Source organism: Oncorhynchus gorbuscha, linkage group LG25, assembly GCF_021184085.1.
Source record: "Oncorhynchus gorbuscha isolate QuinsamMale2020 ecotype Even-year linkage group LG25, OgorEven_v1.0, whole genome shotgun sequence".
NCBI lineage: Eukaryota > Metazoa > Chordata > Actinopteri > Salmoniformes > Salmonidae > Oncorhynchus > Oncorhynchus gorbuscha.
This window is the reverse complement of record NC_060197.1, coordinates 25,028,784-25,100,386: the sequence shown is the minus strand read 5'-3', so window position 1 is coordinate 25,100,386 and position 71,603 is coordinate 25,028,784. Positions and strand designations below refer to the sequence as shown.

Below are 71,603 nucleotides of genomic sequence, written 5' to 3'. Positions count from 1 at the left end.
GAATCCACTCTCCAATAGCTAGTGGTTGCAAAGGGCATCAAAGTCTTAACAGCGCGATTTGCCAAGGCAGGCTACTCTTAGCGCGGCCCAGAACGCTCGGATCAACTCTACTCCTCGGCCAGAGCATCCAGTGTGCACTCTGAACACTCCAAGACCGAAACACTAAATTTATGAACGGACAATCTATCAATGCTCTCTGGAGCTCAAGATTGAATTTACGAATACACCCATAGTAAACAACTCTTGAGTCTTGAAATCTTTAGTTGTTTAGTGCATGGCCTCACATGTGAATCGTTAAAGAGGGGCTAAGGTTTAAGTGGGTGTGAACGATGCTGAATGGGTGTACACAAAGAAGAGCTCTCCAATAGGTTTACCAAAACATTCAAGGGACATTTTCTCAAAAGTGAGGTTACAAGTTTATCAAATTTCAAAGCAGAATTACTTTCCCATTGTTCCTCAACTGTAGTGTATGATATACCATTTTCTAGCTCTGAGTCTTTACTTTTATCCAATGTAAAAAAAAAACACCATTGCAAATTTAGCTACATAAGACCGAATCGAGCCGGTCGGTCACATTTGTTGGTCTGTGGTGTGTAATGAGGAGGAACCAGACTCTACACTTGACACATTTATGAAATTACTTATCCCAGTTACCAATAAGTATTCACCCATTAGGAAATTGACTGTAAAAACTGTTATATCCCTGTGGATTGATGAGGCAAAAGGAATGGCAAATAAGTTTGGCTGCACAACCGATTGGCAAACATACTGCAAATTGAAAAATCATGTTACTATACTGAATAAAAACAAGAATAAACTACACTAGGAAACAAAGATAAATTAAATAAAGAATGATAGTAAGAAGCTTAAATGAAATTTTGGGTAAAAAGGCTAACACAGTTCCATTATTCATTGAATCAGTTGGCTCATTCTTCACAAAACCCACTGATATTGCCAACTACTTAAATTATTTTGTTAATTGGCAAGATTAGCAAATTTAGGCATAACATGCCAGCAACAAACGCTGACACTATACATCCACGTATCGAAATGTAACATTGCATTGTAATTTTGAATTCCGTAAATTGAGTGTGGAAGAAGTGAAAAAAGGATTGTTGTCTATCAACAATGACAAGCCACCAGGGTTTGACAACTTGGATGGAAAATGACTGAGGATAATAGCGGAAGATATTGCCACATCTTCAATCTAAGCCTACTAGAAAGTGTGCGCTCTCAGGCCTGGAAGGGAGCAAAAGTAATTTTGGTACCCAAGAATAGTAAAGCCCCCTTTACTGGATCAAATAGCCAACCAATCAGCCTGTAAACCAACCCTTAGTAAAGTTTTGGAAAAAAATGTGTTTGACCAGATACAATGCTATTTTACTATAAACAAATTGACAACAGATTTTCAGCACGGTTGTAGGGAAAGACATTCAAAAACCACAGCATTTACACACATGACTGATGATTGGTTGCGAGAAATTGATGATAAAAAGATTGGGACCTGTTTTGTTAGATTTTAGTCAGGCTTTTGACATTATTGATCATAGTCTGCTGATGGAAAAACGTATGTGTTATGGCTTTACACCCCCTGCTATACTGTGGATAAAGAGTTACCTGTATAACAGAACACAGAGGGTGTTCTTAAATGGAAGCCTCTCCAACATAATCCAGTTAGAATCAGGAATTCCCCAGGGAAGCTGTCTAGGCCCCTTACTTTTTTCAATCTTTACTAATGACATGTCACTGGCCTTGAGTAAAGCCAGTGTGACTATGTATGCAGATGACTCAACACTAAACATGTCAACTACTACAGTTAGTGAAGTCACTGCAACACTTAACAAACCTGCAGTTAGTTTTAGAATGGGTGGCAAGGAATAAGTAAGTCCTAAATATTCCAAAACTAAAAGCATTGTATTTGGGACAAATCATTCACTAAAGTATGAACCATAGCTAAATCTTGTCATAAAACATGTGGAAATTGAGCAAGATGAGTAGTCTTAACTGCCTGGAGTAACCCTGGATTGTACACTGTTATGGTCAAAACATGTTGATACAACAATAGCTAAGATATGGGGGGGGGTCTGTCCATAATAAAGCACTTCTGCCTTTTTAACAACACTATCAACAAGGCAGGTCCTAGTCATGTCATCAGGTGCCACAAAGAGGAGGAGGCTCAGAACAGGGCAGCACGGCTGGCCCTTAAATGTACACATATAGCTAACATTGATAATATTATTTTTATTTATTTCACCTTTATTTAACCAGGTAGGCAAGTTGAGAACAAGTTCTGGCACGACCTGGCCAAGATAAAGCAAAGCAGTTCGACAGATACAACGACACAGAGTTACACGTGGAGTAAAACAAACATACAGTCAATAATACAGTATAAACAAGTCTATATACAATGTGAGCAAATGAGGTGAGAAGGGAGGTAAAGGCAAAAAAGGCCATGGTGGCAAAGTAAATACAATATAGCAAGTAAAACACTGGAATGGTAGTTTTGCAATGGAAGAATGTGCAAAGTAGAAATAAAAATAATATGCATGCAAATCACTCATGGCTCAAAGTGGAAGAGAGATTGACATCATCATTACTTGTTTTTGTAAGAAGTGTTGACATGCTGAATGCGCCGAGATGTCTGTTTTAAACTACTAGCACCCAGTGTTATGCAGGTGAATGAGGACCCAAAAGCGACTTGGCGAAAACAGAGTCTTTAATCCAGTAAAGTAAATATACAATCATAAAGCACAATTTCACTCGTAATCACGAGAACTGACTGGAGACTCGATAATAAACTGCAGGTTGCCTCGGGAAGGCACTTGACCGTAGCAGACTCAGACACCTGCTCACCACGCAGCATCTGAGGGAAACACGACACGACAGGGCGATACAAGGACACAGCACGGTGAACAATAGACAAGGATCCGACAGGGCAGAAACGGAAAACAAGGGGAGAAATAGGGACTCTAATCAGGGGAAAAGATAGGGAACAGGTGTGGGAAGACTAAATGATTGATTAGGGGAATAGGAACAGCTGGGAGCAGGAACGGAACGACAGAGAGAAGAGAGAGAGGGAGGGAGAGAGAAAAAGGAGAACGAACCTAAAAAGACCAGCAGGGGGAAAACGAACAGAAGGAAAAGCAAAATGACAAGACAATATAAGACAAAACATGACACCCAGATTGGACAGCCATGCATACCCCACAAGACATGCCACCAAAGGTCTCTTCACAATCCCCAAGTCCAGAACAGACATGGGAGGTGCACAGTACAACATAGAGCCATGGCTACATAGAACTATATTCTACATCAGGTAACTGATGCAAGCTGTAGAATTACATGTTTTTTTTAAAGATACAAAAACACTTTATGGAACAACGGCGACTGTGAAGAGACACACACACACAGGCACAGACACATACTGTAAACATGACAACACATGCCCTCTACACACAAGTGCACACGGATGTTGTATGGTAAATATGTGGTGGCCTGAGGGAACACACTGAATGTGTTGGGTAAGGTGTTATGAAATGTAATGTCATGTGGTATTTTAAACTGTCTGTAACTGTTTTATGTTGCTGGACCCCAGGAAGAGTAGCTGCTGCCTTGGCAGGAACTAATGGGGATCCATAATAGATAGAAATACAAATGGGATGTTGAATGGTTTGAAAGATGTAGGCTGTATATACTGTAGCTTCCCTTTTCCATGTGGTCTACGCTTCACGGTTGATCATGTTAAAGGCCTGCAAATTCTAATGCATGGACATGACTTATGGATATCAAATTGAACCCTTTCAACCAAATCATTGCTGCTTGAGGCTACAATTGCTAGGACCCATTTCTCAGTGCTTACGTAACTTTTTCAAAACTCTTCACACAGTGAGCACAACAGCAGTCTATGTGGGTTAAACTGTGGATCATTTTTCATTGCTTTGGCACAAAATGCATTCAATGACTACATCTTTCAAATTTCATGAATTATTTTCTCACTCAGACACAACCACCACCAAAACTCTATGTACCTACAGGCCAATTTACACATGTTTACATACTCTTTTCAAAACTGTTCAAACTTAAGTTCAAAACCTAAAATAACACAAAATTGAATAAAACAGCAATTTGCTACATTTCTACAGTAATACCGTATTGAAATATATTCCAAATCTAAAAAAGGAAATACTATCAAAACAATTAGACCAACCACAGCTGATTACCATTGTAGCTGAACACCTACCCAGGTGTTAGTCTTTCAATTTCATGACCATCTATACAAAAGGGGACCTCTTCGGAATAATGCTGTACTGTAATGTAAACATTGACCCAGCCAGAGATAGAGAAGTGGCTGACAGAGGAAGAAGATTGCCAGGGATGAACCAGGCATGCCAAAATATTATTTCCTAGGTGTATTGCCCAAGATAACATAAGACGTGATAAGAACCTGGAGAAGAACCTGTGGCCAAATGCAGAAGACAGGGTTGACTAGTAATGCTACGGTATCTGTATCGGTAGATGGTGTATATACAAGTTCTTGTATTTTGGAATCACTCAAAGCCAAAAAATGACATAAAACATATTGAAGCAAATTAATTCCTGATTAATTCCTGTCACATATACTGCAGTGAATTCTAAACAGTAGAGAGGTGTCATTCTTGTTTTTGTAAAGAAATTTTACAAAAGAAAACAACCCTGTTGTTAGGGTTTTTTAGGTCATTGTTGTATGAGTGACAAAGTGTGCTTGTTGGGTGACAACCTTTGATAATGTTATGGAAGAATGAGTTGATTTGAGAGATATATGAAGTGTTTTGATAGTTTTAGTGCATGTTGGATGTGAAATGAACTGCTGTGCCAAGCTAAAAGTTGGTTAGGAGAACTGTGTTTTGAAAAAGTGGCTTAAGTATTGAGAAATGGGTCCTAGCGACTGTAAAAAAAAAAAAATTTAAACTTAAAAAACTAAACGGTCCACATGGATTTACAACAGTAAGTGAACATTTACTGTGTTAGTTGTTTTTTATTGCATTCACTTTTTTGAGAACTGAAAGGATGTCTTGTCAGATGGTGCTGTTGGCTGGTGTTTGTGTTGCGCCCTGGAAACAGAACTGAGAGTATGTGGTGTGTGTGTGTGTGAGAAATGTCTTGGGTTTTGGTAACCCAACTGTAATCACACAAATAAATAATGTTTTCTCTCTCCAAGGAGAGAAATGTTGTGTAGCCTAACCATTAATACATTATCTCAAACCGTTCTGACACCACCACCACCTCTGTAGGCCTACTATCAGGCTGCGAATTATGGGGGATCCAAGGGGGGCTCCGCTCCCCTGAATGAGACATTAGCTCCCCTAAATGCAACACAAATCAAACTTTGGGTGTGGTCTCTAAATAATGCTAATTTAACCATTCTCCTATTTGTTTAAATGCAGTGGTAAATATGAAAATAAAAGCTTCCAAATTAAACAAACACCCCCCCGCCTCTCTGTCATGTTATAACGATTTATTTTTAAATGGCCGCTCAAACGTCTTCCCTGTCCACCATCCTATCCATTCAGTAGTGCTGAATTTCGGCCTCAGCGGAGCTCCTTTTAAACGCATAGATTTCCCTTCGTACTTGCTTATTTTTGCCACTTGTTTGCCACGCGCCCTTGATTAAAAATAGCCTTTTCCCAATGGATTACATTTATCCGTTGATTTATCATTGTTTGCTCGTCCGTCAACTGTTTAGCACGCTCATTGCTTTGTTTTTCACGTGCGCACGGGTATTGGTGTTCTCTGTTCCGTGGCCAGCACTACTAGACCATTTATTTATGTTTATTATTTTCTATCAACATTTGTTTTCTTTCCTGGATCAGCTGATGATGGTTGACAACATCACTAGACAACTAGCCTACAGCCAGACACCAATGCTCATCTAATCCATTCAACATTAATGACAGTAGGCCTATAGTTGACTCTCTCGGTTAGAAGGATTCGATTTTGCAATGGCATAGGCCGACATTAATTGGGATTTGTTTGCCCATGAGAACTGTTTTCACGGCAGAACATAATTACATTTTATGTAGGCATAGTTACACTTACAGTGCATTTTCAGAGTTTTTCAAGATCCAGGAATCGTACAGGGTTTAAGTTCAGTGTTCAGATTTAATTGTTAAATGCATAATAATTACAAATAACTCAGTCATAAATGTAATTTATGTAAGGAAAGAAAGGTAGTGTTTTTGTCACATGATCTGTGAAGATTCCAAGCATTGAACTCATGAATTATGGACAACTCATGAATTAGGGTGTAAACATGTTTTGATTCAACTCGTGCCTTGATTGTATTACTGCTGATGATATCTGGAAATGTGCATATACACCCTGGCCCATCTACTGTTGCTAGCCCCAATTCTGACTTGTGGTCTGATATCTGCTTCACTGATTTCTGCTCTCGTAAAAGCCTGGGTTTTCTGCACGTTGACACTAGAAGCTTATGACCTAAAATGGATCAATTGAAAGTGTGGGTTCACAGCTCCAATCCAGATGTGTTGGTCATTACTGAGACGTGGTTAAGAAAGAGTGTTTTGAATACTGATGTTAATCTTTCTGGTTATAACATTTTCGGCAAGACAGATCTTCCAAAGGTGGGGGAATGTCAATCTTTACCAAGGATCACCTTCAGTGCTCGGTTGTCTCCACCAAGTCCCTAAACAATGAGATTTTCTTGTTTTAAGCATTAAACTTAAAATAGCTATTTTCTGACTGTTGCTGGGTACTATCGTCCTCCATCAGCACCAGCCTGTAACCTACCTGCCCTAAGCTCTCTCCTGGCCCCTTACACTAAGTCTGAATTTGTACTGCTAGGTGACCTAAACTGGGACATGCTTAAACCACCTGACCAAGTCGTAAAGCGAGGGGACTCCCTAACTCTTTCTCAGATTATCACCAATCCCACACAAGGTATGACTCCAAACACACAGAAAAGGCTACTCTCCTCGATGTTATCCTCACAAATAATCCTGATAGGTATCAGTCGGGTGTTTTCTGTAATGACCTTAGTGATCACAGTTTTACAGGCTATATTCGTAAAGGCTGCTCAGTGAAACGACCTGTCCTGGTTTGTCATAGACACTTGCTAAAAAACTTGAATGAGCAAGCCTTCCTTCATGAACTGGCCTCTGTAAAATGGTATAGAATCAGCTTGATCCCCTCTGTCGAAGACGCTTGGATCTTCTTTTTTGATATTTTCAGTGGTATTGTTAACAAACATAAAGAAAATGAGAATTAAAAACAAGTTCAGCCCCTGGTTCGACCGTGATCTTGCAGAGTTACTCCACCTCAAGAATTGCATTCGGCGAAAGGCTCAGCACATGCTGACTGACTCTCGTTCAGGCAAATGAGAAATAAGTGCACTCAGGCTATCCGGAAGGCCAAAGGTAGTTACTTTAAGGAGCAGTTCTCTCTCTGTGGCTCTAACCCCAAGAAGTTCTGGAAAACGATTAAAACCTGGAGACTAAACCCTACTCCTCACAGCTGCCCATGTCCCTTAATGTTGATGATGTGGTTGTTTCTGACAAGAAGCACATGGCTGAGCTCTTTAATCGCCATTTCATTAAGTCAGGATTCCTATTTGACTCAGCCATGCCTCCTTGCCCGTCCAACATTTCCTAATCTCCCACCCCTTCTAATGCAACTACCCCGATGCTCCTCCCTCTTTTCCCCTACACCACTACAAAGTTTCTCCCTGCAGGCGGTCACTGAGTCCGAGGTGTTAAATGAGCTCCTTAAACTTGACCCCCAAAAAACATCTGGGTCAGATAATTTAGACCCTTTCTTCTTGAAGTTTGCTGCCCCTATCGTCGCCAAGCCTATCTCCAAACGTTTTAATCTCTCCTTTCTGGGGAGGTTCCCATTGCTTGGAAGTCGGCCACAGTTCTTCCTTTATTTAAAGGGGGAGATCAAGCTGATCCTAACTGTTATATGTCATGTTTTGTCATATATTGTCTTGTCATTATGCTTTCCCTTCTGTTCGTTTCCCCCTGCTGGTCTTATTAGGTTCGTTCCCTTTTTCTATCCCTCTCTCTCCCCCTCCCTCTCTCTCCTCTCTCTATCGTTCCGTTCCTGCTCCCAGCTGTTCCTCATTCTCCTAACTCACTCATTTAGTCTTTTTACACCTGTTCCCTATTTTGTCTTCTGATTAGAGTCCCTATTTCTCCCCTTGTTTTCCACTTCTGTCCTGGTCGGATCCTTGTCTATTGTTCACCGTGCTGTGTTTGTGTATCGCCCTGTCGTGTCGTGTTTCCCTCAGATGCTGCGTGGTGAGCAGGTGTCTGAGTCTGCTAGTTCAAGTGCCTTCCCGAGGCAACCTGCAGTTCAAGATCAAGTCTCCAGTCGGTTCTCGTCATTACGAGTGGAAATTGTTTTATTTGATTGTATTTTTACTTTACTGGATTAAAGACTCTGTTTTCGCCAAGTCGCTTTTGGGTCCTCATTCACCTGCATAACAGAAGGATCCGACCAAGTATGGACCCAGCGACTATGGATTCTCTCTACTCTACTCTCGAGTTCCAGGGAGCGATGCTCGGCAGACACGAGCAGGAATTGTCTGCTGCTCGTCATGCCATTGAGACCCTGGCCGCTCAGGTCTCCGACCTCTCAGGACAGTATCAGAGTCTTCGTCTCGTGCCACCAGCTACTTCCGGGTCTTCCGAGCCTCCGGAACCTAGGGTTAATAACCCACCATGTTATTCTGGGCAGCCCACTGAGTGCCGCTCCTTTCTCACCCAGTGTGATATAGTGTTCTCTCTCCAACCCAACACATACTCTAGAGAGAGAGCTCGGATTGCCTATGTCATATCACTCCTTACTGGTCGGGCTCGGCAGTGGGGCACAGCTATCTGGGAGGCAAGCGCTGAGTGTACTAACAATTATCTGAACTTTAAAGAGGAGATGATAAGAGTTTTTGATCGTTCAGTTTTTGGGAAAGAAGCTTCTTGGTCCCTGTCTTCCCTATGTCAAGGTAATCGATCCATAACGGATTACTCTATAGAGTTTCGCACTCTTGCTGCCTCCAGTAACTGGAACGAGCAGGCGTTGCTCGCTCGTTTTCTGGAGGGACTCCACGCTAAGGTTAAGGATGAGATTCTCTCTCGGGAGGTTCCATCCAGCGTGGATTCTTTGATTGAACTCGCTATTCGCATTGAACGACGGGTAGATCTTCGTCACCGAGCTCATAGAAGAGAGCTCGCGTTAACTGTGTCTCCCTCTCTCCGACACTACCGTCTTTCCCCACTGACTCAGGTGTTGAGCCCATGCAGCTGGGGGTATTCGCATCTCGACTAAGGAGAGGGAACGGAGAATCACCAACCGCCTCTGTCTCTATTGCGGTTCCGCTGGTCATTTTGTCATTTCATGTCCAGTTAAAGGCCAGAGCTCATCAGTAAGCGGAGGGGCGACTGATAAGCGCTACTAGACGGTCCTCTCCGTCAAGTACATGTACTACTTTACCGGTCCATCTACGCTGGACCGGATCGGCAGCTTCCTGCAGTGCATTAATAGACTCTGGGGCAGAGGGCTGTTTTATGGACGAAGCCTGGGCGCGGAACATGACATTCCTCTCAGACAGTTAGGGAGCCCACGGTCATGTTTGCCTTGGATGGTAGTCCTCTCCCCAGTATATTATGTGAAACACTACCTTTAACCCTCACTGTATCTGGTAACCATAGTGAGACCATTTCTTTTTGATTTTTTGTTCACCTTTTACACCTGTTGTTTTGGGTCATCCCTGGCTAGTGTGTCATAATCCTTCTTTTGATTGGTCTAGTAATTCTATCCTTTCCTGGAACGTTTCTTGTCATGTGAAGTGTTTAATGTCTGCTATTTCTCCTGTTTGTTCTGTCCCCTCTTCTCAGGAGGAACCTGGTGATTTGACAGGAGTGCCGGAGGAATATCATGGTCGGCGCACGGTCTTCAGTCGGTCCAGAACCAACTCCCTTCCTCCTCACCGGTCGTATGATTGTTGTTCTGATCTCTTTAAGAAGCGTTTTGCATCCGCTCCTATCCTTGTTGCACCTGACGTCACTAAACAGTTTATTGTTGAGGTTGACGCGTCGGGGTGGGCGTGGGAGCCATTCTGTCCCAGCGCTCCGATACTGACGATGGGGTCCACCCTTGTGCGTATTTTTCTCATCGCCTGTCACCGTCGGAACGTAACTATGATGTGGCTAACCGCGAACTGCTCGCCATCCGTTTAGCCCTAGGCAAATGGCGACAGTGGTTGGAGGGGGCGACCGTTCCTTTTGTCGTTTGGACTGACCAAAGGAACCTTGAGTACATCCGTTCTGCCAAACGACTGAATGCGCGTGGTTGGAGGGGGCAACCGTTCCTTTTGTCGTTTGGACTGACCAAAGGAACCTTGAGTACATCCGTTCTGCCAAACGACTGAATGCGTTTTGTTTTTCGAGTTTCGTTTATTTCTTATTGCCCGGGTACTAAGAACACCAAGCCTCATGCTTTATCCCGTCTCTTTAGTTCTTCTGTGGCTTCTACCGATCCCGAGGGATCCTTCCTGTTGGGCGTGTTGTCGGGTTGACTGTCTGGGGAATTGAGAGACAGGTTAAGCAAGCACTCACGCACACTGCGTCGCCGCGCGCTTGTCCTAGTAACCTTCTTTTCGTTCCTGTTTCTACTCGTCTGGCTGTTCTTCAGTGGGCTCACTCTGCCAAGTTAGCTGGCCATCCCGGCGTTCGGGGTACGCTTGCTTCTATTCGCCAGCGGTTTTGGTGGCCTACTCAGGAGCGTGACACGCGCCGTTTCGTGGCTGCGTGTTCAGACTGCGCGCAGAAGAAGTCTGGTAATTTTTTTTCTGCTTCTGCTCCTGGTCTTGCTGGGTCTCGGTCTGTTCCCTGCCATCGCATCTCTCCTGTTCTTGTTCCTGCCCTTGCTGTGTCTCAGTCTGTCCCTAGTTGTTACTCTCCTGGCCTGTTTGGTTCTGTTTGCTCTTAAGCTTTCAGTTCTCTACCCGTGTCTCATTTTTTTTTTAGAGTAGTACCCTAGTTTCCCTTTTTATCGTTTTCCGTTACGGTCCTGAGGAGAGGAGTTGGGTTCTTTCTCGGGACGTGCTGGACCGTTTGTGATCTATGATTTCCTCCGTTGCCGCCAGTGTTCCTCCTCGAGAGCGCCAGGAGGCGCTCGGTGAGTGGGGGGGTACTGTCATGTTTTGTCATATATTGTCTTGTCATTATGCTTTCCCTTCTGTTCGTTTCCCCCTGCTGGTCTTATTAGGTTCGTTCCCTTTTTCTATCCCTCTCTCTCCCCCTCCCTCTCTCTCCTCTCTCTATCGTTCCGTTCCTGCTCCCAGCTGTTCCTCATTCTCCTAACTCACTCATTTAGTCTTTTTACACCTGTTCCCTATTTTGTCTTCTGATTAGAGTCCCTATTTCTCCCCTTGTTTTCCACTTCTGTCCTGGTCGGATCCTTGTCTATTGTTCACCGTGCTGTGTTTGTGTATCGCCCTGTCGTGTCGTGTTTCCCTCAGATGCTGCGTGGTGAGCAGGTGTCTGAGTCTGCTAGTTCAAGTGCCTTCCCGAGGCAACCTGCAGTTCAAGATCAAGTCTCCAGTCGGTTCTCGTCATTACGAGTGGAAATTGTTTTATTTGATTGTATTTTTACTTTACTGGATTAAAGACTCTGTTTTCGCCAAGTCGCTTTTGGGTCCTCATTCACCTGCATAACAGTTATATGCCTATTTCTATTTTACCCTGTTCATCAAAAGTTTTGGAAAAACTTGTCAATAATCAACTGACTGGCTTTCTTGATGTCTGTAGTATTCTCTCGGGTATACAATCCATTTTCTGCTCAGGTTATGGATGTGTCACTGCAACCTTAAAGGTCCTCAATGATGTCACCAATGCCCTTGCCCCTAAACCTTTTTCATGCAATGTACACTATAGAGACCCCCCAAATGTCACTGGAGTTAGCACTCTTGACTACTATAAGCTTTCTTTCAAACCCCATTCCCTGTCTTTGTCACACCTGCCCCTGCTCTTCCTTCCTCTGGCGCTCGATCCAACATTACGCACTCAAGCCACCTTCAGTACATACACCTGCCTTTCCCGTCATGCGCATCAGCACTCATTGGACTCACATGGATTCAATTACTTGTGTAATTTCCTTCCCTATATTCAATTCAATTCAATTCAAGGGCTTTATTGGCATGGGAAACATGTGTTAACATTGCCAAAGCAAGTGAGGTAGACAACATACAAAGTGAATATATAATGTGAAAAACAACAAAAATTAACAGTAAACATTACACATACAGAAGTTTCAAAACAGTGAAGACATTACAAATGTCATATTATATATATATACAGTGTTTTAACAATGTACAAATGGTTAAAGGACACAAGATAAAATAAATAAGCATAAATATGGGTTGTATTTACAATGGTGTTTGTTCTTCACTGGTTGCCCTTTTCTCGTGGCAACAGGTCACAAATCTTGCTGCTGTGATGGCACACTGTGGAATTTCACCCAGTAGATATGGGAGTTTTTCAAAATTGGATTTTTCGAATTCTTTGTGGATCTGTGTAATCTGAGGGAAATATGCCTCTCTAATATGGTCATACATTGGGCAGGAGGTTAGGAAGTGCAGCTCCGTTTCCACCTCATTTTGTGGGCAGTGAGCACATAGCCCGTCTCCTATATCTGTCTGTTTCCTAGCTCTGTTCCCTGCTTCGGGATTGTTTGTTATATGTCCTTGTTTTCCCGTGTGCTGATGCTGTTCCTGTCGTGTTCTATGTCCGTTCCTGAGTAAATGTTTGACTCCCCGTACCTGTTTTCCCTGTCCGGCATCGGTCCTTACAGAATCCCGAAGCCATCACACAAAGCATCGGGGAGTACTGGCATTCTGGTTGGTGGTGACATCGGTTCTGGGTCGCCGCCGATGGAACCGGGGGTGCCTAGCCAGCTCGTCGGGCTTCCATACCCTAGCTGGCTCGACAGGTTTCCTTGCCCCGGTTGGCTCGGGAAGGCGCTCACCCCATGTCGGGCCTCAGCCGGATCGTCAGGTCCTGTTCACCCACTTGGCTCGTCAGACTGTCACGTCTCCGTTGGCTCGTCAGGCTCCCATGCCTCAGCCAGCTCGCCAGGCTCCCACGCCCCTCCCGGTTCGTCGGGAGTTTACCCCCAGCCGGCTTGCCTAGAGGGGGGTACTGTCATGCCTGCCCCCGCTCTTTCTTCTTCTGGCACCCGAGGGCGCCAGACTCCCCAACATTACGCACTCAAGCCACCTTCAGTACGCACACGTGCCTTTCCCCGTCTCTTGCATCAGCGCTCATTTGACTCACGGTGACTCAATTACTTGCGTAATTTCCTTCCCTATATCTGTCTGTTTCCTAGCTCTGTTCCCTGCTTCGGGATTGTTTGTCATATGTTCTTGTTTTCCCGTGTGCTGATGCTGTTCCTGTCGTGTTCTATGTCCGTTCCTGAATAAATGTTTGACTCCCCGTACCTGCTTCTCCTGTCTGGCGTCGGTCTTTACAGTCTCACTTTCCAACCGGGTATCCCTTGACATCCTTCCTGAAATCCTTTGCCTTTCTTTCTCTGTTTTACTTAAGGTGTGTATCCTTTGGCAATCCCCAAATAGCACGCTGCCTTTCCCCTCAACATATCTGCATCTGTATTAGTGATGGGTCATTCGCGAACGAGCCGGCTCGCATATCAGAAGAGCCAAATCTGTTTATAAAACGATTTTTTAAATTAAGATATGAATATTCAAAAGATTTACATGAATAGAATCAACTAATTCAAAGAACAAAAAAAGAAATAAAAGAATTTAGGCCTAAATGCTCAAGCACACACACATTCGTTCTGACTGTCTGCTCAGACTAACAGCCTCACCTGTTGTTCCTGTCAATCAGACACACGGTGTCAACCAATGAAACAAAGATGCATGAGGGCGGGCCGAGCCCACTCACTCACAGTCACACACTTAGCAGCCGAGGAGAGAGAGGAAGGACAGCTGTGGAAACAACAACTGGAAAATGAGTCGGAAGCACAGAAGTGTTTGGATGCATTTTAATAATGTAGACAATGTTAAAGCACAGTGTAGCATTTTCCAAAACAAAATCTCATATAAAACCAGTTCTACGCACAACCTACACCGGCATATGGGAACTGTGCACCCAACTGTGAAGCTACGTAGCTGTAGCGGAGCTTCGAGAAACTAGCGGGCCTTGCTACTGATAGTGGTGGAGCCAGCACCTCGACACACGAGGAGATGTATCCACTCAGTCAAGTAGGCCTACTCCGCGACCCACAGCAACACAGTCTTCTGTGGACCAGTTTATGCCAAAGTCTATGTCTGTAGCAAAACAAGGCCAAATTGATATTGAATTGGCTAAATGATTGCCACCGATTTCCAGCCATTTTTAATCGTGGAGGACAGAGGTTTTAGAAATTACAGCAATAGTCTAAATCCAACGTACACAATTCCAAGCAGGAAAACCCTTTCAAAAACACTTATTCCATAACTGTACGAGAGCACAGAGCCTTTCAGTGAGGGAAAGAGTCCAAAAAGCTACTGCAGTTTGCCTTATCACTGACTGCTGGACATCAGGGGTAACCACTTCTTACATGTCGGTTACATGTCACTTCATTGAATATCTTTCGATGTCTGGCTGTCTGTCTTCTGGACTGCTTTGTGTTCAGCGACAGACACACCTCAGAGAACATGCCAGAGGAACTGTTGAGATTGGCCAGAGTGGATGGAAGTAGATGGAAAAGTGGTCTGCTGTGTTAGCGACAATGCAGCTAACATAACCAAAACCGTGAACATTTTAAAATGGACCCATCATCCATGTCTTGCCCACACAATCAACCTGATTGCTCTGAAGGTGATGAAGCCCACTGTGGACAAAGTGAAAGCAGCTGTGGAATACTTCGACAGGAGCGCAGTAGGTGCTGAAAAACTAAAGTCTACACAACGCCAGATTGGGATGCCTGAGCTGAGGCCTAAACAAGACTGCACTGTGGAATTCAACATTTTATATGTTGAAGCGGTTTCTTGAGTCAAAGGATGCCATCATCTTTACCCTGGCCAATGTCAATGCACCTGTTGATGCTCTGACCCAAGAGGAATGGGAGGTGGTGGAGGAAGTGCGCAGAGTCCTGGAACCCTTTGAGCAGGTCACTGTGGAGATCAGAGGAGAGAGGTACAGTAAGCAGTTATTACTACATCATTATTTAATCCAGTATTATATATGTATATGAGCAGTAGATGAGAATGTAGTATCCGTAGACAAAACATGAACTGTTCTCTATTCAGCTATGTGACAGCCTCAAAAATGATACCCCTGTGTAAGGGTCTGCTGCGAATCACAGCCAGCCGCCAGAGAGAAGCAAATGTAACCACAGGACATGTGACAGAGTTGATGGACACCCTATGTTCATCAATGGACACAAAGTTCCACAGAATGGAGTATAATCACGTGCTATCAGAAACCGCTGCACTTGACCCCTAGGTTTAAGAAGTTAGCCTTCAGTGGTGCCAGAGAGATTTATGAGCCTCTTCAAAGAATAACCTCAGCAGCAGGGAGGGACAGCCCCAGCAGTCAGCTGGCTCAGGCACCAGGGCAAAAGGAAGAAGAGGGATCAGATGGAGCAGAAGCACCAGCAGTAGTGCCACAAACGTCTGCTGTTTGGATGCTGTTTGACGAGAGAGAAACTGGGGATGCAACACAAAGGAATCCCTCAGCAGATGCCATAATGGAGGTCCAATCCTTATTTGGAGGAGCCCCTCAAAGCCCAAAGATCTGCAGATCCTCTAAGCTGGTGGAAGAACAAGGCCTCTGTCTACCCACGGCTTACTAAAGTCATAACAGGGAGACTCAGCATTGTGGCCACATCCTTGAAAACGGGACAAATAATTACTGAGAGAAGAAACCGCATCAGCCCCTCGAAAGTGAGGCAGCCTGCATTTCTGAAATGCAAATCTCTCATAAAAGCTAAATATGGTCAGCATTGCTGTGTGCTGCTGGTTATAACATGGCATTAAAGAAGAGAGAGAAAAGAGGGACCAGTTTAATGTTTTAAGTGGGATGCTGCAGTTTTGCCCATTGTTATTTATTTTTCTTTGATATGGTGCAATATTCTATTATTATGTTGTTCTGGTTGTATTTGTTTTGAATTGTTACATTTATATGAACTTTGTTTATATACATTTTAAAAAGTTCAACTTTAAATACACATGTGTAACAGCATCCATTTTTACATTTAGTTCAATTTGTGGGATGCTGCAGTTTTGCAAATTGTTATTTATTTTTCTTTGTCATGGTGCACTATTATATTATGCTGTTCAGGTTGTGTTAAAGAGCCGTTTGGAAGCCAAAAGAGCCGGCTCTTTTTGGTGAGCTTAGACGAAGGAGCCGGTTCACTGAAAAGAGCCGGAATGCCCATCACTAACCAGAACCTTGGAATGCGTTCGCGTTTCGTTCCACAAGTAATTTCAACAACGGGCGCCTACCATAACCGAGAGAGGGGGAGCCGAGGGTGAGACGAAGAGTTTTCGGCAATATCACATCGCCATTTAGTCGTTAGATAACCGTTGTAGTTATCCGTTTAGGATACAGTCCTGCAGTTTGACGCTTTTATTAAAATACATTCTAAATTTTGGCAGCCTAACGGATATGCCTGATAACAACATAGTTGTCCTCCCCTAATATCATAGTAAAGTAACTTGTCGCTTGATTGACGGGTCCATATTATTGTAGGATTTTTCTTCCTACTGGAGAAAGGACTGTAAAAAAAACGATCAGCGAAAAATAAACGTGGACGAAAGTGAAATATCAAGAAAGACTGTCGTGAGCTTCCGACGAGGTACACGTGTGAAAACAAGAAATAACTAAAGAAGAGACAGGAGTTGTGTCGTTTGCATATATTTTATAAATAAGTCCTTATTTTGGTTGAACATTTTTTTTTAATTTAGGGTAAGTAGCCTATTTTATTACATGTAATAGATGTTAATAACATTGTCTGTTGGTGTATTTTTTTCTCATGTTATTTTAGGCAAGTATTTTGTCTTAATTTTCAAATAACATATCAGCAATCGTGCAACAATGCAAGTAAAAAACAACCCGTTTAGGACAAGATTGGACAAAACTAGAACGTCTTGCAATTTATTCACCAAATTCAGATGTAGATGCATTTTTTCAATTCTGTAAAAGTGTACATGGTGAGAATGTTACAGTTTGTTATGATCATTTGAGTTGTGACCCCAATCTTTACCCAGCTGAGTCAAACCATGCAATTGTCTAGTCTACTAAACATTGCAGTGTCTGGTCAAATCAAATCAAAGTTAATTTGTCGTTTACACAGATTAGCAGATGTTAAAGTAGGTGCAGCGAAATGCTTACGTTTCTAGCTCCATCTGTGCAGTAAGTGTCTAACAGTGCAATACTAATACACAAATCCCCCCCCCCCAAAGAAAATAAGTAGTTTAAAAATCAAGAATGAAATGGTTTAGCAGACGCTCTGTATCATCACAAACAATGGGATAGGCATTTAAAAAATTCATATTTTCACGACGTTTAATAGGTAAAGCCATTTTGTGGTGTGGGTGAGAGTGTGTTCCTGTGGTGCTGCAATTGATGGTCTTTGTTCATAGTTTTCACTCCCCAGACAGAACAGAAAACCCGATAAAACCAGACTGAAACCACTGGAAGCTTGTTTCCGAATACTGACATTGATTAAATTACACGAAATAAGCATGAACTTGAACTCTGAAGGGACATTAGCCTACTATATGCCCCCGCCCCCTCTACCCCTTCCTCATATTCCAATCAGACGGTCTTGTTTTTTTAAATTTCAAAATGTTGGCCAAAATGTAAATCTATAGGCTTTTAACGGTGTTCAAGTCATATTGATATACCTTATGCGTTTGTATTTGTGTGTGTCTCGGGCTGGGAGATGGGGATCGACCCCCAGGCTGCGAGGCTGTTGGTGCGCGCGAGCGCCACGGGGGAAATGTGTGTCAATGTCAAACGGAGGTGTGTCGCACAGCTCGCGCTGCATGTGGACTCATCGACGTTGATGTTGTTTTCCGTACATTTCAAACATCTCCGATATGTAGGCTACAGCAAATAGCTTACAGTGTACACACAAACACACACACCTGGTTGTAAACATATTTATCATGTCAATATTGAGTGATTGTCATTCCAAGCAGTTTGTGGGTGGAGTGCTGAAGGTCCTTTTGGAGTGGCATATTTTAAGTAGGTCGTGTAGGTCTACCCTGCTATTATTGGACGTTAAGGCATTGGGAATCTCTACCAAGCCCACTACTGATGTCTCCAGTTTCCACTAATGGGGAATGTGTCTATTCTTATGCTGACCATGGTATTTGGAATGGTGTTGTGTTGACTGTGCTATTGTATGTGTCTCCTTGAGTATCTTCACTATGTTAGGGTGCAGTGTGTCTCCTTTTTGCTTTGACTGTGGTTGTCACTGAACAGTACAGTATTCCGCAATGGTACCCTATTTGCTACATGGTCGAGACTTAATGCACTGCCTCTTCTTTAGCTCTATTGTTGACTGTGTCAGTGTGTTGACTGTGTGTGTCAGTATACAGCCTGTCCCTCCTTTAGTTGTGTTGGCTGTGCTATTGAGTTGATTGTGTTCTTTTAGCCGTGTGGACTGTGTCATCGAGTTGACTGTGTTGTCATTGTACAATATTCCCCTCCTTTAGCTGTTTCTTTTATCTGTGTTCACTGTGATAGTGAGTTGCTTGTGTTCTTATAGCTGTGTTGACTGTGTCAGTGAGTTGACTATAGCTGTGTTGATTGTGTTTGTGTGGTTGCTGTGAGTATCCATGTACGGTATGTCCCTCCTTTAGCTGTGATGACTGCATCATTGCAGTTTTACAGTGTCTCTCCAGCTGTGTTGTTGAGGATATGAATGCAGTTCTACAATATGTCTCTCTAGCTGTGTTGTTGACTGTATGAATGCAGTTCCACAGTATGTCTCTCTAGCCGTGTTGTTGACTGTATCAGTGAGTTGTCAGTCTCTATCCATGTACAGTACAGCATGTCTCTTTTAGCTGTGGCTCAGGGCCAGACACAGATAGGCCAGGCAGGACAATACTCTGTCTGTTCCCACACCGCCCTCACACACACACACACAGCGCTCACAGCCGCTCAGCACAACCATATTTATAAACATCAAAACCCTCTGTGCTTCCCTCCCTCATTCATGTTTCTATCGCTGGGTCCATTTAGCTATGGGTGGTAGGGTGGTACCTTATGGTGTTTCGGTGGGAAGCCCTCAGATATGTGTGTGTGTGTGTGTGTGTAGGTGGGGGTGTGTGGAAGTGATGTGTGTGTGTGTGTGTGTGTGTGTGTGTGTGTGTGTGTGTGTGTGTGTGTGTGTGTGTGTGTGTGTGTGTGTGTGTGTGTGTGTGTGTGTGTGTGTGTGTGTGTGTGTGTGTGTGTGTGTGTGTGTGTGTGTGTGACAGAGGCTGGTTTAGTGCTGTTAGATATGTATTGTTTTTTGATGTGTGGGTGGATCCATTTTAGATCCCCAAATGTATAAAATGGTCTCTTTCACAACTCGTACTGACTCATGTTTTGCAACCCAGTCTCAACGAGCGATGTATTCCATTTTCAAATCAAAGGTTATTTGTCACGTGCACAGGATACAGCAGGTGTAAAAAGTACAGTGAAATGCTTGCTTGCAAGCTCTTTCCCAACAATGCAATACTCAATATCAAAGTTAAGAAAGTAAGATAAATACAAACACACAACAAATAATAACACATGAGAATGTATGCTATATACAGGGTCACTACCAGTACCATATCAATTTGCAGGGACACTTAAAAAATACCATCAACATTTAACTAAGGTGATTTCATTTTTTAATTTTATTTATTTATTTTTATTTTTTATGTATCCAGTCTTGTCCCATGGCTGCAAAATTCGGACTCGGGACAGGCGAAGGTCAAGAGCTATGCATTCTCCAAAACACAATCAGCACTGCTTTTTGACACAACGCCCGCTTAACCCAGAAGCCAGCCACACCAATGTGTCAGGAAACACCGTACACCTGGCAACCGTGTCAGCATGCATTGTGCCTAGCCCACCACATTAGTGCGCGATGGGACAAGAACATCCCTGCCAGCCAACCCGTCCCCTAATCCGGACGACGATGCTGAGCCAATTTGTGCGCCGCCCCATGGGTCTCCTGGTCGCGGCCGGCTGCGCCTGGACTCAAACCAGGATCTCTAGTGGCACAGCTAGCCACACCACTGCGATGCAGTGCCTTAGACCACTGCACCACTCAGGAGTCCCACATTTGGTGATTTACAATACAACGTAGGCTACTGTAATAATATCCATTAGTTACTGTATCTGTTATGGCTCTTCAGTCAGGCCACACAATCTGTTGTTGTGTACATGCACATCTCCTTTTCATTTACATGTGAATCTCTTCATTAGTTGTTCATTTAGAGGCTTTACTGGCAATTGGTGTCCATGACTACACACACACACACACACATACACGCGCTGGCATGTGCGCACACTGGCCCCACGCGTCTGCTTGAATTAACACCATGAATGTAGATTTTTGCCATCCAGAACAACAACAACTCACTACCCCAACGCTTTGAACTAAAGCATTTTCAAATATATCTGGACGTAAAATGGGTTTTGTTGGTGCATCTGCTAGTCAACAGACAGTAATGCAAAGTGACTTTGGGAAAGGGAGACTCCATCTTAATCAGAAAACAGTCATATGTTCCACATTTGGTCTTAGAAACAAGGTTCATGTCTTACTACTCACTATTTGCTACTTTTTATGCTATCTGGTTTAGATGTCCAGATTTACTCTCATTGTATTGTCTCTGCATGTCACCTGCCCTATAGTCCTGTAACAAACAGGGAATTGAACCCAGGTCTTCTGCCCAGCATAAGACTGTGTTAGCCCACTAAACTAAATGCCCATCCTCTGAAAGGGGATCAAAAGGATAAAGTCAAGTCTAATGTCTTTCCCATCAGCCCTGTCATAGGCTACTGTACCAGCAGTCCATAATCACAGCTCTCTGTAATTGAATGCTTTTCCTGTACAGTCAACAGTAGTGGTGCAACTTCAACATTTCAACATCATCAAATCCCCTATGCTTAGTCTAATACAGTGACAACTGAAAGATACCAAAAGCGATTTAATCCAATCAACGTAAGCTAAATATGATTTGACCATGGTTCTGATTTCTCTATCTCTCTCTCTCTGTGTGTGTGTGTGTGTGTGTGTGTGTGTGTGTGTGTGTGTGTGTGTGTGTGTGTGTGTGTGTGTGTGTGTGTGTGTGTGTGTGTGTGTGTGTGTGTGTGTGTGTGTGTGTGTGTGTGTGTGTGTGTGTGTGTGTGTGTGCACTACCGGTCACATGTTTTTCTACTTGCACACACACACACACACACACACACACACACACACACACACACACACACACACACACACACACACACACACACACACACACACACACGCACTACCGGTAAAACATTTTTCTTTATTTTTACTATTTTCTACATTGTAGAATAATAGTGAAGACATCCAAACTATGAAATAACGCATATGGAATCATATGGAATCATGTAGTAACCAAATCAGAGTGTATTTATATTTGAGAAAAAGCATTCCTTTGCCTTGATGACAGTTTTGCACACTCTTGGCATTCTCTCAACCAGCTTCACCTGGAATGCTTTTCCAACAGTCTTGAAGAAGTTCTAACATATGCTGAGCACTTGTTGGATGCTTTTCCTTCATGGTGCGGCAGGGTAGCCTAGTGGTTAGGGCGTTGGACTAGTAACCGCAAGGTTGCAAGTTCAAACCCCCGAGCTGTCGTTCTGCCCCTGAACAGGCAGTTAACCCACTAGGCCGTCATTGAAAATAAGAATTTGTTCTTAACTGATTTGCCTAGTTAAATAAAGGTAAAAAAAAAAATCTGCGGTCCAACTCATCCCAAACCATCTCAATTTGGTTGAGGTCAGGGGATTGCGGAGGCCAGGTCATCTGATTCAGCTCTCCTTCTTGGTTAAATAGCTCTTACACAGCATTGTGTAAGGGTCATTGTCCTGTTGAAAAACAAATAGTCCCACTAAACCCAAAGCAGAAGGGATGGCGTATCTCTGCAGAATGCTGTGGTTAAGTGTGCCTTGAATTCTAAATAATTCACAGACAGTGTCAAGAGCAAAGAACCCCCACATCATAACACCTCCGCCTCCATGCTTTACGGTGGGAACTACACATGCAGAGATCATCCATCCATTCACCCACACCGCGTCTCACAAAGACACAGCGGTTGGAACCAGACCAAAGGACACATTTCCACCGGTCTAATGTCCATTGCTCGTGTTTCTTGGCCCAAGCAAGTCTCTTCTTCTTATTGGTGTCCTTTAGTAGTTTCTTTGCAGCAATTCAACCATGAAGGCCTGATTCACACAGCCACCTCTGAACAGTTTATGTTGAGATGTGTCTCTTACTTGAACTCTGTGATGCATTTATTTGGGCTGCAATTTCTGAGGCCGGTAACTCTAATGAACTTATCCTCTGCAGCAGAGGTAACTCTGGGTCTGCCATTCCTTTGTCGGTACTCATGAGTGCCAGTTTCATCATAGCGCCTGATGGTTTTTGCGACTGCACTTGAAGAAACTTTTAAAGTTCTTGAAATGTTCCTGATTGACTGACCTTCATGTCTTAAAGCAGGGGTCCCCAAACTTTTTCCTGTGAGGGCCACATAACTTTTCCCTTCTCTGATGGGGGGCCGGTGTCAGTTTGTAACAGAAAAAGTGTGACGATCGTAGGGGAGCTTAATAAATGTATTGTTTTCCAGAAAGCCACACATAACCAAATAACCCTTTCCAGGTTCTTTACAGAAAAAAAGTCAGGAAACAAATAATAACACTTAATGAAATAAATAATAACTAAATAACCCTCTCTGAGTTCTTCACAGATAAAACAGGAAATAAATAATAACTAAATAACTCTCTCTGGGTTCTTCATAGAAAAAAAAGCCATGGAACATTAACTTTCTGTCGTGCCATGCACAATCTTAACAGATAAAAGTTCAGCTCAGTTGTCAGAGCAGAATCTCTCTGACACATATGAGCAGTCTCTTAAAGTTCTTGTGTTCCTTCCTTATAATCATTTTGTAGGTTCCAGTAGGCTTGTAGACACCGCTGTTTGCAGCTCTCTCTCATCAACTTCCCTGTGAAAACCACAAAAGAAGCAGGTTGAGAAACTGAACTAAGTGATACAGCACCTACACAGCACAATACATTTCACTACCAGTATGGTTGTAAAGATGGATTTTATCCCAGTAGATTTGATTATGATTATATTTGTTTATGCTCAGAATGACTCATTCAAGTCAGAAAAGTGAGCTTACCTATGTATGTTCATCAGTGTGAACTGTGGGCCTGCATCTGGCTGGTGAGAAGTTGAATATCAGGTTCCATTCTAGTTACAGCCAGTCTCAAGCACTGATGCAAATGTTCATCTGTCAATCTTGATCTCATCGGGGTTTTCAGCAGTTTCATGCGAGAGAAGGTTTTCTCGCAGATATACGTGCTGCCAAAAACTGTGGACATTTTCATTGCGTGTTTTTTGATGTTTGGATATGTGTCGTTTGGGAGGGCGGCATAGAAGTCAATGAGACTGTTGGGCTTGAATGCGTCTTTCAGAACATCACAGTTCTGTAACTCAGCCAACTCAAACTGATATGAAGGCTGGGCTTCATCAATGTCGGCAACAAAGGGGTTCTGAAAAAGACTGATTTCTTTTGCATGAACATGTAGTTCACTGAATCGCACACCGAACTCCGCCTTCAGCATTTCCAGTGCTTCCACGCACTTTTCAGCTGGGAACGGGACCGCTGGGTTCTCTGTCGACAGGTTTTGGGTAGCAGGAAGATGGACGAAGTTGCGCTTTTTCACTTGTTCCAAAAGCAGCGCTAATTTCACCTCAAATGCTTTTATGTGTGAATACATGTCGCAAATGAGTTTCCCCTCGCCTTGTAGCTGCAAGTTAAGGCTGTTAAGTATTTCTGTCACGTCTGTTAAAATTGCGAGGTGCCATTTCCATCCTGGGTCGATCAGCTCTGGGACCGTTTTGTCTTTTAAATGAAGAAATGCGTTAATTTCGTGTAGCAGCTCGTAAAAACGCCTCAAAACTCTGCCCCGGCTCAGCCATCGGACCTCTGTGTAGTACAGCACATCTCCGTGCGTAGACTCCAGTTCAGACAGGAATTCTTGGAACTGCCTGTGTTTAAGTCCCTTTGCTCTGATGAAGTTTATGCACGACACCACAACCTTCATTACAGAATCCCACGTCAACACTTTGCAGCACAGTGCTTGCTGGTGAATTAGGCAGTGGACTCGTAGCGGGGCGGTGAGACCCCTTTTTTCCAACTCCCGGTTCATGCGTCCTATTAGACCGCGAGTTTCGCCCACCATGCTAGGAGCCCCGTCAGTCGTGATGCTAGCTAGCTTTGACCAGTCCAGGTCCAACTTCTCCATGGTTTGGCACACTTTGTCAAAAATATCCTCTCCCGTTGTAGTCCCTTTGAGACTTTGGAGGGCTGCCAGCTCCTCGCATATCTCAAAGTTTGCGCTAACTCCACGAATAAAAATGAGCAGTTGCGCTGTGTCTTGCACGTCCGTGCTCTCATCCAGTGCTAATGAAAAAAAGTCAAATTCTTTCGTCTTCTGCTGCAGCTGGGCATATACATTACTCCCGATTTCTTCAACGCGTCTGGTGATTGTACTCGCCGACAGACTTACGGCATTAAATGCATCTTTCTTCTCGGGACACACCTCCTCCGCGACAGCATCCATACATTTCTTAACAAACTCTCCGTCAGTGAAAGGCTTACCGCTTTTTGCTATCAGTTTAGCAACCCGAAAGCTGGCCCGAACGGATGCCTGGTTCAGCTGAGCTTGGCGTACAAATGTATTCTGCTGAGATAGTAGTCCACTTTTTAGCTTTGAGAGTTTGTCTGCTCGTATTTGGCCTTGCAAGCTATCGTACTTGTCTTTGTGACGGGATTCATAGTGTCGGCGAAGATTGTATTCTTTGAATACCGCCACCGTCTCTTGACAGATGAGACAAACAGCCTTTTCTTTGCATTGAACAAAAAAAATAATCGTTTGTCCACTGCAGGTTAAATACCCTGCATTCTGAATCAATTTCTCTTACCTAACCTTTTCGCCATTATTCCGTTCTCTCTTTGACAGGGCCGGGCCTAGGATTTTTTTTCTGGAGGCCAAATAGGAAAAAAATTCGATAGCGTCTCTGGTATTGTTCAGAGGGCCGGGCCAAATGTGCTGACGGGCCGCCGTATCCGGCCCGCGGGCCGTAGTTTGGTGACCACTGTCTTAAAGGAATGATTGACTGTTGTTTCTCTTTGTTTATTTGAGCTGTTCTTGCCATAATATGGACTTGGACTTTTATCAAATAAGGCTATCTTCTTTATACACCCCTACCTTGTCACAACACAACTGATTGGCTCAAACGCATTAAGAAGGAAAGAAATTCCACAAATTAACTTTGAAGAAGGCACACCTGTTAACTGAAATGCATTCCAGGTGACTACCCCATGAAGCTGGTTGAGAGAATGCTAAGAGTGTGTGTGTTTGTGTGTGTGCGTGCAAGTAGAAAAACATGTTTCCTCATCCTCTTTCACATTGACAAAACAGTCTGACTTTTTAAAAAATTTAACCTTTTTTTAACTAGGCAAGTCAGTTAAGAACAAATTATTATTTACAATGACGACCTAAACCGGCCTATGGGACTCCCAATCGTGGCCGGATGTGATTCAGCCTGGATACAGTCATACAGTACACACTTTTATGTTCTATTGTCCTAGGCTACCTTGCTAAAATGCTTTCTCGCTAGCCTAACTTCCTTCCATTTGCAATGTTAGCTAGTTAACATAAGCCTTCATAAGCCTAGCTACATATTGAACTTCCATCCTGTCAGGCCAGGGGCACAATGCATGAATTTATGGTTGGATTAGAATCGCTGTTCTAATCAGTGGTCAGTAAGGAGAATTAAGTAAAACCACAAGTCCAAATCCCTATCTCCAGCCGTGGCTAATTTAGGGATGGGCCAATTTGTGTCATGTTTTGTCTTAGATTGTCTTGTCATTTTGCTTTTCCCTCTGTTCATTTTCCCCCTGCTGGTCTTTTTAGGTTCGTTCCCCTTTTTCTCTCTCCCTTCCTCTCTCTCTTCTCTCTATCGTTCCGTTCCTGCTCCCAGCTGTTCCTATTCCCCTAATCAATCATTTAGTCTTCCCACACCTGTTCCTTATCTTTTCCCCTGATTAGAGTCCCTATTTCTTCCCTTGTTTTCCGTTCCTGTCCTGTCGGATCCTTGTCTATTGTTCACCGTGCTGTGTCTGTGTATCGCCCTGTCGTGTCGTGTTTCCCTCAGATGCTGCGTGGAGAGCAGGTGTCTGAGTCTGCTAGGTTCAAGTGCCTTCCCGAGGCAACCTGCAGTTCTTGATCGAGTCTCCAGTCTGTTCTCGTCATTACGAGTGGAATTATGTCTTATGTTTGTAGAATTACTTTACTGGATTAAAGACTCTGTTTTCGCCAAGTCGCTTTTGGGTCCTCATTCACCTGCATGACAATTTGAGCTAGCTAGCCAGCCACTAGAGGACAACAACAGGACGAGATGCAACAATTCAAGTTGTTTCTGTCAATGATGTATTGCTCTCGATGTGATGTGATTGGAGTGAAGCCAAATTCAAACTGGCTTCCCTTGACACTTTGTTGTGGTCCGCCAGGACCATTCACAGTTGAGCTCACTCAGTTTAGCTCAAAACTGACCGGCTATTATTTTATACATTTGTTTTTCAAGGTAGGCCAAAGCTTGCTGGCTTCCCTTGCATTCAGTGCTACGGCCAGCAGCAATGTCAAACTCTTTTTGACCAGGCAGCATCAAATAGGTGGCCTACACATACAGAGACAGAAGGGTGCTGTTTCGCTCGCTCGGATGCCTTCTCTGGTGAGATGCATTCAGCCTCTTGCACATTGAAGAAACATTATGAAACACAGAGAGACGAAAGATACATTATTTAATATTTGTTTTCTTTATTTCTTGGTACATTTTTTGGGGGAAGCCTGGCTTCCCTTAGTATCCATGATACACACCACTGCCAGTCAATAACTAACAAGACCTGGCAGTAGATAACCCATTGCAGTTGAGCATTTCTAAAATGTTGTTGTGGTGCCACTGTCTGATGTAAGCTACAGTTGATTGGTAGATAACTGATTGAAGTTGTGGTTTGCACTACAGGTACATGGTTGGTATTGGACCTGGTGTCTTTGACTTCGTCACTGATAACCGAATAACATTATACAACTCTGATGTGCATTTGATTTGTAGAGATGTTTAAGGTATGATTCCTCTTGTTTTATTGTTTTAGATTCAAGTTTGCTATTCACACAGCGGGTAGGCGTTGGATTAATGTTGGCTTTGGCTGACCTCCTCGTTGAAAACTGAATGCAGCCAAGACATCTTGCTGCTCCACGGTGGCCTCCTACATTTACTGGTCATATCTTGATCAGCTCTTGCCTAGCGATATCCCCTAGCTTGAAGGTCAAATTTGTGTGTGTGCGTTGGTGTGTGTGTGTGTGTGTGTGTGTGTGTGTGTGTGTGTGTGTGTGTGTGTGTGTGTGTGTGTGTGTGTGTGTGTGTGTGTGTGTGTGTGTGTGTGTGTGTGTGTGTGTGTGTGTGTGTGTGTGTGTGTGTGTGTGTGTGTGTGTGTGTGTGTGTGCGCGCAAGTGTTTGAGTGTGTAGTATTGTAGCACAGTGGTTAGCCCTGATTTTAATGACTGTGAACTACTGAGTCATATTCATGAACAGGTGCACCATTATGGTATCAGAGAAAAACAGGGGGAATAAACAGTGTAAAGAGTTGAGAGAAAAAGTTGGGAGAGAGAGGGGAGAGGAAAGAAAAACAGCTAGGAGAGCTTTGGCACCTCTTGTTATCTCCATGGTGGCTAGAGTTGCTCATTATTTTCCTTTAGAAATGTTATCCTTCTTTCTTTCTCTCGGTCTCTCTGCTTTTTCGCTCTCTGTTAGCCTCTTCTCAAAGTTATACTTAGGGCCCTATAAAATCTGCGTTGAGGAACACGTGGACGGACGCACGGAATCCATACATTAAAACAGAGTTGAACCATATTCAGAAATGTGTTGAACTTAGTAGGGAATCAACTAAATGTATTGAAAATGAATGATCTGTTCATGTCTTATGATAAACTTGGGCAAATGTATTAGTATGCATCAGTGATTCGTATTTCCTGCAACTTTCTCAAGAGCCAACAAGAATTCCCACTCTCTGTGTATGTGCGGTGCGCTAAGGGCTACCACTTTGTGTAGCTATTAGCGAAGATGCTAATGAAAAGTATTCTGTTAGATGGAAAGGCTTTTTTTTACCATCACATTTGCAAAAAAAAAAAAACACTAAACAACAGCCTTGCTAGGTGTACACAGGAATTAAAGGTTAACTAAAACCCTAAAATTTGTGTATATAAAAAAAAATCCATACCTCAAAAGTGGTCTCCTGGTGTGGTTCCAAGCATTGTTTTGGACTTAGAACATCCAATTGAGTTGTCTTTCTATTAAAAAAGTGTGATTCTGAGAGTGAAAAACCTGGAAAAAACCCCAGGGGAAACCAAAACCTGTAAAAACAAAACAGAGAAAAAGGAATTTGGGTAAAACTTAATCAGGCAAAAAATATAAAAAATGTTATAGGGCCCTAGGCATACTTGTTCAAAACCAAACAGATGTTTTACTGGCACACATTCACACACAGAGATAAGCTTATTCATACACACAGTAATGGGAACAATAACAGCACATCAGTTGCTCATTTGACTAACATGAATAAGACACCAGATCTTCTACTCCTACTATACATCATGGCTACAACAGCAAAAACAACCACATGTTGATGCAGTGCAGAGCCTCGTCTTGCAGTGCTTCCATGTAATCATGTTCAGTTTCCTTGTGCAGTGTTGTTTTAAGCACAGCACATAGCTATTGTTATGAACCCAATAACTAGCCTACAGATGTTGTTGCACTCGGTTGTCACATTCTGAATGAATGTGTGCATGTATCTGAGAAATCAGCGTATGCGCCCATCAATTGTCGTACTTGAGTAAAAGTAAAGATACCTTAATAGAAAATGACTCAATTAAAAGTGAAAGTCACCCAGTAAAATACTACTTCAGCAAAAGTCTGAAAGTATTTGGTTTAGAATATACTTACTGTAAGAATCAAAAGTAAATATAATTGCTGAAATAGTACACTATATATACGAAATATACTTACTGTAAGAATCAAAAGTAAATATTATTGCTAAAATAGTACACTATATATACGAAAGTATGTTGACACCCTTTCAAATTTGAGGATTCGGCTATTTCAGCCACACCCGTTACTGACAGGTGTATTCAACCGAGCACACAGCCATGCAATCTCCATAGACAAACATTGGCAGTCGAATGGCCTTACTGAGAGCTCAGTAACTTTCAATGTGGCACTGTTATTGGATGTCACCTTTCTAAACAAGTCAATTCGTCAAATTTCTGCCCTGCTAGAGCTTCCCTGGTCAACTGTAAGTGCTGTTATTTTGAAGTGGAAACTTCTAGGATCACCATGTGCAATGCCAAGCACCAGCTGGAGTGGTGTTAAGCTTTCCGCCATTGGAGCAGTGCAAACACGTTTTCTGGAGTGATGAATCACGCTTTACCATCTGGCATTCCGACGGACTCATCTGGGTTTGGTGGATGCCAGGATAACGCTACCTGCCCCAATGCATAGTGCCAACTGTAAAGTTTGGTGGAGGAGGGATAATGGTGTGGGGCTGTTTTTCGTGGTTCAGTCTAGGCCCCTTAGTTCAATTGAAATGAAATCTGAACGCTACAGCATACAACAACATTCTAGACAATTCTGTGCTTCCAACTTTGTGGCAACAGTTTGGAGAAGGCTCTTTCCTGTTTCAGCATGACATTGCCCCAGTGCACAAAGCAAGGTCCACACAGAAATGGTTTGTTGCGATCGGTGTGAAAGAACTTGACTGGCCTGCACGGAGCCCTAACCTCAACCCCATCGAACACCTTTTGGGATGATTTGGAACATTGACTGTGAGCCAGGCCTAATCGGCCAACATCAGTGCCCGGCCTCACTAATGCTGTTGTGGCTGAGTGGAAGCAAGTCCCCGCAGCAATGTTCTGACGTAGTAGAAAGCCTTACCAGTAGAGTGGAGGCTGTTATAGCTGCAAAGTGGGGACCAATTCCATATTAATTTTGGAATGAGATGTTCGACGAGCATGTACTTTTGGTCATGTAGTGTATCAAAAGTAAAAGAAGAAGTATAAACAATTCCAAATCCCTTATATTATGGTAACCAGACAGCAGCATTTTATTTGTATTTATTTGGTTACTGATAGCCAGACATTACAAGGCAGAAGATGGCCAGGGATGTTTGTGAACTGGATCCTTGTCTGCTAAGCATTCAAAATGTAAATAATACTTTTGGGTGTAAGGGAAAACGTATGGGCTAAAAAGTACATTATTTTCTTTCGGAATGTAGTGGAGTAAAAGTAAAAGTTTTCAAAAATATAAATAGTAATGTACAGATACCCCCTAAGACTACTTAAGAAGTACTTTAAGTATTTTTTACTTACTTTACACCACTGTATGCACCTAGGTGTTTAATATGCATGTTCCCATGGAGAAGCAACATGGGAACACAACAACCTTAGTCGGCAAATCCCAGCGGATTATTATTTGTGCCATGATTCTTCAAACTGGGTGTATAATGTATTTTTCTACTTCACAGAAGAAGTTTTTTGAACATGTGAACTTTCATGTGCCTTAATAACAAAACTGTAAATATAGATAAAATGTGACATCACAAAGCTGTTTAGCCACAGAAAAAATACAGAATCTTGCCTCGCCATGATTGGTTGAGATAAGGAGGGGGCTGTGAGATTCGCGAGAAAGACAGATCATTCTGTCACTCAAAGCTTCTCTGTCAAAGGACACTTCCTGCTCTCTGCTACTGCGGGTATTTGAAAGATCCATGAAGATTTTACACTATTGTGGAGAGTTGTACTGTTTGGATTCTTTACATACAATGGAAATAAGCGCAATCATTTTTACGTAATTAATTTCTTTATTCTTTTGGCCAAATTTCATATACACAAATGTAAAGTTACAAACAGAAAACCACATTTTCGTACCCTACAAAAATAAATTGAACTGTATTTTAAGACGGTTAAATGCTCTACTAACAAAAAAGCTGTTAAAAGTGTAAGCATATGCATGTCCCTTAAGGTCCTTGTGTAATTGTAATGTGATATTGTACCCCCATAGCTTGATTGTCTATGGTTTGTAATCTATGTATGCTTGTGTTCCCTCATGTGCTTTATGTATTGATTTGATATAAAAATAAAAAATATATTTTTTTTTTGAAAGATCCATAGATTATTGGATTTACTCGTATTTTCACCATGGACAACATGCAATGTGTAGCTACAGTTTTCAATAACAGCGTTGGCCTGAATACAGCTGCTGGTATTGACACAGCCTTGTCTTCTGTGGCAAAAGCAGTCTGGTTGAAGCTGAGTGGGAAGGATTTGAAAGTGTTTCAGTCTGCCGTGAATCATCAATCTATACACGGGTACGAGTCTAGAGTTAAAATTGTGCATATGTTATGTGCATATGTTATTGGCTCAACTGTATTAACAAGTAATTTTAATTGCTACCTACTGTTAGCTAGATAGCTAGCTAGACAGTTGCATACAGGTAACATACTAGCCAGCCAGCTAGCTGAGCTGGCCAATTGTATTCTGCTGTTAATGTTGATTGCTGGTGTGCTAACGTTAAACTATGCTGATCTTCATCATCTTTGTCAGCCTGTCAAGTTTAACTAGCTAGCGTACTGTAAATGGCCACTGTGGTGCGAATGATAATCAATTCGCAAGATAATCAATCCCCATGTTAAGTGATAGGGATACATGCTAAATTGGCTAGCTACCTAACCATAATGACATGATAGCTAAATAGCTAGCTATCTACAATAGATTATAGATTGCAATGTAGTTTTTTTGCATGTTCAACTAGCTGGCTAACTAGATTAATACAATTGACATCTAATTTAGCCAGCTGGTAATTTATAAAGTTACATGTTTTACAAATCTAGCTAGTTCTTAGTGTCTGCGTTGTAGTAGTTTGGCTGGAAGTAGGTTGAGTTTGTACAGGGTATTTTAGTACAGAGCTCTGTAGCGGTCAACAAGCAATAACAAACTAGAGGATATTAATTCATTCATGTTTTAAGCTATGTTTCTGGATTTTGTATTTCAGCATAATAAGAACCTGCTCTCCACCACCAGTGCAAGGAGATGAACAATGTGGTGAACAAGCAGTATTTCGGGTGTTTTGTAATCAGGTTTCAGCTGCAGTTCAACACTGATGTCCTTCCTCCCAGAGATGTGCAAGTATCACCTGGACTGGACAAAATACAGCTAACATTTGAGAAGATAGAAGGATTTTTGCAATGAAAAGGCCATCGACATTACATGGACATGAATATACTCGCAGGCTAGATTCCTTTGTTTATAACATATCATAGCAACCAAAGTCACACAAAGGATCTCATGATATAGGCCTAGGTCTAGATAGTGTTTTTACTTTTGTGTTTGTGTTTTTCATTTTTCCTAATTGTAGGCTACAATCTTTAGCACCAGACGTTAATAATAAAGTATTTTAATCTGAATCTTTTGTTTTTTAAGCACTACCTTACTGCTTTTAGCATATGAACGGCAGTCACGTGTTCACATGTGAATTCTTTAAGAGATCTTAAGAGGGTCTAATGCTTAAGATCGTGAACGATGCTAAATGGGCATAAACAAAGTGCACTAAACTACCTAACCTATTCCATAACACCTCCCCCAACAAGAAAATTAAATAAGAAACGTCACAGTCACATATCTATTTTTCTGAATTTCCATAAAACCTCCTTACCCGAAGAGACAATATGTCCAACATAAACACTAAAGCTGCAGTTACACAACCTGACTACAGAAACCCTCTACTCTGAGATAAGGTCATTCTCAAATCTGGAAACCAGTCAAAACCCCAAACCATCAAATTCTCTGCTCTGCGCTCAGGTAATTTCTTCCTGCCAAAAGTATCTAACTTTATCAAACCTGTTATCCCTCTGGTTTTAAACTGAGAGAACAATTCCATTCACTCGTCCTATGGACAAGCACCATCTGATGTAGTCAGCGATGTGAGACTTGGAACAACCATCACCTGAGACAAGTGAACATCAACCGCGACTGTAGCAAACTCACTAGGAACACAACACATGTTCCCCAATGCCTTTTCCTCCAGCCCTGAGCACTCACTGGAGGGTAACTGTTATCCTTATCACATTCCACCTTAACAGGAGACACACTAGGTCAACATACTGCAGGAACTGTCAACTGCTCTTCAAGAACCGGAAATGACAAAAATCGCTGAATCTGGCTCAGGGATGGGCAACTCGGGGGCCTGATTGGTGTCACAGTTTTGCCTCAGCTCCAGCTAACACACCTGACTCCAATAATCAAGTAATAATGATCTTCAGTTTAGAATGGAATATGTTAAATCAACTGTGTTTGCTAGGGATGGGGGAAAAGTGTGACACTCCGGCAACCCTGATCTGGATTTTCCAAACTCACTTCAAGTTCCTGATTCTCATCACAAGACACAGCCGTGTCACTCGTAAAACTCAGACCGGGCGTCTTCCAGTGAATCCTCAATAACCTGAACTCATGACTGGGAAAAATCTCCTCCCTTTTATAGCTCAATTAGAAATGTGTCAGCTAAATCAAAACCTGACACCCAAACAACAATAGCGCAGGAGTGGGTGGCTAACGTCTGGACATCAGAACAGCGGTTACTTACCTCGAACTGGAAGAAGCTTTTTCCTTTAACGAGTCCGAGTATGACGCAAAGGATATACTGCTTTACCAGGAACAGGCCCAAATCCCCGTAATTTGCATGAAGAAAAGATGGAGAAAAAGGGGGCAGAGGGCGGGCTTCCTTCTGAGAATTCGTAGGCGAGTGAGTAAACGCCCGCTGCCATCTATTCTATTGGCCAACGTGCAATCATTGGAAAATAAAATCGATGACCTACGATCAAGATTATCCTACCAACGGGACATTACAAACTGTAATATCTTATGTTTCAACGAGTCGTGGCTGAACGACGAAATGAATAATATAGAGCTGGTGGGATTTTCCATGCACCGCCAGAACAGAGAAGCTACGTCTGGTAAGACGAGCGGTGGGGGTGTGTGTCTTTTTGTCAATAATAGCTGGTGCGCGATGTCTAATATTAAAGAAGTCTCAAGGTATTGCTTGCCTGAGGTAGAGTACCTTATGATAAGCTGTAGACCACACTGTCTACAGTTGAAGTCGGAAGTTTACATATACTGAGGTTGGAGTCATTAAAACTCGTTTTTCATCCTCTCCACAAATTTCTTGTTAACAAACTATAGTTTTGGCATGTCGGTTAGGACATCTACTTTGTGCATGACACAAGTCATTTTTCAAACAATTTTTTATAGACAGATTATTTCACCTATAATTCACTGTATTACAATTCCAGTGGGTCAGAAGTTTACATACACTAAGTTGACTGTGCCTTTAAACAGCTTGGAAAATTCCAGAAAATTATGTCATGACTTTAGGAGCTTCTGATAGGCTAATTGACATCATTTGAGTCAATTGGAGGTCTACCTGTGATGTATTTCAAGGCCTACCATCAAACTCAGTGCCTCTTTGCTTGACATCATGGGAAAATCCAAATAAATCAGCCAAGACCTCAGAAAAGAAGTCTGGTTCATCCTTGGAGGCAATTTCCAAACGCCTGAAGGTACCACGTTCGTCTGGACAAACAATAGTACGCAAGTATAAACACCATGTGACCACGCAGCCGTCATACCGCTCAGGAAGGACACGCGTTCTGTCTCCTAGAGATGAACGTACTTTGGTGTGAAAAGTGCAAATCAATCCCAGAACAACAGCAAAGGACCTTGTGAAGATGCTGGAGGAAACCGGTGCAAAAGTATCTATAGCCACTGTAAAATGAGTCCTATATTGACAACCTGATAGGCTGCTCTGCAAGGAAGAAGCCACTGCTCAAAAACCGCCATAAAAAAACAGACTACAGTTTGCAACTGCACATGGGGACAAAGATCATACTTTTTGTAGAAATTTCCTCTGGTCTGGTAAAACAAAAATAGAACTATTTGGCCATAATGACCATTGTTTGTTTGGAAGAAAAAGGGTGAGGTTTGCAAGCCGAAGAACACCATCCCAACCATGAAGCAGGGGGGTGTCAGAATCATGTTGTGGTGGTGCTTTGCTGGAGGAGGGACTGGTGCACTTCACAAAATAGATGGCTTCATGAGGAACGACAATTATGTGGATATATTGAAGCAATATCTCAAGACATCAGTCAGGTAGTTAAAGCTTTGTCACAAATGGGTCTTCCAAGTGGACAATGACCCCAAGCATACTTCCAAAGTTGTGTCAGAATGGCTTAAGGACAACGAAGTCAAGGTATTGGAGTGGCCATCACAAAGCCCTGACCTCAATCCTATCGAAAATGTGTGGGCAGATCTGAAAAAGCGTGTGCGAGCATTTCTGTCGGCCAAAGCCATCAGCTATCTTGCTAACCTGCACCTTGAAACTCACACTAGCACTGCTGCAAACCTCACCTCGCATACTTGCTCGACACAAACTCGTGCTACAAACTTTCTCAGCAAATGCACAACCACACTGCCGAACCCCACCAGTTCACAGCCATCTACAACCACAAATGCTAACATCTGTTAACATTTATGACGGACGAGCTCCTATACAGTATGTTACGAACCCAATAACTAGCAAACGTATATTGTTGCCCTCACATTGTCTAGGGGCCCTAGGCCTCGTTACAGAGTCTGTAACCTGAATGGATGTGTGCATGTATTTGAGAAATCAAGAGTATGTGCCAAAGGTGTTGAATGTACTGTGCCCAGAGAGACAGCAAACTTACCTTGATCCATGGCCAGCTCTGTCTCTCTTGACCTCTTGGTTGGCTAGTCTAAGTAAGTTATTCAGACTTTGTTCAGATGGTGACAAAACATAAATATGTACAAAAAAAGGACACTACAAACAGGCAAGCCCAAACTAAAGATTCGAAACAAAATCAACCCATGAGGGCCACCAAACCAACTCTGCACCTGATGTGCTTATCAAGCAGGCTCAGCACTTGGACCAAGTTGCTGCTGCCCCTTGGGGGAATGAAGTGTGGAACTAGTAGTGCTGCCTAAACTACCTAACCTATTCCATAAGACTATGTATGTATAAATATGGTGCAGATCAGGTGTGGAACCACAAGAGTATTAAAGCATGATGCTGCTAGGCTCCAGGGTACTCTTGCAATTTAACCCCTCAGAATCTGAACGGACTTCATACACATGACATAACAGCTACTTAAGCTACTTAATCCCTGAATACTTAGCCATTCGCCATGTCTCATGTTGCATACCCGTGAACACACACAAACAAACACGCACACACACCCACCACACCATATCGTTTAATATTTATCATCTCAACCTTTCAGCCGACATTTCAGATTTAGACTCCTCTTTGTGTGTGTGTGTGTGTTTTTGTCTGGCGCTTGGGCAATAGAGAGAGAGGGGAGCTCCTGCCAACATGGTTGTTTACCCTGTTTCCCTTTTCACTGGACGCTTGTTGTTGGATGGAGAGAGAGAGTCTGAGAGAGATGAAAAGGAAAAGAGAGGGAGTGAATGAGAGAAAAGTGGAATAAAGATTGAGCGAGATGTGAATAGTAGGGGCAGTGTAATAGAAAGAGATTGACAAGAGACAGAGAAAGGTGAAGAGAGACAGAATGGAAAACAACAAAGAAAAACAGACAAAGCTAGTAAAGAGAGAAGAGAGAAAGATAGAAGTAGAGGGAAAAAGAGAGAGAGAGAACTATACAGACAGAGACAAAACAGAGACAGAAGTAGAGAGACGAAACCGAGAGAGCTAGAAAAGAAAGATATATTATTGAGAAAAAGAGGGAGAAATATATCAATGTGAACTGATAGTTATTCAGCTCATGTCTGACTGCAGGTGTGTTAGAGACGGATTGGCCTCTCAGAGGGGCACCGCAGGGTGAGTAGGCCACACACACACACAGTAGTGTTAGCACTCAGCACAGGAACACAGTAACACTGGACACACCTCAGTGAGCTATAGAATATCCTGAAGCCACCCAGAAATAAGACATATGGAGAAAGTAATGTCCGACTCCACAACTGATATTCTACCACAGGGACTCACTTACTGTAACAGTGCTTTTTCATAGAAATAAGGTGTATCTTCTATTTTAGCGCTTTAGGCAGACAACCCTGTACGGATAGTGCAAGCTTTTAGAGCAGGTGTCCTTAATTCGGGTCCTTGAGGGGTCTGTAGAGTCCAGAGGTTTTCATGATGCTCTGTTGACTATGGCCTATAGTTGGCAGTGTGTATGTTGCTGACTGTAGACCAGGTGTCTAGAGTGGAGTGGAGTAAACTCTCTGGTCAGTCAGTCAATGATTGATCAATGAAGGGTGGACAGAGAACCAACAGAGAGCAGAGAGGCACAAAGCAGATATAAAAAGCACTGACCTGTATTAGCCTTGCATCAGAGAAGGATTTTTTTCATCTGTGTACTAAGATGCGTCTCTGTGTAGAGGATAGCGGCCAGAAGGATGTTTCCTCGGATAACTTGCTAATCCTTTAGCTGTGCTTCTGTGTTTGTTATCACATCCACTCATGATCATCTTCTATTCACAGAGCCAATAGAGAGAGCAGGGCTTGTGTTAATGAGAAGTAAGCTACAAATATATATTAATATATATTTTTAAAATATCAAGTGTCTTAGAGAAAGAGTAACTGATCCTAGATCAGCACTCCTACTCATGTAGGCACATGATGAATACAGGCCCATATCTGTGTCCATACTGTAACACTTGGTAGTCTCTGTAGTGCAATACGTCTATCCATCAGTCACAAGCAGGGGGGAAGGAAAATTGTTGACGTTTTGTAAAGTGATCCAAGACCGATTGATAGCAGTTCAAAGCTAGCAATCAAAGCTCACTATGTTAATATCGAGAAATATCAGTGTATTTGATGGTGAATCCATGAGTTACTCTGATACTGTACCTCATACCTGGGTTGCATTTTCAGAACGATGAGATCTATATAAATGATATAGAACAGTAATGATTCTGTGCCAGGGGTAGAGCTGTGGCGGTATCGAAATTTCATCAGCCGGTGATTGTCAAGCAAATAACTGTCGATCTCACGGTAATTGACCGTTAATTAACATGAACACATTTAGCATCTCCTGTCTTCCATTTTACATTACATTTAAGTCATTTAGCAGACGCTCTTATCCAGAGCGACTTACAAATTGGTGCATTCACCTTATGACATCCAGTGGAACAGCCACTTTACAATAGTGCATCTAAATATTTTAAGGGGGGGGGGGGTGAGAAGGATTACTTTATCCTATCCTAGGTATTCCTTAAAGAGGTGGGGTTTCAGGTGTCTCCGGAAGGTGGTGATTGACTCCGCTGTCCTGGCGTCGTGAGGGAGTTTGTTCCACCATTGGGGGGGCCAGAGCAGCGAACAGTTTTGACTGGGCTGAGCGGGAACTGTACTTCCTCAGTGGTAGGGAAGCGAGCAGGCCAGAGGTGGATGAACGCAGTGCCCTTACTTGGGTGTAGGGCCTGATTAGAGCTGGTACTGAGGTGCCGTTCCCCTCACAGCTCCGTAGGCAAGCACCATGGTCTTGTAGCGGATGCGAGCTTCAAATGGAAGCCAGTGGAGAGAGAGGAGGAGCGGGGTGACGTGAGAGAACTTGGGAAGGTTGAACACTAGACGGGCTGCGGCGTTCTGGATGAGTTGTAGGGGTTTAATGGCACAGGCAGGGAGCCCAGCCAACAGCGAGTTGCAGTAATCCAGACGGGAGATGACAAGTGCCTGGATTAGGACCTGCGCTGCTTCCTGTGTGAGGCAGGGTCGTACTCTGCGGATGTTGTAGAGCATGAACCTACAGGAACGGGCCACCGCCTTGATGTTAGTTGAGAACGACAGGGTGTTGTCCAGGATCATGCCAAGGTTCTTAGCGCTCTGGGAGGAGGACACAATGGAGTTGTCAACCGTGATGGCGAGATCATGGAACGGGCAGTCCTTCCCCGGGAGGAAGAGCAGCTCCGTCTTGCCGAAGTTCAGCTTGAGGTGGTGATCCGTCATCCACACTGATATGTCTGCCAGACATGCAGAGATGCGATTCGCCACCTGGTCATCAGAAGGGGGAAAGGAGAAGATTAATTGGGTGTCGTCTGCATAGCAATGATAGGAGAGACCATGTGAGGTTATGACAGAGCCAAGTGACTTGGTGTATAGCGACATTCCACACATAGCCTGCAAGCCACTGATACAGACCTTTGGAACATCTACACAGTAGTCTAATAAATCCATGTAATATAGCCTACACCTTCACAATAAATCCATTATTTATTTTAGACAGGTCTAAAGAAACACGATATGAAGAAAATGCAGCCTCTGAGTTGTCTTTATGTTTTGATATCACTATGCTATATGGATGTGGCTACACTAGTTCATTTAGCAGACACGATTTGGTTAGAATTATTTTATAATATTTTATAGTATGAAGAATAGAATTTAACAAAGCTTGAATAAAATAGAAAGTATATTTTCTCCAAATGAGGGAGTGTGCACATGCATCTATTCTGTGTTGAGTGGTTAACAAAGAAATAGGTACTCCTATATGCTTAATTTAGAGTTATTAATGTAACTTTAGTTCTGATACAAACGTAGGGCTATATGTTTTTATTTGTAATACATTGTAAGGCTGCATGATGCAAATCTAATGATGATTTGAATTTTTTTTCTTGAAAGGCATAAGCTCTGTTTGTTTTTTCTGTAGGCTGTACACACTTCATCAGTCTCTCATTCACAATTTGACAAGCACTTGATAATGCCTTGAATTTCCCAGGGCCATCCCCTTTGTGTGGCCGTAATAACCCTAAAAAAAGCCATGCCTTTTGCGTCCAGTGGCCGCTGTTCACTTCTCTCTAAGTACTGTGTGCTCCAAAGCACCTCTCACGCACATGGCTCTCCATCACGTTATCGGATCATTCTCACAGGCTACAAGTGAAGACCGACACTTCGGGGATGCACCGCATGCGTCTTTATCCAATTCCGAGGTGCATATTGAAGATATTGTAAGAACTGTCCACATTTATTTAATCAGCCAACAAGATGAGTAGGCCTAACGAACAGCAAAAGCACTAATCTATGTCAATCTACTATCCCCCATAGTACAAAAAGTTACCTATTCGGTGCGAGAAGTAAATATTCCAAACATAGTCTGGGACAGTTGTGGGATGCGATAGATCTCAAATTAATGCGACCACTTTTTTAAGCAATGAGGCTCACGCAACAGATCAGAATTTAGCTTAAAATGTGATAAACTATTTGGCAATTTTTTTCACATTATAAGCGCAGTAGGCTTAGGGGGAAAACACACCATTTTTAAAAGTGACTGCAAATGCGATTATGCATGTAATGCTTTTATTATAAAGGTGCATTTTTATGGTGAAAAAATATGTTATCTATGCACTTAAATAGTGAATGGAGGACACTTTTCCCATAGTTCATTTTCATGAAAGCCAGGTAGGCTATACTCCTGTTGTAAAGATAAGCAATGGGCTTATTAGTAGGAAAGTTGAGAAATAAATATAGTAGGCCTAGCCTATAGAAAGCTGATAGGACCTTCCAATTTTTAGTAGAGGCCATCACTCTGTTTTCTCGCGCAGTTGCATAGCCTATAGAAATATTGCGCATCATGAGCTCATGGGCTCTCATGAAGTGTTTGATTAGATTTTCAATGACTTTTGCATTGACGTCAGAGTGATTAGAGGGACAATAGAGTGCTGAGTTCCAGACAGTTAGCAAGTTTACTAATGACCAGCAGCAGCATCAAAGCTTGGAGAAGCCTAATTACCGTGACTAAATGGTCATGTGGAATTTGACTGCCTTCATGACTGGCGGTAATACAGTCACCGCAATAGTCATAGTCAAGGGTGATATGGAAACTTGACAGCGTACACCAAAATTGTATCTACAGTGTTTAGAATGTTGCACCCTCCTAAACACAACCATGCTTCCTACCTAAGCCTCATGATTTTCAACCGAACATATTGAATGACACATGGCAGCTATTCTGACTACTCCACCGAACAGTGTATGACAAGCTTGTGTATACACAATTATCCAGTGAGAGTTAATTTCTGGTGCTTAAAAGCTGATTAGCGTGTCAGCCTGCCCAGCGCTTCAGGAAATGATAACAGAAGCTAAGCAGCGGTTGAAAAACATCCATAATACCAAGAGCGTATTATGAGAAGGAGAGGGAGAAGAGGGAGAAGGAAAGGGAGATAGAGGAGGGAGAGAGACTGTGTGTGTGTGTTGTTTTTCAGCTGGCAACAGTCTCTTAGCCCTCTCCTCTCTCTCCCTCTCTCTCAATCTCCCCTCTCTGTAGTGACATATTCCATGAGCAGTTTAACAGTTATTACATGCTCTAAAACGCACTGACTCGCTGAAAGAGAGAAACAGAGAGATAGACGGAAAAAGGGGGAGAGAAGTAGAGAGAGTTTGTGTGTTTGAGATTGGGAGAGAGAAAGGAAGAGAGTTTGTTTGAGAGGGAAGGATAGGGAGATGGATGTATAGAGGGAGGTAGGGACGGACTTAGGGAGGATTCAAGTTCTATAGCAGGGACTGAGTCGACATGGAGATGATGTGTAATGGAGGGAAGTACAGTATGTGTGAAATATTGGTGTTAAGTGAATTATTTTCTCTGTCCAGTCGATACCTAACTAACAATCCCTAACAGTAGATAACACATTGTTGCTGATCATTTGCAGAGAGCTGATATATAGTGCCTTCGGAAGGAATTAATACCCCTTGACTTTTTCCAAAATGTGTTACGTTACAGCCTTATTCTAAAATTGATTTAAAAAAAGAAAATCCTCAGCAATCTACACACAATACCCCATAATGACAAAGTGCAAAAAGTTTTTTGACATTTTTGCAAATGTTTTTCAATAAAATACTGAAATACCTTATTTACATAAATATTCAGACATTTTGCTATGAGACAAGAAATTGAGCTATAGGTGCATCCTGTTTCCATTGATCATCCTTGAGATGTTTCTACAACTTGATTGGAGGCCACCTGTGGTAAATTCAATTGATTTGACATGATTTAGAAAGGCACACACCTGTTTATATAAGGTCCCACAGTTGACAGTGCATGTCAGAGCAAAAAACATGTTTTTCAGGAGCAGGGACTAAGAGACTAGTCAGAATAAAGGCAAAGATGAACAGAGCAGAGAGATCCTTGATAAAATAAAAACCTGCTCAGGACCTCAGGCTGGGGGCGAAGGTTCACCTTCCAACAGGACAACAACCCTAAGCACACAACCAAGACAATACAGGAATGGCTTCAGGACAAGTCTTTGAATGTCCTTGAGTGGCCCAGCCAGAGCCCGGACTTGAACCTGATCGAACATCTCTGGAGAGACCTGAAAATAGCTGTGCAGCAACGCTCCCCATCCAACCTGACAGAGCTTGAGAGGATTTGCAGAGATTAATTGGGGAAACTTCCCAAGTACAGGTGTGCCAAACGTGTAGCGTCATACCCAAGAGGACCTGATGCTCTAATCGCTGCCAAATGTGCTTAAACATAGTACTGAGCAAAGGGTCTGAACATTTATGTAAATGTGTCATTTTTTAAATATTTCCAAATATTTCTAAACCAGTTTTTTTGCTTTGTCATCATGGGGTACTGTGTGTAGATTGATGAGGGGGAAAGGATGTAACGAAACAAAATGTGGAAAAAGTCAAGGGGTCTGAAAACTTTACAACTTTCACATTGTTATTTATCATTATGGTTTGTATTGTGTATAACCCATTGGAGTCCTTCCATGTAATGAGTTTGCTGTAATGTGGCCTTTGACATCCAGTCGCTTGCTAACATGCTAATTAACATGCTAATTTCAGGTTTTCATGATAATGTGCATCTACATTACATTAGCTATGCTAATACTATTACGAAGGGAAAACAGGTTATAGTTTAGTTTTCACCACTATCTCACAATAACAGAGTACAACACTGACAGTATGTTACAGTCAATATTGCAAGACGAAATGAAATAAAAAAATATATATATATCTGGCTGGCTCATTCTGATATGATGGATGAGTTTCTTATTCTTCATTTTCTCTGCTTCTGAGGGAAATCCTGTTTCTAAATGTCCACAGCCTGACAGAGTAGGCTAGATAATTCTAGGGGAGGGATTCTCCACTAGTTAGCCACAAGTTACAATTTCGGACATGGCCGATTTGACACGACCCAATGAAAATAAAAAGTATATGGCACGCTGATTATGTGGTATTGTCAACCTGAAATATTGATTCTTATATCTAGGATGCTTATATCTGAGATTAAGGAGTATTCAATTATTGTGGAAGGTGTATTTCTAGTGTGTGTGTGTGTGTGTACGTGTGACTGTGTGTCATTGTCTGTGTGTTACTGATAAGTAATGAAGTCATTTTTTCCAAATTGTGGCACCAAACTCCTTGCCAAGACCACAGCACTCCAATGAGCCTGATAAGACCAAGTCGCTGTTAAGCGAGAAATATACAGGGGGGAGAGAGCAGGAGAGAAATAGAAAGGGGGGAGAGAGCAAGAGAGAAATAGAGAGGGGGAGAGAGCAGGAGAGAAATAGAGAGGGGGAGAGAGCAGGAGAGAAATAGAGAGGGGGAGAGAGCAGGAGAGAAATAGAGAGGGGGAGAGAGCAGGAGAGAAATAGAGAGGGGGGAGAGAGCAGGAGAGAAATAGAGAGGGGGAGAGAGCAGGAGAGAAATAGAGAGGGGGAGAGAGCAGGAGAGAAATAGAAAGGGGGAGAGAGCAGGAGAGAAATAGAGAGGGGGAGAGAGCAGGAGAGAAATAGAAAGGGGGAGAGAGCAGGAGAGAAATAGAGAGGGGGAGAGAGCAGGAGAGAAATAGAAAGGGGGAGAGAGCAGGAGAGAAATAGAGAGGGGGAGAGAGCAGGAGAGAAATAGAAAGGGGGAGAGAGCAGGAGAGAAATAGAGAGGGGGAGAGAGCAGGAGAGAAATAGAAAGGGGGAGAGAGCAGGAGAGAAATAGAGAGGGGGGAGAGAGCAGGAGAGAAATAGAAAGGGGGAGAGAGCAGGAGAGAAATAGAGAGGGGGAGAGAGCAGGAGAGAAATAGAAAGGGGGAGAGAGCAGGAGAGAAATAGAAAGGGGGAGAGAGCAGGAGAGAAATAGAAAGGGGGGAGAGAAATAGAGAAAGGGACAGAGACAAACAGAGGAAAAAGAGGAAAGGACAGAGGGGACGAGAGAACGACAGATGTGTGCAGACTGTGTGTCGGGGTGACGCTCTCTGATGACTAATCACAGGCACCCTAGGGGCCACACACACACAAACACATATATATACACACACACACACAGCTCTAGCTATGAACAGTCAACACACACCCGCACACAGGGAGGAGTCAGGCTATTGGTTTCTAAACAAGGTCCCCCAGCCAATGTTCAGGTCAAATGTAAACGTCTGTAGGTGAAGCGAAAGTAGGTAAGGGTTTGGTTAACTTGGTTACGTTTTGGGATAAGGTTAAGACCTTAAAAATGATGAAACGTGCTGTTTAGGCCCATCCTCTGTCTTCATCAACAACTCCCTAGCAAGCCACGAGTCTACTAGATGGTAATAGGTGCTCACGTTGCCCCTAGTCTGTCTGTCTCTACCACTTTATCTCTCTATCCCTTCATTATTTTTCTTCCTCTTGTCTTCCCAGTTAATTATTTTAATTTGAACTAATTATTAATTCACTTCTAGAGTCCCATAGAACTGTGAAAGTCCCAGATTAGTAAAACAATATATTTAGGCTGTGTGTGTGTGTGTGGGGGGGGGTTCTTCCATGCTTGTGTTGACCTAAAGTCCATGACGACAAAGGCTATTTTAAGTTTAGGGATTAGGGTAAGGGTTGCAATTAGGGTAAGGGGTTAGGGTTAGGTTTAAGGTTAGGGTTGAGTGTGTGTGTGTGTGTGTGTGTGTGTGTGTGTGTGTGTGTGTGTGTGTGTGTGTGTGTGTGTGTGTGTGTGTGTGTGTGTGTGTGTGTGTGTGTGTGTGTGTGTGTGTGTGTGTGTGTGTGTGTGTGTGTGAGACAAAAAGAGAGAGAGAGATGCTATAATATTAGAATATATTGTCATGTATACATTCATTTATCTTTCTAGGACGTGAACAAGTGACACCATGACGACTGAGATGCAGGAGATCGCCATTACGGAGGAGAAGCCTTTACTTCCAGGTCAGCCCGATCCTGCAAAGGTCAGTGAGTGTACACACATTACATACATAACTCCTCATCCTGCCTCATCATACATACATGCTGTCACACCTCCTACATGCTGTCACACATCTCCACACGCCACATGCATGCATATACTGTATTTTGTGTGTGTACATGTATGTGTGTAGTTGCTAGGCTGGCTCAGATATGAGCGCTCGGTTGATGTCACCCTGAGGGTGTGAGAGATGAGGCTCCTCTCTCCCTGATGTTGTTATATACTGCAGAGCTGGAGAGTATGGTTGAGATATGTACTCTCACTGCTGCCAACTGCAGGCGGTGGACAGTTAGGGGAACTGCAGACTCAAAGGCATATTCAGAAAATAGCTCGGAGTAGGAGTGCTGATCTAAGATCAGGCCCCACCTGTCCATATAATCATAATGAATATAGAAACTGATCCTAAATCAACACTCCCACTGAGTCTTTGTGAATACGGGCTCAGGACTCATGTTAGTGGGTTGATTCTGGGTTGATTCTGTGAAATGTCTTTGCCAATGAACAGCTGCACAATTAGCTTCCCAGAGAAGTTCCAGATGTATGTCACTATGGTCTTGTGTGGCCGGAAATGTGTCTTGTTTTGGCTGCTTCATGGTTTCTATCCATCTTGCTAGGATGCTGAGGCTGCAGCTCGAATACTGTTGGACCAGGGCCAGGTAAGGTTGTTTAGTTTCCTGTTACTGTACGTACAGTATGTGTGTGCATGTGTCTCGTGTCACGTGAAAGTATGTTTTCTCAACATATATTTGTGTGCGTACGTGTTACATACGTGTATGCGTGTATAAGTGCCTGAATGTTCATATGTGCACGTGTATGTAACTCTCTCTCTCTCTCTCTCTCTGTCATCCTCCAGGAACACAGTATTGAGACACCTCATGGTCTCCTCCACGTGACTCTCCATGGAACCTCTAACACACGCCGTCCCGCCATCCTCACCTTCCACGATGTGGGCCTGGACAGTGAGTCTCTCTCTCTCTCTCTCTTTACGTCTTAATATTTATCTCTCTGTCTTTCTCTTTCATCTCTCTTTTTTTGTATACCTTTCCCCGCTCATCCCCTCCAGCAACTTCCCCCTTTCATTTTGAGTTTCCCCTTCAGCTCAGCGCCTGCCCTTTCTTCATTTATGCTTTTCATTTATGCTTGTATTTCTCTCACTTTCTCTTTCTCACTCTTGCTTTCTTTCTCTCTCTCTCTCTCTCTCTCTCTCTCTCTCTCTCTCTTCTCTCTCTCTCTTCTCTCTCTCTCTCTCTCTCTCTCTCTCTCTCTCTCTCTTTCTCTCTCCCATTTTCTCTCCTTTCTCTCTCTCTCTCTCTCTCTCTCTCCCTTTCTCTCCTATCTGTCTCTCTCTCTCTCTCTCTCTCTCCCTCTCTCACAGGTAAAAGCTGCTTCTCTCCTCTGTTTAAATTTGAGGAGATGCAGGAGATAGTGAAAAACTTCACTCTGGTCCACATTGATGCTCCTGGTCAAGAGGAGGGGGCCGCCACCTATCCTATGGGGTATGCATATCACGTGTGTGCGTTTGTGTGTGTTAGGGTGGGACTGTATACAGATTTTCATAACTTAATACCATTCCTGTACCATACTGCTAACAAATGCTAAGAAAGTACTAGGGAATTCCCATAGCTGACACTAGCTGAATGCTAACAAGCGCAAGCAAATATCAACTAAATGCAAGGACAGACATCCCAGCTCATAATGTTCTACAGCCGTCTCAAAAGGCTACTCACACTTGATCCAGGAGGGGATTGATTGTCTCTGCTGTTACCATTAAGCTTGATCTTGCAAGCTAGCCACCTATAGCTAGCAAGTTAGCAAACCAAATGCATAGCTGGAGCCCTGAGCTGGAGAAAATGTATTTGGCACATCTTAGATAGCTAGTTAACTGATAAGACGTTTCGCTGGCAAAACATTCGTATTGAATTTCAAGTTTAACATGAAACTTCCGTTTGCTCCATGTGAGCAAACATCCCATGTGACTGGCTCAGTTTATTTCGTATATTTTTGTTGACGGTATTGAAAATCATACCGTCACTTTTTCAAGATACCCCGGTATGTACAGTATACCGCCCAAGCCTAGTGTGTGTGTGCGTGTTTGTATTTAAGTGTTCATAATAAACATGTGTTCCCGCTCATGTGTTTTAGATACCAGTATCCGTCCATGGAGCAAATTGCAGAGATGATCCCTGCAGTCCTGACATATTTCAAGTGAGTCAGACTTATGTCACCGTCATTACATAATACTCGCTTGTTTTACCAGCATGTCCACTATAAAGCAAAATAGTGTTTTATAACGTTGTTTCAAAAACATCGACCGGAGTCCACAACACTGAAACACAGACATATTGGCACTAATAGAACATCTGTCACTAAGTTTGTTCTCTCGCTCACTGTTCTAGTTTCCGTTCTGTCATCGGAGTTGGAGTGGGAGCTGGGGCGTACATTCTCTCCAGGTTCACAGTGAGTGTCTGATTTCTCCTTGTTATGTTACTGCCCCCTGTATCGGTTTATACAGCTGCCCCGGGAAAGAATCACAGTATACCATTCTGTTAGCTTCTGTTAGGCAATCTCTTGGCAGTCTGTGCATTGGACTAGCGTGGGTTAGCATATATTTGCTATATGGTGCTCTCCACAGTGTATACCAATGCTCGCTTCTAACCCAATTCAACAGTCTCAACATACAATTGACCAATTTTTTTCTCTCTCTCTTTCCTTCTCTCTCCTCCGTCCTCTCAGATGGCCCACCCAGACTCAGTTGAAGGTCTCGTTCTCGTCAACATTGACCCTCAGGCTAGAGGGTGGATGGACTGGGCTGCCCAGAAGGTTAATGTCTCTTCAATATGCTCACAGATGTAGGATCTTAATTTGAGCCACTTTGCTATAGCAGGAAAATAATCATGCCGCAACAGGAAATGTCAAACTGGAAATGACAAACTTTAGCCTTTTGAAAACACAAATTTACTACAAGTTTGCATTTCCTGCCGTGCAGGAAAATTCTCAGCAAAAAAAAAAGAGTGATTAAATTAAGATCCTACATCTGTATAGTACTGGCAACATTAGTATGAAATATTATTATTATTATCATCACTCAGAAGCCCTGAGGATTTTGGACTATATTCATGAGTACTAGCAGCATTTCCATCAATTTGACAATATCAATCTCATATCCTATTCAATATCACCATTACTCTTCTGTGTTGTTGTGTTGACATCTACATTACAATTCAAGTAGATACTCAATTACCAGTACGTGTATCCATTACTCTTGATCTAGCAGTTAATAAACAGTCATTACTGTCTCAGACAATGGGATATTTTGATTATGTTGGCAATTTCATAAAGTAACGTGTAGATGAGGAAAATAGATAGTGGAATTGTATTCATGGTGGTTTTACTGTATACGTGATATTGACTAAGCTGTTATTGATTTGTCCTAACTATACCTCTCTCTCTCTCGCTATTTCTCTATCTCTCTCTCTGTCTCCCTTTATTTCTCAATCCCTCTCTCTTTCTTTCTGTTTCCAGATCACTACCCTGACATCCTCTCTCACAGAGCAGATATTGAGTCATCTCTTCAGTCAGGTGTGTGTGTGGTGTGTGGTGTGTGGTGTGTGGTGTGTGGTGTGTGGTGTGTGGTGTGTGGTGTGTGTGTGTGTGTGTGTGTGTGTGTGTGTGTGTGTGTGTGTGTGTGTGTGTGTGTGTGTGTGTGTGTGTGTGTGTGTGTGTGTGTGTATCGTAGACTGGAACCCGATGTGGGTTTATTTAACTATCTTATAAAACTCACCCTGTTATTGTATCATTTCTGTCTTGGTTTGTAGGAGGAGATGTCAGCTAACGCAGACCTGGTGAAGTCACACAGAGATCGCATCTCTAAAGCCCCCAACCTCACCAACATCGAGCTGTTCTGGAGGGGCTACAACAGGTACACACAGGCGCACACAGGCGCACATACACACTAACAAACCTACAATCGTGTAACCTTTCCTCTTTTCCAGCCGTAGGGATCTGATCCTTGACCGTACCAGCAACTTCAAGTAAGCATTTCACCATCAGACCACTTACATCAGCTGTGACAATAGTACACAATAGGTCTCTCACTCTTTCCATTGAATATACCTAAGAGTCTCGCTGTCTGTCTCAATCTTTGTCTTTCTCTGTCCATCTCTCTTTTCTTTCTCAGGTGTCCTGTGATGCTGGTGGTCGGGGATCAGGCACCATATGAGGAGGCTGCTGTACGTGTTCGGCTTTATATCTTAATATAGGCCTACCACTTAGGCCTACCACGTAGGCACCGAACACACCCAGGTGAAGTGAATGTGGTGATGTGGATTAATTCCAAGTTTTTCCCCCCCATGTCCACCAGGTGGAGTGCAACAGCAAACTGGACCCAACAACAACCTCATTCCTCAAGGTACTCAAGCTTTCTTCATCACCCCCTCAGTCATCAAAACAAACCACACACACAAGCCATTTCCCTCAGACATTCAGTTGCTACTAAACACAAAATTGTCATCTTCTTCTTCAGATGGCAGATGCTGGCGGTCTTCCCCAGCTTACCCAGGTAAGACACATTAAACATGCCAAGTTGTTAAAATACATATATTTTTAGTTCATACAAGCTGTGAATTTAACATGCGTTTTGGTGCTAATACAGAAATACAGCACTTATCATGATGAATACAACTAACCATCCAGTAACTATTGTAATTCCTGCATGTCCATGTCATAGTACAAATATAGATTTTATATTACGTATTTTATGGATAAAATTGAATGTACCTTCTGTGTTTACTTAAAGCCCAGCAAATTGACCGAGGCTTTCAAGTACTTCATTCAGGGGATGGGCTACAGTAAGTTTGCCTTAGTTTGTAATATGTGGCTATGACGACCTACTGTGACCTTTGTGCTACTGTCTCTCTGTATCAATCTAATTATCCTCCTTCTCTCGCTCTTTTCCACCCTCCCTCTTGCTCCCTCTCCCACAGTGGCATCATCCGTCATGACCCGTCTGTCTCGTTCGCGCACCACCTCGCTGTCTTCCTCTTACTCCATGGAGGGGGAGCGCGAGCGTTCTCGTACCCTGTCTCAGAGCTCTCAGGGTGGGCAGATGCCCCCCAGCCCCTCCCATACCATGGAGGTGTCCTGTTGAAGAGAGAGAGACACAGAGAATGAGTGTGTGTGAGAGAGAGGGGGATGGAGGATGGACTGGAGAGAGATGGGGATGGAGAGAGAGCGAGGGATGGGTAGAGGGCAGAGGACCAGCTGAGAGAGTGAAGGTTTTATGGGAACATGGATGTAAAGGAGAGGTAAAGGGACAGAGGGAGAATGAAAGACAGTTACTTAAACACTGTCATCTACTAATCTCTTCACCCAGACAGCGACGGGTAAAGGGAATGGATAAATGAAAAACGGGAATGGAAGAAAGGAAGTTTAGGAACAAGGGAGGGAATATAAGGAAAAGGGTAGCAAGGAACGTGTGTTTTAGGGGCGTCGGCAGTCCTCCCTCCCCCTCGATCAGAACATCTGTTAGCCAATAGAGCCTATTAACCTAGAGAGTGGAAGTGGCCTGTAGTGATCTCACCTTAGTGTTCACCAGTAGAAATAATTATGATAATGAGAAAGATTATGATGATATTAACACTATTAATAATGACAATGACAATAATGTCATAGTAATATTATTTTAAAAATGATCTTTATTTTTAATGCATGAAATACAAGGGAAAAAAGACTATAGCAGAAATACTTCAAATGAAAATGTGTGTCTGTCAACTCTTTTAATAAAACATGTTTGGTCTTTTTCATTTTTTCTTTTTGTAACCTGCCTCAGTGAAGGGTTGAAGTTTCTCATTGGTCACTTGATCCTTAACCATAGCCAGTGAGAATCTACTTCCTCCTCTCTGTTGCCAGGTAGATACACTTTTAAACAGGGCCAATGGAAGAAAGTATCTGATTTCAGCTCATGTGAAAATAGAGGTTTCCTTTTTCTTTTATATGTGAAGATGAGTTTGTTGGTACATGTGTGTTTGTGATGTAGCTGATGAGGAATAGCAGAGGATGATAATGAAGATGGGGATGGCTGATGAAGAGTGACATTATATGAGTGAGTGAACTATGCCATTAAATCAGTGCGTCCAATGCTGATGGCAGTTCCAGACTTGACCATCAACAAGGTGAAAAATCTGTTGATGTGCCCTTGAGGAAGGCACTTAACCCCTAATTTGCTTCAGGGGCGCTGTACTACTATGGCTGCCCCTGTAAAAAATAACATCTTCGGGGGTCACTGTGCTATGGGGTTTATGATGACATACATTTACCTGCATACATACACTACTAACATACTTGAGTCTTTATCAAAAGGGATAAGCTAGCTAATACCTTCTTGGACAAGCATACTATACATGTGTTGTGATCGCTAGATGTTTGCTTTGCATAGCCCTAGAGTGATGCACTGATCATGACTGACAGCTGAAAGCACCAATCGCATGTCTGTGTGTCAGATTGACAGCCGAGAACCAATAGCATGTCTGAATTTGGAGCTATGAGGGTGTTTTTTGTTCCAGAAGATGTGAGCGGGAATTAATGCTATCTGTAATTCTGTCATGCAGTGGAAGGTACTGGATAGTGTATGTGAACAAGGCAATTTCTAGGTTGTGTGTGTGTGTTTTTTTTCTGACTGTTTATGTGCAAGTGTGTGTGTGTATTTGAAAGCTCTCATACCTTCTGAGCACAATTTAAGAGGAGAGGTGAGGAAAGGAGAGTCCACCCCATGTCCCATTGGACCTTCTTATGATCTAACAATGAACCAGCCCCTTCACTGCCAAGAGGGAATAGCCAACTACTACACCCTAAATCTAGAAGCCTGACTGTCCACACGGATTTGACATTTTAGTCATTTAGCAGATGCTCTTATCCAGATAAATGAGGGTTAAGTGCCTTGCTTAAGGGCACAATAACATATTTTCAGCTAGCCCGCTACAGGGTTTGAACCAGTAACCTTTCGGTTTCTGGCCCAACGCTCGTAATCACTAGGTTACCTGCCATCCAGCAGTTATACTATAGGAAGTGTTCCCTGTGTGTACGAATTTGGGGTGGCAGGTAGCCTAGCGGTTAGAGCGTTGGGCCTGTAAACGAAAGGTTGCTAGATTGAATCCCTAAATCTGTCTTTCTAACCCTGAGCAAGGCAGTTAACGCACTGTTCCTAGGCCAACATTGTAAATAGGAATTTGTTCTTAACAGCACATCCATGTGGAGCTCAACACTGCCCTGATCTGGATCAATGAACACACTGTTAAAGGCCCCGACTAAAACAGAACACACTTGGAGAGCTGTATGTGTGTGTGTGAGAGAGAGTGTGTCTTTTTGGTTTCTGTAGTTGTGTGCAATCATTCATAATGGTGTATGTCGCATTTTGATCACTTTGAGCTTTACAAACCTGTTTGGGGTTTGCTTGTTTCTTTCCCATTCTCTTCAGATCTCCTCCCCATACATCACTTTGTTGTAGTAGAGCGGGTTGGATGGTTGATGATATTGAAGAATCCGAGGTTAAGTCGGTTTGATTAGGTGTATTTTGATGATGGTGGTGGTGGTGATATTTCTAGACAATAACAGGAATGTTATATTGATAAAGGAATGATAAGGCTCCCCCCAGTCTTGCAAGGGAGGCTCTACCAAAAAAAAATGAAAACGGATGAAACTTAATAGTTTACCAGGAAAAGGGGCGGAACTTATTGTTTGAGTTGAGAGTGGGCTAGGGTTGTGTGAATGTACACTTGTCCATTTCTTTTGTGTTTATTCTTGATTTACCTTCAATTATATTATTTTATCCACCTTTACTTTGGACAATTTTGTTTTACTACGTGAAGTGTTAGTTTTACCGTCCCAGTTAGCTCAAAGGTTAGACAATAGTGTGTTAGTTCTTGTGTAACTTTTTAGCATTAGCCCCCCCAAAAAAAGGAAGAATAATACCAATAATTAACCTAAAAGAAGTTAAAGAATATCAACATACAATCAAACGTATTTGTGTGGCTAATTGGTCTGTATAATACAATGAACAACCGAAAAAAATTCAATAATATTCAAAATAAATAAATAAATCTTGACTGTGTTTTTTTTCTTCATTATTAGTCAAATGGGTCGTATTCAAAATGGCATTGGAGTGAGTTTAAGTAAGAGAGAAGATTGGGAATTGCTTGTAAATATATAGATATAGATATGCACTGAACCAAAATATAAAAGCAACATGCAACAATTTCAAAGATTTTACTCATATAAGAAAATCAGTCAATAGAAATAAATGCATTAGGCCCTAATCTATGGATTTCACATGACTGGGCAGGGTTGCTGCCATGGGTGGGCCTGGCAGGGTATAGGCCTACCCCCTGTGGAGTCAGGCCTAGCCAATCAGAATGAGTTTTCCCCACAAAAGGGCTTTATTACAGACAGATATTTGAGAGAAATACGTTTTGTGGACCAACACTTTACATGTTGCATTTATATTTTTGCTCAGTATATATGAGTGAATGTCTATTGTATGTGCGCGTGGCCAAAGAGCTCTATGTTCATGTCATCTGACCATGGCACCTGGTTCCAATCCAAGTGCCAATGTCATTTATCAAAGTCCAGGCAGTGCTATGGTATTGAATCGTAATGTGTATGACAGACACCTACAATTTACAAGTACATTTAATTTAACACATTAAATACATTTAATCAATGTTCTTAATTCTCATATGAATGTAATATAATGATCTTAGATTGGTCTTACCTTCAAAGAAGCCCAAAATGAGGAGACTTTGGGAAAAGAATTAATTCCACGGAAATACTTATTACATGAACAAATTGGGCTGTTAATTCAAGCCTTTCATTTTGGTTTCATTATATATTTTATACACTTGAGTATACAAACATTAAGAACACCTGCTCTTTCCACGACATAAACTGACCAGGTGCATCCAGTTGATAGCCATGATCCCTTATTGATGTCGCTTGTTAAATCCAAGTCAATCAGTGTAGATGAACGGGAGGAGACAAGGTAAAGAAGGATTGTTAAGCCTTAATAAGACAATTGAGACTAAAAATAACAAAAACAAAAACAGTTTAGCTTGGGCATACTGCATACCACAAACCATGCACAATCTTAAAATCGCACAGATTTATATAAACAAGACATTTCAAATGTCCAGTTTTGGTTATGAAAAACATTAATATTGTTCCCTTCTCCAAGTTTTGTGACACTGACATGAATTAACAACATGAATATTGTTTAATAAATGTTTTGAGACAATTTAAACTAAATCTGTCTCGATTAAATGTCCAATTCAGCCATGAGTATTATCTCATTACTGGGTAACAATTAATGAAGTACCTTATTGGGATTTTCAACTAAAAACATCTAAAAGAAACAATTTTTTTAGCGAAGAACAATTTCTCAAGCAAGAACTTTGCTTGGACTGTCTGGCAGTGGTTTGGGTGGGGAGGGGAAAACTGAAAACTAGCTGTTATTAACAGAGAGGTTTGGAACTCACTTTCTCGTTGGTTTAGTCACTAATCTATCTACTGCTCCATCCCACCAAAACAGGCAGACATTTCAGACAATCTTTTCAAAGAGCTCTTACACTAAAAGGGCATTATCATAATTTTCAAGCTTTCAAAGTATTATTCTAACCTCATAGTGTGGAAATATATATATATAACAAGAAAGAGGAAAACACGTTTTTGACTGCACTGTGCCGTTTTGACTGTACAGTATTAAGACGCTTCTCCAATGGAAATCCCCAATCGCACTTGTAGGCTATGGTGACGCTGGCTAGCTAAACTCATGCGTAGAAAATGTCATCGGGGCTAATATACTGTAATATAAAAGTGGTACTTTACATTTTACTTCACCCAAGTTATTTGCAATACATAAAGATAATTGCATATTTTCAGAGATAGAGCTAGAATTCAATGATGTAATGACACTATGAAAACTGCCCTAAGCAGGTTTCATTGAGAAATTATACAGGCATGCACGCACACACACACACACACACACACACACACACACACACACACACACACACACACACACACACACACACACACACACACACACACACACACACACACACACACACTCTCTCTCTCTGAGAATTAATACAGGCACGCACTCACGCGCGCACGCACACACACACACAGAGAACATCATGTATCTACACATCCATCCAACATCAACCCCCCCCCCCCCCCCTCCTAGACCTAGGGACCATTAAAGACAGATGGAGAGACGGACAGACAGATGCGCACACACATTTACAAGCCACCTGTAGTTTTAGGCGTACTAGCTAATAGGTATATAAATTGGCACCAATGTTTCTTTCACCAATGTATAGGAACACAACACACCTGTGCGCGTCATTGAACGCACAGTCTCCTTGTGGCGAGGACAACTGGTCCGGTCGCATTTTATCGCTTGGTTGAAGAAGGGAAGGGGAGGGAAATCAAACACGCCTACCAATTCTGTCCATCAATCATCCAATCACCAGTACACGCAGCGTGGACCACTTGCCAAGTCGCGCGGTTGGAAATACTAGTTTGGCAACTACCGAGTTCATTTCAGTGCAAACTTTCGTTTAGTGCAGACAATAGCTTACTGGATCGGATATCAACACAGCAACCATGGTGAGATCAAACTAATTTAAATGTTTTCATGATAAGTGATAGGCCTACAATGGAATTTTTACGGACGCGTGCGTTTGTGTCAAATCACAACTCTTCGAACTCTTGAATAATTCTAAAAGATGATTTCAGTTCAATGAGAGTAGAACGTCCAACACTTTACTTTTCTTACAAGATCAAACTCCATTGTGTTTTGATGTGTTCTTCTTTCTCTGTCAGGATAAGGAGGAGGAGAGGGAAGGGGCACAGAGTGAGCCGGTGGAGGGTTTTTGGGGGGAGAGAAGACCGGTGAGTAAGAATCTGGGACAGGTTTCCCAAAAGCATAATGAAGCGAAGTGTATCGTTAGAACCATATCGTGGTTCTGAAGATGAACTTAGCCTTGAGATGCGTTTGTTCAATACCTCAGTTGAACTCCTCTCACCTCTTGTGCCCTAAAATAAAGCTTCGTGACTATGCATATTTTAAACCTTGAACTTACTGTACAAAGTATGTCATCAGGTTTTTAGCCACCAAAGTACAGTAGTAGGCCCTACAGTATGTGAATACTTATTATATAGAGAGCTCTTTTTAATCTCATTAGCTGGAGCTCAGGAACTGTGTTGGCATGGCATGGTGTCTGACATTCTTTCAGGGCAGTTGATTGAGAAATGATGTTGCTTGTGATGTCAGGTGTTTTTGATACCTATGTACTCTATCACCCTTTAAGAATATTGCGAAACAGCCTGAGAAATCAACCCACCTCCCGATACTATCAGGGTGTGTAATTTGTACAGCTCCTTGTTAGGTTGTCTGGTGTAGTTTTCCTGACCATTTTTGTACACAACACAAGGTTAATTATCCACTGTAGACACAGTAGACAAGCAAGCACTGTATACACTTAGAGTATAGACAAGCAAGAAAGCTTTACCTACAGGAATTCATTAATGGAGTCATATTTAATATTTGTTTTTAAATTATTTCAGAGCATCATGAGACTACAGGGGATGCTGAGGAGAGTTTCCCAGAGTCCCTTCCGCAAACAATACAGGGTAAACAACACTGACCCACAATCTCAAATCAAAATCAAATGTATTTGTAAAGCTATGTTTACATCAGCAGATGTCACAAAGTGCTAATAAAGAAACCCAGCAAACAGCAAGCAATGGAGAGGCACGGTGGCTAAGAAAAACTCCCTCGCAAGGCAGGAAACTAGGAATAAACGTAGAGAGGAACCAAGCTCTGAGGGCGGGCCAGTTCTTCTGGCTGTATCGGGGGGGACTGGGGACAGCCTGGAGTCATCAGGCCAGGTAGTCCTGAGTCATGTTCCTAGGGCTCAGGTCCTCCAGGAGGGAGGGAGAAAGAGAATTAGGAGGGAGCATACTTAAATTCACACAGGACACTAGATAAGACAGGAGAATTACACCAGATTTAACAGACTGACCCAAGCCCCCCAGCACATGGTCTATTGCAGCATAAATACTTGAGGCTGAGACGGGGGGGGGCTTGGGGTACACAAGCTCATAGAAGGGATATCATAACACTCTTTTTGAAATCTTCCACATTCTCTTTCAGACTCCTATCCCCTCCACTTCAGAATCCAGAGATTCCTCTGACACTCGCCTGAAGCAGGTTAGACTGAATTATTATAGGGCAACTGGCAATGGTAAATGTTTAAACAATGTCCATTTATTTGTTACCCAATTTTATGCTTCAATCTCATTCTCTCTCAGAATGGACTCAATCGTAGCTTGTCAAAAGAGAATCCATTCTACTCTTATATGAAAGTGAGTCTTTATCAGCGACATTGCATTTCCACCAGATCTCTAGCCTTCCATTTGTATGGTGGTATGACACATATGTGCAATAGTATTGACAATGACTGTTCTGTTTGACTGATGTGTCAAATTGCTTACACCATGAGTTCATTTTTAACCCACAGGAATCCAGCAGTGTGACTATTGACGGGGACACGAAGAATCAGGATTCAGAGGTTCTACGTCGGCAGAGTTTAGTCACCGTCTTTGCTCCTCCGCCTGAGGTCCGGAGCACACCAGAGGGCCTCCAACCTGACAAACAGACAGGCGACAACCTTCAGACCACACCGTCTGACCAGCCCACGTATATCTTCAAAACCATGTCTGAAAGACGGTCACCGGATCTCTTCAAAACAACGGCCCTAACTCAAAACACACCAAATGTGAGCCACAGTCCTTTATTTGTCACACCTGCTGAAAGACTGGAGCTTTGGGCAACTCCTTCGAACCAACAAGACCTATTCAAAACTCAGCCTTCAAAAACACCAAACCCATTCAAAGCTCCTCCAACCAAGGGAGATTACCAATTCAAAGCACCACCCACCAAGGGAGAGTCCCTATTCAATGCTCCTCCCACCAAGGGAGATGACCTTTTCCAAGCCCCTTTGTCCATTCCAAAGGACCCCTTCCAATCCACTCCTTCTGACACTCCCAATCTCATTCAAGCCACGCCTATTAGGTCAAATGACCCTTTCCAAATTCCCTCTTCCAATGTGACACCAGACATCTTTCAGCCCCTGCCTTCCAGGACATGGGACATTTTCCATTCCTCACCCAGTGATGTCTTTCAGAGTGCTTCTTTCAGTACTGACTCTACAGTCAAGCAGTCCACACCTTTATTCCAGACTTCGCCAGGGCAGAAAACGGACATCTTCTCAGGGTCAGATTTTGAGAAGACTGCTGAGCTCTTCAATGCATCAATCTCCGACACGCAGGATTTCAACCTTGCAACACCCTCTGATGAACAGTATGATATCTTCCTGATGACCCCTCACGGAACCAAACATGTTCTCCAACCCAACCCTACTGCCATGAAACATGGTACCCTCCATGCCAGATGCCTGTCCCCCACGCAGGCTTTCAATGGTACCGCCCAGGTAGTTACCTACAAGTCTTTTTTTCCTCACGTCTTCGTACAGTCTTTGATATCCGTGTGGCCTCTCTTTTCAACACTGCAAAGAGTGACATGTTGTGACCTCTCAGGTGAAGACCTCCAACAGCCCTCCCGAACCACCACCTCAAAAAAGACAGCCCAAGTTACCGAGTCGTGTAAGGACACCTCCACCATTTTTATTTGTCCCTTTTTCTCCATGTATGTAAGCATACCAATTATTGTAATGTCTGTCTGTGATTCACTTGTATCTCATTGGGTTTCTGCTATGTCTTTAGACCGAAGCTGAGCGACCAGATCCTAAACCAGGCCCTCAAACGAAGAACACCGCTCAGGTAAGTTTCTGTGCCAAGTAAGTCTATACATACTAAGTCTATTCCTACCACAATCAGTTGAACAGCCTTTAAATGACAACTGTTCTACAACTTTCAGTAGACAAGACTGTGTCGTGTAGGAACATGTCATCTCTCTCTCTGTTGATCTGAGAATAACATTCTGGTTTTACAGGACAACGAAGTGGAAGTATTTGAGAACATTCTTTTGACTGGCCAGGTATGTACTAGAGGGGCAACACTTGGACAGAATGAATGTTGAACTTTTTTTCTTTGACTGTCTTATTGCTGTGTGTACTGAACTGGGTTTGCTTTGTTAAACCCAAAACAGGAGAGGTGTGTGGAGGATTGGCCTGAAAACAGTCCTGAGCTCAATCCTGACTGGAAACCTGTAAGAACTCATTGAATGGCTTTTTCTACACATTCATTGTTTGCATGAAATGATGAACTCCTTGCCACACTCCTACCTAATATTACTGTATTATATTTAACATGAATCTATTGTACATTGACTAGCCTATAAGTTAATCAACTGTTTGATTGTCTTTTCCCCTCGTCAGTCTGGCAAACTGAGGCTTAGGAGGGAGTCGATGAAGGTAAAGTCACCACATCACAGTTTTTCTCAAATGTGTGCTTAGTGGTGGTAAATTGATATTGAAGGTGTGACTGTGTGGTGCTATTTCTGTTCCTCGCTCATCTCGCTCATCTCGCTCTCTCCTATCTCAGGTGGCGTCAGACTCTGATGGGGGGAGTGTAGAAGAACTGGAAGAGAATGGCGCCGGAAAACGTGCGAAAACTGTACGTCTCGCACTCTTTGTATTCGTTCTGTATTTTAAGTGTCCGTTTCTACATTTATGTCCTTTTTGTTTTCAACTTTTTCCTTTTTTTTTTTCAGAAAAGGGGGAGGACGTTCAAGGTGTCCTTTCTTTCCAGAAGAGGGTCAAAGGTAAATCAAACTTTTTTAATTTTATTTTTATGAATAATGTATGTATGTTCTGCTGCTGTAGTCAATAAACATGTTTTTATTCTACAGGATAAATATTCTGAAGATCTGAAGGATAGTGATAGCGGCACACTACGTCAAGGATCAAAGGTGAGGACTGTGTTATCTTTGATTAATTGTATGTGTGATGGTGTAGGTAGCTATATGGAAATGCTTTATTGTCAATGTTTTAATGTCATTTTTTTGATTTAGGAGAGATTTTCTGAATCCAAGGATGGAGAGAGCAATGGTCTCCGTTGGCGGTCAAAGGTGAGTGTGTTCCTGTGTAAAGATGGTAATGAATTAAGACGTTTAATACAGTATTAATTACTTTAACGTGTTGTCCAGGGGGGCTTTTTGGATGAAGACTTCCCAAAGAAAGGGGTAGATGTCTTCTCTGCAGATTACGAAGATAAGGAGAATTACATGGAGCAGGGCAAGCTGGTATTTCTTTTTAACCAGTTAGTTTTGAAAGATTTTGTGTGAATTTCATTAATTTAATATTGTAATTGTTTGAACTTCCTTCCCCTTAACAGAAGAAATCATTCAAATTCAAAATGCCCCTTGTGCATCGCAGAGGATCTAAGGTATAATTGAACATATAATTTAGGGAAGGGGTGTTTAAAATAATTTAACAATTGTTGGAATAACTTTTTTATTTTTTTATTTTTTAGGATCGGTTTTCAGCTGACCATCTTGAAAAAGCTTCAGGCCTACATTTGCCTCAACATAGAACGAATGTATATATATATATATTTTATATATGTGTGTTTGTAAACAAAAAGAGCAATATATTGGTGTACAAAATCTGTGTTGACATATTCCTGTGGTGTGTTTTCCAGGAGGGCTTGCTAGACGATGACTTTCCTCAGAAGGAAGTAGGATTCACATCTGCAGGGGAGAATGAAGATGAAGAAGACTCCAAACAGGTACCTATCTTCTTTATGTCTATATTTCTAGGTTTTTTTTTTGTTATGAAAGACTACTCATCAAAACCACTGCCGCTTTTATTGTATAAATGTTGTGCTGACAAAAGTTGCAGTCTTAACACTGATCCCTGTGGAACACCACATATGGGTTTGTCGTTTAACAGGCCCTGGGTTTGGATGAGAACTCTGAAGAGGAGCCAGAGGAACATGATGGGACGGTGGGATTTGTATGCTTTGTCTCATGCTTAACACGTTTAGGAAGTTGACAACTGTTTCGTATGAAAAATGTATCAAACTTCTATCATTGAGACTGTTTCCATCTGTTTTTCTGCACAGAAAAAAAGTAAAGGTGTCAAAATTAAGTTTGTGCCTCACAGAGGGTTCGCAATCTGCCTCGAAAAGGTAAGGGGGGCAACGTGTACAGTAGGCTAAATGCACATGCTATTGTATTCATGCAAAAACTAATATAACGCCAAGAATGTTTTGTTGTTGAATTCCCAGGATGAACCAACAGGCGCTCATGAATACACACCTCGCAGAGGTTCAAAGATGATTCATGTATGTATATACTGTGTGTAGAAATACTTGTGACAAACGCAATATGTTCGTTTCTATACACATTTTCACTTGTCCATATGCAGTAATTATGTGTTTTTTAGGAGAAACCTCTTGATGAACTTAAAGGTGCCCATGGTTATACACCACGCAAGGAGTCCAAGGTACTGTGAGTTTCTATGCGTGTACTCTATGTACACAGTACTACTGTATGTACAGTCAACATTTGTTTATTCTTTTGTAGGTTAATATTTTTGAGGAAACCGAAGAAGTGAAAGGCTACACACCGCAGTCACAGCCCAAGGTTGGATACGTGTCTGTGTCGTAATTGTCTGTGTAGTATTTGTGCCAACTCAAATTAGTCTATGCTGTTCAATGTACAAAGAAAATGTCAAATGACAGTATAAGTGTTTGATTTATTTAATGTTTTTCTTTCAGCAGAACCTTTTGGATGATTACTTGCCTGAGAAGGGGGCAGGTTTCTCCTCAGCAGGAGGGGTAGAAGAATATCAACAGAAAGTGATGGAAGACTGCAAACCGGTACTTCCCTCTTTCTTTCACATCCCTCACTTCCTCTGTCTGCTCTTTATTTAACCTAATGACATGATAAACGTCGTCTCCTACAGAAGAAACCGTTCAAATTGAAACTCCTACATATGAATCGTCGGAAATCTGGGGTAAGGTTTTTTTGTTGGTTTCTGTGTGGTTGTGCTTTATATTTTTGGAAAATACCGTTTTTCTTTGTCAAACAAGATGATCAAGTTGTGAATGTTGGTGCATTATTATTCATTCTTACAGAGCGCTGAGGAGAATTCTCAGACTAGTAGCACACAACAGTACTCCCCACAAAGGAGATCAGAGGTTTGCCAATTTTTTTTGTTTTCCCATGTGAGCAAATTTGGATGCGCTGTCTATTTACAAGTTAGATACGAGTCCCAACTTATGAAGTGTCTCTTGTTTTTGTCCAGGAGGGCTTTCTGGACAGTGATGTGCCTCAGAAGGGAGCAGATCTCTTCTATGCTGGACAGATAGAAGATGAACAGAACGAGATGGAAGACTGGAAACCGGTACTTCTCTTTTCCTTTACCCAGTAGAACTTTCTCCTCTTAAGCATTGGATGGATCCCACTTGTGCTCTAAATGTCCTCTCTCTTTAACAGAAGAAACCATCGAAATTTAAGAACCACCTTGCAAGTCGGCGCAAGTCAAGCCAGGTAATTATTATGTTTGTGTGTAGGCCCTCTTGAGTGTGTCTGTTTGTTTATTAGAGAATGTGTCAATTTTTATATTTTTATTTTAACAGATTTACATTGCCATTATTGGCCTATAAAGAACATCTGTATTAGTTTTAAAACAGGTCTGTGTACTTTCATTCCTTTATTCTAGGAAATGTTTCCATATGAAAAGTCACAGATTGGTTCCGAGCGCTACACACCTCGACGAGCATCCCATGTGAGGGCATTTCTATTGGTCCAAAGATACTGCTTTTGTGCGCACTTTAGGTTTTGTCATCGGAAGAGTGTTGACATTCCTGTGGTATGTTTTCCAGGAGGGCTTTCTGGACCATGACACTTCTCAGAAGAGGTCGGATCTCTTCTCAGCAGGAGGGCATGGAGATTATTATGGACAGGATGATATAGAAGACTGCAAACCGGTACTGCTACTACTTTATAAACATCCTTCCTTCATTTACTGTGTGATTATTTTTTTATTTTTTTTTCTTTAATCCGCTGTTAATGTATATCCCATCTTTCCTCTACAGAAGAAATCATTTAAATTTAAAGCCCCTCATAAGCATCGCAAAGAAACTAAGGTGTGTGTGTGTGTGTGTGTGTGTGTGTGTGTGTGTGTGTGTGTGTGTGTGTGTGGTGTTACTGCCATATGTTTACTGATGTTAGTGTTGGTTTCTCTCTCTCTCTCAGACTAAAGCGAGAGATGAAAGGATGACCGAGTACCCACCAGGAGCCACATCTAGTGACTACTACTTTTCAGAGGCTGCAGAGGTACACCCATACAAGAACACATCCAACATGTACATTTGTGCTGAATCATTGTCCTATATTGGAGACAGACCTGCAACGACTGAAAACCATGGGTAGTTGTCTTGATCGGTGTTGTATGACTAACATAATAGCTTTAAAGAAAAAAGCCACACACACCCACGTTGTTGTCGACAACTATGGTCTGGCTGGCTTCTGTCTCTGTCTTGTGTGGCACATTCCCGTCGGTCATGTAACTGAACCGGATCTGCTGCATACTGTAAGGGAGTTTTAGGCCTCAGGGGGAGGGAAAGCTGGCAAAGGCCATGGTTCTCATAAAAGGCAGTGCAGACTATCCCTTTGTAAGGATGATAAGGTATGCACAGCAAATAGATTCAAACTCAACCAGCAATCTCTCCAACTCCCTCTCACTTCTTTCTCACATTGTCCCCTCTTCTCTCTCTCTCTCTCTCGCAGGCTGAGTGGCGTTCTGCTCAGATTGACGAACAGCTTGCAGACGGTCTGGAGGATGAGGAGGAGGAGGAGGAGGAAGAGGGGGTCAGTATTTGACGAGTCAAATGTCGCTCACAAATCACCCTCTGCCCTATTTCAATGGTAACAGTTTGAAAATGTGACTGTGTGAAAGCAATGTCCCAAAGATATCAGCGTTTCTCTGTCTCGCAGGACACTGACAGCTTGATGGAGTGGTGGAACACTGTGGAACGTGAGTCATACACACGTGCGTACACATACACATGTGCATGCACTCACAAGCACGTATGCATTCACACACACCCAGTTTGTAATCTGGGAATTGTCTTGTGCCTCAGAATGGGATGAGCTGCCTTCAGATGATGAAGACAAGACGGTGAAGGACGACGAGACTAGGTATGTCCTCTTTGTGGTGATAACAACGTAATCAGTAGTCAATCTCGTGAAACATTGCTGATGTTTGAATACTTGTTCTCTCTGCCTCCCTCTCGCTCCTCTCCCTCTTGCCATGTCCTTCTCTCTCTCCCCCCTCCCCCTTAAGGTCATTCACCCTACTGGCGGAGAAGGTGCACCGCGGCCTGAGTGTCTTCAACAAGGTGTTCACGGAGCGTGCCGAGGTCCTCTGGCAGTACGTCATCAAGCTCCACGCCCTCGCCGACGACATCACCTCCTTCCATAAGAAGGCCAAGATTGGCAACATCACCGGCGGCACCACCGCCGCCGTCGGGGGCGGCGCGGCCATCGTCGGCCTGGCCCTCGCCCCCTTTACCTTCGGCGCCTCGCTCATCATCACGGCTGTGGGCGTCGGAGTGGCGGCGGCCGGTGGGATCACGTCGGCCTCGGCGACCATCTCGGACAACGTGAACAACATGCAGGACAGGAAGAAAGTGGAGGTGGTTCTGGAGGATTATGAGGCGAGGATGGAGGAGTTGGTGAAGATCTTGAGGTTTGTGTGCGAGGGGCTGTATAGACTCAGGGGGCATCCTCTCCTCCGGAGAGGAACCCAGCACTACTCTGGAGACTGGGAGGTCCGCAGGGCCGTTCAAATGGTCAGCCTAGTGGATAGACCTGTGTTGAGGGCCACAGAGGTAACAGAAGGAGCTGCCGTGGCCCTCAGGGGCCTCTTCAAAGGAATGGATAAATACTTCACCAAGGACTCTCGTGAGCTAAAGAAAGGGTTTAAGAAAGAGGTGGTGTTTAAGATTAGGCAAGTAGCTCAGGTGCTGCACGAGAGCCTGATGGAGCTGAATGCTATCAGGGAGGAGCTGCAGGATGCTAATGGTAATATATGAAACAGTTCAACTCCCACAATGCAACGTGTCTTATTCAACTCATGGCCCCCTACTGTCCAAGCTGAGGATTTGTTTTCAAGATCTTGTTTTTTTTTTAAACCTAAACCTAACGAGGACTTTCCCAACTTTCCTGTTCCTCTTTAAACGAAAAGGAGAAACTTGAACATTTGCCTTGTAAATAAATGAAGTTACAAACTCTGATTGCATTCTGCAATTTGGACAACTATGCAGCATAATAAGCTTTTACTTACAAAGAACTTGTATGTATGACTTTACTGGATTGTGAAGTAGTAGGCCTAAGATCTTGGATATGTGTTTATAACTAGTTTAGGCTACACTCATGTGATATACCATGTAGCCATGGATCTAATCTAGCTATTATTTTAAAACAAGAGTATATATTTCAACGTTTAATAAATAGGTTATTTATACTGTAACCAAATGAAATGTGCAATGTTGATGATAACTAATAGCGCAATGAGGCAGCTATTGGAATTGTTTAATAAAGATAATTATGCATTTGAACTGGTTGTAAACTTTTCACTTTGAACATTTCAACCTTGATTGTTACTGATGTAAATGTCAGTATTTTATCCTCGTCGTTTTTCATCCAATTGGAAATACCCAACTCGGAGTGTAACTAATGAGAGGTTTCGATTAGTCTCGCCCAGGCGTCCGTGAAGGCGTGTTTTGCACCGGCTGAAAGCTGCTACATTTAGTTTGGAACCGGGCTTGACTCATGGGAGTGAACCAGGTGCACTGAGTTATAATAAGAACTAGACAAAATATGTGTATAACTAACCGACAGACGTTTCCAATGGGAACAAGTGAATCATAGTGGGCAGAACAAGGAGGGTGGCAGAGCCAAGCATGAGCTAGCGCGGTCCTACTGGCATGCATTTGCGTATTTCCGTTTGGGAATGCATACTCTGTGACGTGCAATATATCAATTTGCCCTTGCATTCCAAAACAAAGCTTTAAAATATATTTGACAAAGGGTCAAGGAACTGTATTTGATGAAGACATTTGCATAACGGCGCCCCAAAAATCCATCTCGCTCCATCTTCTCTCACTGCCGCTCACTGGGCTTCCCAAATATATGTCTCATTGTAATAGCCAAATGTTGTTTCAATTTAATCTACTCGCGTTAGCATACACCATTTAGTGATAGCTGACATTTTTCTGACTGGGATTATTCCACCTGCATGCTCCCAGAACGCTGTCTGTGCACGTGGACAGCTGAACAAGCCAACCAGCACTTCCCCTGGCTTCCTGGCGTCATGACCTCAGAGCAGGAATATAAAATGTTAATATCCTCAGTTGAGTGATGGAAAACAAATCTGCCTCGGTGACAATTTGAATAATTTAATGGATGTTTTGTGCACAAAGTTGATGATTAAAGTGTCTTATTAGGAATTTTCAGATTTTAATTCTATTTTGGCGCTGTCAATGGGAATTGTCTTTCTCGGCTGTGATTCAGTTAAACTACAGTACCGAAGCAATACTGTAGGTGCAGTCAAGAGTGCTTCCAGACCGGAACCCTGGACCTTGGTCAGGTCATGGCCCCAGGGTTTCAGTTGGGAAGCAGGCCATCTCATGTACACAGAGGAGACTGACAGTACTTCAATTTAACTAACGCTGAGCCCAGAAAGACAATTCCTATAGATGTCCCCATAGTAAGTCCATTTTCAAAAAGACACTTTCGTTATCACATTTGTGCCAAAAATATCCATTACATTTTTCCATTAATTGTCTGAGGCAGATTATTTTTTTCCTTCACTCACAGCCGAAGTTATTCACATTTTAAATTCATGCTATTATATGGACGAGCTTGTGTGACATGCACACAAAGAAGGAAAAACAATGAAAATCATTCATGCACAATCGTCCAGGGTCCTGTTGAATAGAAGGAATCCAGCTTTTGTCAAATTAACAGATTTGACTTTACCTAGCAGGTTGGGATAACTTTTTTCTCTTTCAATTTCATCTTTATTTAACCAGGTAGGCTAGGTGAGAACAAGTTGTCATTTGCAACTGCGACCTGGCCAAGATAAAGCATAGCAATTCGACACATACAACAACAGAGTTACACATGGAATAAACAAAAACATACAGTTAATAATACAGTAGTAAAAAAAGAAAACAAATATATATATATATATATATATATACAGTGAGTGCAAATGAGGTAAGATAATGGAGTTAACAATATATAGGTCATGGTGGCAAAGTAATTACAATATAGCAAACACTGAAATGGTAGATGTGCAGAAGATGAATGTGCAAGTAGAGATACTGGTGTGCACGGGAGCAAGATAAATAAATACAGTGTGGGGATGAGGTAGATAGATGGGCTGTTTACAGATGGGCTATATACAGGTGCAGTGATCTATGAGCTACTCTGACAGCTGGTGCTTAAAGCTAGTGAGGGGGATATGAGTCTCCAGCTTCAGTGATTTTTGCAGTTCATTCCAGTCATTGGCAGCAGAGAACTGGAAGGAAAGGTGACCAAAGGAGGAATTGGCGTTGGGGGTGACCAGTGAGATATACCTGCTGGAGCATGTGCTACGAGTGGGTGCTGCTATGGAGACCAGTGAGCTGAGATAAGGCGGGGCTTTACCAAGCAGAGACTTGTAGATAACCTGTAGCCAGTGGGTTTGGCGACGAGTATGAAGCAAGGGCCAACCAACGAGAGCGTACAGGTCGCAGTGGTGGGTAGTGTATGGGGCTTTGGTGACAAAACGGATGGCACTGTGATAGACTGCATCCAGTTTGTTGAGTAGAGTGTTGACATCGCCGAAGTCGAGGATCAGTAGGATGGTCAGTTTTACGGGGGTATGTTTGGCAGCATGAGTGAAGGATGCTTTGCTGCGATATAAGAAGCCAATTCTAGATTTAATTTTGGATTGGAGATGCTTAATGTGAGTCTGGAAGGAGAGTTTACAGTCTAACCAGACACCTAGGTATTTGTAGATGTCCACGTATTCTAAGTCAGAGCCGTCCAAAGTAGTGATGCTCGACGTGCGGGCAGTGATCGATTGAATAGCATGCATTTAGTTTTACTTGGATTTAAGAGCAGTTGGAGGCCACGGAAGGAGAGTTGTATGGCATTGAAGCTTGTCTGGAGGTTAGTTAACACAGTGTCCAAAGAGGGGCCAGAAGTTTACAGAATGGTGTTGTCTGCGTAGAGGTGGATCAGAGAATCACCAGCAGCAAGAGCAACATCATTGATGTATACAGAGAATTGAACCCTGTGGCACCCCCATAGAGACTGCCAGAGGTCCGGACAACAGGCCCTCCGATTTGACACACTGAACTCTATCAGAGAAGTAGTTGGTAAACCAGGCGAGGCAATCATTTGAGAAACCAAGGCTGTCGAGTCTGCCAATAAGAATGTCGAAAGCCTTGGCCAGGTCGATGAATACGGCTGCACAGTAATGTCTCTTATCGATGGCGGTTATGATATTGTTTAAGATTTTGAAAGTGGCTGAGGTGCAACCATGACCAGCTCTGAAACCAGATTGCATAGCAGAGAAGGTACGATGGGATTCGAAATGGTCGGTAATCTGTTTTTAACATGGCTTTAGAAAACCTTAGAAAGACAGGGTATGATAGATATAGGTCTGTAGCAGTTTGGGTCTAGAGTGTCACCCCCTTTGAAGAGGGGGATGACCGTGGCAGCTTTCCAATCTTTGGGAATCTCAGATGATACGAAAGAGAGGTTGAACAGGCTATTAATAGGGGTTGCAACAATTTTGGCAAATAATTTTAGAAAGAGAGGGTCCAGATTGTCTAGCCTGGCTGATTTGTAGGGGTCCAGATTTTGCAGCTCTTTCTGAACATCAGCTATCTAGATTTGGGTGAAGGAGAAATGGTGGGGGCTTGGGCGGGTTGCTGTGGAGGGTGCCGGGCAGTTCACCGGGGTAGGGGTAGCCAGGTGGAAAGCATGGCCATCCGTAGAGAAATGTTTATTTAAATTCTCAATTATAGTGGATCTATCAGTGGTAACAGTGTTTTCTAGCCTCTTGGAGGAGCAGCTTGGAGGAGGTGCTCTTATTCTCCATGGACTTTACAGTGTCCCATAACTTTTTTCAGTTTGTACTACAGGGTGCAAATTTCTGTTTGAAAAAGCTAGCCTTAGCTTTCCTAGCTGCCTGTGTATATTTGTTCCTAACTTCCCTGAAAAGTTGCATATTACGGGGGCTATTTGATGCTAATGCAGAACGCCACGGGATGTTTTTGTACTGGCCAAGGGCAGACAGGTCTGGAGAGAACCAAGGACTATATCTATTCCTAGTTCTAAATTTTTTCAATGGATCATGCTTATTTAAGATGGCACTTTTAAAGAATAACCAGGCATCCTCTACTGATGGGATGAGGTCAATGTCATTCCAGGATACCCCGGCCAGGTCGATTAGAAAGGCCTGCTCGCAGAAATGTTTTAGGGAGCGTTTGACAGTGATGAGGGGTGGTCGTTTGATCGCAGACCCATTACGGGTGCAGACAATGTGGCGGTGATTGCTGAGATCTTGATTGAAAACAGCAGAGGTGTATTTGGAGGGCGAGTTAGTTAGGATGATATCTATGAGGGTGCCCATGTTTACGGATTTGGGGTTGTACCTGGTAGGTTCATTGATCATTTGTGTGAGATTGAGGGCATCAAGTTTAGATTGTGAAATATCCTGGGTGTTAATTTTTGCAGCAGGTTAGGATAATTAGGTTGTTAGGACAAGGGTTAGGGTTAGCTAGATCCATTCTAGCCATGCCCTCATCCAGGACCTGCTCTCAGTGATCTCATATCACACAGCCTCAGGTGAATGTAATTTGTGTTTGTGGCCAAATCATCACAACTGTTTGAGGCTAGACAAGCTAGCTAGTTAGTTGATTGTGCACATAAATGAACTTAAATGAGAATAAATTAGCTAGCTAACAGTTTCCACCCGATACACTGCATAAAGTTAGCAGTGGGGTTAAGATTAGGTTTAAAATCTGTTTTTAAGAAGAGTGTGGAAATAGACAGGGTTTATGACTTTGTGGCTGTGGTAACAAACAGTGATGTTTACTTTAGCTAACTAGCTTAACGCTACTGTAACGTTACTGTACCAGTAGACTTGCTACTTGCTATCCAGCCAATGCTAGTAAGGGTTTGTGTGTCATCAGTACAGTCACGTTAAAGTAGCGTTAACTGGTGTAACCTATGTTAAATGGCTTGCTAGCTAGCGGTGGTGCACGCTAATAACCTTTCAATCGGTGACGTCACTCGCCCTGAGACCTTTTGTGGCGCGATGGGTAACGATGTTTCGTGGGTGGCTGTTGTTGATTTGTCAAGATGGTCCCTGGTTCGAGCCCAGGTAGGGGCGATTGAACGGACGAAAGTTATACTGTTACACTAGCTAGTTAATAACGACTGACACTTGCTTTTGTGTGTCTCTGTGAAAAACATAGCTAGCTAACCATTTATACGCAGCCTATTTTATTGTAGGCTACTAGCTAGTCATGTGATGGTGTGTTTGTTTAATAGCTACATGAATTGTGTGTGTGTGTGTGTGTGTGTGTGTGTGTGTGTGTGTGTGTGTGTGTGTGTGTGCTCTGAGTAGGGACTGTGGGGGTGCAGCACTGCAGTGTGTGTTTGAAGACTTTCTGTGTCTGAGAGGAGTGGAGAGCTGGGAGAATTCAAGGTGACTTGTGGAGAGGGCCAGTTGCAGGGAGCATACTGCTGTACGCACACAGCCATGGAGATATCAACAGCACTCCCTGTGGTATAGCCATCACTAGTAAGGCAGAGAGGAGGAAGTCGAGATACAGGCGATGGAGGAAGTTTGAGATGAGGGAGAGTCTGAGATTTGGACTTTCTAAGTCTGTTTTCTGTTTCTCTTTCTAAGTAGCCTACA

The 71,603-nt window shown here is 42.7% G+C and overlaps 2 protein-coding genes across 6 annotated transcripts; both read left to right on the top strand.

The window, feature by feature from the left end:
* Nucleotides 1-16,485: 16,485 nt before the first annotated feature.
* On the top strand, nucleotides 16,486-51,388 carry LOC124013817 (protein NDRG2). The gene is made up of 16 exons (XM_046328367.1): nucleotides 16,486-16,964; nucleotides 45,481-45,574; nucleotides 46,206-46,247; nucleotides 46,445-46,550; nucleotides 46,967-47,087; nucleotides 47,734-47,796; nucleotides 47,988-48,048; nucleotides 48,325-48,411; nucleotides 49,114-49,170; nucleotides 49,407-49,510; nucleotides 49,584-49,622; nucleotides 49,769-49,820; nucleotides 49,952-49,999; nucleotides 50,114-50,149; nucleotides 50,387-50,438; nucleotides 50,574-51,388. The coding sequence occupies exons 2-16, from the start codon at nucleotides 45,500-45,502 to the stop codon at nucleotides 50,735-50,737; spliced, it is 1,107 nt and encodes a 368-aa protein (XP_046184323.1). The 5' UTR covers nucleotides 16,486-16,964; nucleotides 45,481-45,499; the 3' UTR covers nucleotides 50,738-51,388.
* A 4,590-nt stretch (nucleotides 51,389-55,978) lies between these two features.
* On the top strand, nucleotides 55,979-66,229 carry si:cabz01007807.1. 5 transcript variants are annotated; one of them, XM_046329801.1, is made up of 37 exons: nucleotides 55,980-56,250; nucleotides 56,467-56,535; nucleotides 57,211-57,276; nucleotides 57,800-57,856; nucleotides 57,958-58,011; nucleotides 58,167-59,138; nucleotides 59,245-59,310; nucleotides 59,431-59,487; nucleotides 59,660-59,704; nucleotides 59,816-59,875; nucleotides 60,045-60,080; nucleotides 60,211-60,282; nucleotides 60,380-60,430; nucleotides 60,518-60,577; nucleotides 60,680-60,736; nucleotides 60,815-60,910; nucleotides 61,003-61,053; nucleotides 61,141-61,206; nucleotides 61,309-61,395; nucleotides 61,560-61,622; nucleotides 61,732-61,797; nucleotides 61,897-61,953; nucleotides 62,055-62,114; nucleotides 62,195-62,254; nucleotides 62,392-62,490; nucleotides 62,577-62,627; nucleotides 62,749-62,811; nucleotides 62,919-63,017; nucleotides 63,110-63,163; nucleotides 63,336-63,401; nucleotides 63,499-63,603; nucleotides 63,712-63,762; nucleotides 63,872-63,952; nucleotides 64,406-64,486; nucleotides 64,613-64,652; nucleotides 64,759-64,816; nucleotides 64,962-66,229. In XM_046329801.1, the coding sequence occupies exons 1-37, from the start codon at nucleotides 56,248-56,250 to the stop codon at nucleotides 65,710-65,712; spliced, it is 3,930 nt and encodes a 1,309-aa protein (XP_046185757.1). In that variant the 5' UTR covers nucleotides 55,980-56,247; the 3' UTR covers nucleotides 65,713-66,229. The 5 variants fall into 5 exon arrangements, with proteins under 5 accessions (XP_046185760.1, XP_046185757.1, XP_046185756.1 ...); XM_046329800.1 differs by having other exon boundaries at nucleotides 62,389-62,490; XM_046329802.1 differs by having other exon boundaries at nucleotides 55,981-56,250; nucleotides 61,560-61,613; nucleotides 62,389-62,490.
* The last annotated feature ends 5,374 nt before the right edge of the window (nucleotides 66,230-71,603 follow it).

Excerpts from the sequence above, each read along its gene's own strand:
- LOC124013817 (XM_046328367.1), top strand. The coding sequence starts at position 45,500 with ATGACGACTGAGATGCAGGAGATCGCCATTACGGAGGAGAAGCCTTTA. Across the intron at positions 48,412-49,113 it reads TGGACTGGGCTGCCCAGAAG|ATCACTACCCTGACATCCTC; the intron begins GTTAATGTCTCT and ends TTCTGTTTCCAG. Across the intron at positions 49,171-49,406 it reads TGAGTCATCTCTTCAGTCAG|GAGGAGATGTCAGCTAACGC; the intron begins GTGTGTGTGTGG and ends CTTGGTTTGTAG.
- si:cabz01007807.1 (XM_046329800.1), top strand. Across the intron at positions 59,311-59,430 it reads AGCCCAAGTTACCGAGTCGT|ACCGAAGCTGAGCGACCAGA; the intron begins GTAAGGACACCT and ends CTATGTCTTTAG. Across the intron at positions 60,283-60,379 it reads CCGGAAAACGTGCGAAAACT|AAAAGGGGGAGGACGTTCAA; the intron begins GTACGTCTCGCA and ends TTTTTTTTTCAG.